A 72,089-nucleotide genomic window follows, 5' to 3' on the forward strand; every position below is an offset into this window, starting at 1 on the left:
TGGTCAATATATATGAATATATCATTGTTTAATCATTTAATTAGTGTTTTGAGATGAAAACTTGGGGAAGATTGTAGAAATTTAATAAAACGGTATTTTGAGATTTCGATGTCGGATTTGAGTGAAACTAGTATAGTTGGACTCGTAATTGAATGGGTTATCGGATTTTGTGAGTTTCGTCGGATTCCGAGACGTGGGTCCCACGGGCAATTTTTGAGTTAAATTTCGGATTTTGTTGGAAAATTTATATTTTCATATGGAATTAATTTCAATAATTTGTATTGATTGAATCGAATTAATTATGACTAGATAGGAGACTTTCAGAGGCTAATTCACGAGGCGAAGGCATAGCAGAGTAAAGAATTACCCGGTTCGAGCTAAGTATCTTGCCTAACGTTGAGTGGGAAAATTACCCTTTAGGCATTGAGTCTTATGTGAAAATTGTAAAATTTAAAATCATGTACGCGAGGTGACGAGTACGTACTTGGTTTATATGTGCAAATTACATTGGTTGAAATTCGTAGACGCCCTTATGTGTTAAATTGGAAATTTGTTGGCACTTATTAAATCCTTTATGTGTCATGCCTCATTCCTTATTTGCCGAGCTTGTTTTTATATGATAATTTGGCATGATTGCCACTTGAATTTGTATGTGAATTCTGTGTGTTTGTTGATTTGATATTTCTTGAAAATAATAGCCTTATGGATTTTTCACCAATAAATAAATAATTAAATAAGTTTAAATTGAGGCATTAATATAATTATCTAAAAATTTAGATTTAAGAAGGCATTGTTCCTTGATGAATTACTTTCCAGTTCATATGGCTGAAATTGGTATTGAGTTGTAAAGGTCGTAAATCATATTGAGGCAAAGTGTTAAATTGTGAAATATTATTCTGTTGAGTTGTTCACTCTCGTATATTTTGTTAAGATTTTGTGCACATTATGGTCGATCCATAGACTCCTTATTTTGGAAATTAATGTATTTTTTATTTCTATGGCAAGTTGTAATATTTGAGCACTTGAGGTACAATTTATGAGATGTTGTGATATTGGCACGTGATATTGTTGGGAGGTTTGTTCGGGTATTTGCACGAGGTTTCTGCCGTGCTATTGTTACTGTTGATTATGCACATGCGGCGTGACAAGGCAGGCTCTATATATATATATATATATTGGGGGAGGGGTTGCGCATGTGGCGAGACAAGGTGAAAATATTATTATGCGCGTGCGGCGAGACAAGGCGGGTATTTACTTTATTATTGCGCACGTGTCGAGACAAGGTGGGCTATGACGGGGATTGATTTATGAAGACTTGTGTTCTCCGTGATATATTATTTGACTTAATATTAAGTTTTTTTTTGTATTTCTTGTTGTATTGTGCTGGCTTTGGCCTTTTTCGTACGAGACTCTAAGGATTTGTAATTCTGGTTTGTACTTGTTCTTAATGATTGAGTTATTTTAAATAAAAAAAATTACTATTTGTCACGACCCAAAATCCCGCCACAGGTGTCGTGATGGCACCTAGTCTCTAATACTAGGTAAGCTAATTTCAATTACATATTTGAAGCCATTTGTTTTTGAATTAAATAAGTAATTAAAACTAACAGTGGAATAAATAAGAATATAAAACCTCCCAAGACTGGTAGTACTGAGTCACGAACTCTAACTGAATACATGGAATGATCACGAGGACCGAATACAATACCGTTTGATTAAAAATTAACAGTACAATGTAATGAAAAGACTTCAAGGGACTGGGACGACCAAGCACCTCTACCTTGAATCTTTACGGTCCCGCTTTAACTCTGCTCAAGTCCGATATCTCCAATACCTGGCTCTGCACAAAAATATACAGAAGTGTAGTATGAGCACACCACGGTCGGTACCCAGTAAGTATCAAGACTAACCTCAGTGGAGTAGAGACGAGGTACAGTCAAGACACTCACTAGTCTAATAGCCTGTGCAATATAATATACAAGATAGTAGGCAGCAGATAACAATAAGGACATCATGAAACAACCAGTGATATGCACATCAAGACAACAAAATACCATTTAATATCGCTCAACAAATAATAAATACAAGTACACCCAATTAAATCAAATTCTTCAAATAAATGTCCTTCACATATAATTCTATCAAATAACTCTCCTTAAAATATAATTTTTCTCAAATAAAATATCTTTCAAATATAATTCTTTCATATACTACTTTCTAAATAAAAATCCTTCCAAATAAATATTTTGAATATAATTCTTCAATTAAAAAGTCACCATGTGACACCTCATTTCAAAATCATAAAAATACGGGTCTCAACCCATTTTCATATCTCCACGGCACTTCGTGCCCATAATTAAATCATCATATTTTTCCGGCACCTCGTGCCCTCATTTCATATCACAACTGCATGAATAATTCACATGTCCATATCCTCAATGTATATAAGATCCACATGATCAATTTATTTCCGCTAAAGTGAGTTTAGAATTTTTAAATCAAGTAAGAAATCATCAAAGAAATGAGTTTATTTTTTTAACTCGTTTGGGTGAAGAAAATGACATTTCAATTAAAATGAAGCATCCAATGACTACTAATTTGGATGTAAAATTTATTAAATTAAAACATAATAGTAATTTCATTTATTCAAAATAACTCAATTCTCGAAAACCAGTAAAAACCATAAAAACAAATCTGCAGAGTCTTGTACAAAGAGCAAAAGCCAACACAATACAACAAGGAATACCAAAACACATAATAAAATTAAATAATACATCATGGAAGAACACAAGAATTTACATATCACAGAAAAACAAAATAACCAACGGCAAATACATCCATAGAAAAATATGCAAGACATGGGGATCTCCCGAGGTAGCGCCTCGTAGTCCCAAAAGTAAATATGCAAGACAGGGGGATCTTCCGGAATACCGTTCCGTAGTCCCAAAGTAAATATGCCGGGCAGGGAGATCTCCCGGAATACCGTTCCATAGTCCCAAAGTAAATATGTAGGGCGGGGAGATCTCCCGTAATACCGTTCCGTAGTCCCAAAATAAATATGCAGGACAGGGGGATCTCCCGGAATACCACTACAGACCTCCAAATAATTTTTCAGACATGCTCCTAAGTCCATAATCACCATACAGAGCTATTGACTTCATCAAAATTCCATTCCGGAGTCGTTTGCTCAAAAGTCAACTCTCCGGTCAACTCTTTCCATTTAAACTTCTAAATAAGGATTGTTCTTTTAATTAAATTTCAAATCTTCAGTAATTCAAACTCTACCATACCCGCAGGTCATAATACATATTGCGAAGACTGCTCGAGAGTTTAAGTCACTGAACTGGGCGTAAATTCTTAAAACGGCAAGTCGGGTCGTTACATTCTCCACCTCTTAAACAAACGTTCGTCCTCGAACGTGCTAAGAATTATTCTGAGGTCACCAAATTGATAATTTTACTTTTACACATATACTCACGGTTGATCCCACGTTACCACATTTGAGATAAGCTCGACAACACCATCTCATTTGAGATTATTTCTTTTATCCATATTTGTAAACTTTAAGACCAATTTCTTACACTCCAAATATTTTCAAAAAGTCTGATTTTCATATCAACGCACGGTATTAGCTTCAACCGGCGGTAGCAACACGTGCCTACGCACACATCATACGTATGCCTATAACCACATCTCTGGTCTTAATAGCTGTTCATAATCAATTACAGCATCGCCAATTAACCTCATATTAACCAAAAATCGCGTTTCGAATTTTCACAACAATGACAGCAAAATGTGAGGCATGAAGACCTCATAACTATTTACCGAACTTAGCAAGCCACATTTAACGCCTCCTGGACACTCACCTCGTGGGCTAAAACTCAATATTTTTCTCACAATTATGGATAAATATGTGCAAAAATACATAAAAGAATTATCAAATAAGCCTAACAGGCATGACTCCTTATTAATACTATAGTACAAATTTTAATTTTACAAAAGGAGAATTTAAACTCATAAATATTTTACCACAAAGACCTAGTCCTTATATAACTTCTACCGCGGCTTGTAGCCCGGTTTAAATATTTCACATCATATAAAAATGCGAAGATCTCGTCCTCAACTCCGAATCACAAGTATTTTGCACATTGTGCCAACTGAAATTTTAATTTCCTTTCTTTCTTCTTTTCAATATATTTCATAAACAGTTTTCACAACACATAATGAACCCTCATACCGGTAGGGAATATAATTCATAAAAATTAGAATCAATTATTCCGAAACACATTAAACCCACTATAATGAATAATAAAAATTTCTTTTGGACTTATAGCCCTCAATGGTGTACAAAAATAAAATGACAGATACGGGCTCACATATTCAAATCTCCCAACAAGGATAAACATATAAGTGGGTCACAAAAATTACGAAACTCACCCATAAGCGGAGCATAATAGAAGAACTCACCTCAGTATTCAGAACCGAATCAAATTAAAGGAAAATATCCTTTTATAACAAAATCAGGATCGTACCTGTAACGACACCATCTGGTGTATTGGCCTCGGCCAAATCATAGAGATTATATTAATGGGTAGGGTCTCCACCTCTTAGGCGCCCACTACCTGCCTGTCCTCCACCTCTAGCTGACTGTGCACGTGGAGTATTAACTAGAATAAAGCTTGTAGCTTGAGTGCTCTCGTGAAATCCACCCCTCCCAAGTCTGGGATAATTTCTCTTGATGTGTCTAGTATCACCACTCTCATAACAACCCCTCTGCGGGCATGGCTGCTCATATTGAATCTCTGCCAGATAACTGGAATAACCACCGTAAGAACCCCGTGCCGATGGTGCATTAAAAGAACTTACTGTAGCACCCTGAATATTCTGAAATTGTTTCTGTGACCCCGCTGGTACTGAAATTTAGAATTATTAAGGACGCAGGAATACCGCAAGCCCCAACATCATCCCATACAAATCTCACCTCTTAATCATATATAAGTTTCAGAGAACCTTTCATTACCACATAAATACATCTCAAGCCAAAACTGATATAACACATGACCCCGCAATCTGATCGTTGATAGTGGACTTCCCTCACTTGGCACGAAGTCATAGGAAACATTCTGATGATCCACAATACTAACCTTATCGCTCGTAGGACACCGGTCATAAGATACCTCAAGTCATTTATTTGGCGCATATCATCCTCGTGACAGTTAAACTCTCTTTCTCCAGTGCCTTGGCTGCTAGTATGTACCCTTCGCTAAATAGAAATCCCATACGAACTACATAATCTCTAACACCACCAACTATCTTCATATCTACATCCACCTCATGACCTACCATGATTGTGACGATTAGGCAATTAATTAAACCTTCTTAAGATCATACTTATTAACCAGATGTCAGAACCTGCTGCACCCCCATGCGCACAACTGAATGATCTCTAAATACTTTCCCATCCTCGATTTGGATGACACGTTGTAACAATGGTTGAACAACCCTGGCACCCTTATAACCCCTCTGTAGTATCACAAACCGTTGGCGCATAGTTGATAACGAGTGTGCAATTTCATACACGAGTGGATGCAAAATAACATAAGATATATGCTTCAAGCTGAATAAATACAGCACGATAAGGAATAAAAGAAGTGAATTATTTCCTACTAGCTCTTTAGCCTCTCGAAGATAAGTACAGACGTCTCCGTACCAATACGCAAGACTCTACTAAACTCGTTCGTGACTCGTAGAACTTATGAACCTAGAGCTCGGATACCAACTTGTCACGACCCAAAATCCCGCCACAGGTGTCGTGATGGCACCTAGTCTCTAATACTAGGTAAGCCAATTTCAATTACATATTTGAAGCCATTTTGTTTTTGAATTAAATAAGTAATCAAAACTAACAGCGGAACAAATAAGAATATACAACCTCCCAAGACTGGTAGTACTGAGTCACGAACTCTAACTGAATACATGGAATGATCACGAGGACCGAATATACAATACTGTTTGATTAAAAATTAACAGTACAATAAAATGAAAAGACTCCAAGAGACTGCGACGACCAAGTAGCTTTACCTTGAATCTTTACGGTTCCGCTTTAACTATGCTCAAGTCCAATATCTCCAATACCTGGCTCTGCACAAAAATGTGTAGAAGTGTAGTATGAGCACACCACGGTCGGTACCCAGTAAGTATCAAGACTAACCTCAGTGGAGTAGAGACGATGTACAGTCAGGACACTCACTAGTCTAATAGCCTGTGCAATATAATATACAAGATAGTAGGCAGAAGATAACAATAAGGAAATCATAAAACAACCAGTGATATGCACATCAAGACAACAAAACACCATTTAATATCACTCAATAAATAATAAATACAAGTACACCCAATTAAATCAAATTCTTGAAATAAATGTCCTTCACATATAATTCTACCCAATACCTCTCCTTTAAATATAATTTTCCTCAAATAAAATATCTTTCAAATATAATTCTTTCATATAATACTTTCTAAATAAAAATCCTTCCAAATAAATATTTTGAATATAATTCTTCAGTTAAAAAGTTACCATGTGACACCTCATTTTAAAATCATAAAAATACGGGTCTCAGCCCATTTTCATATCTCCACAGCACTTCATGCCCATAATTAAATTATCATATTTTTCCGGCACCTCGTGCCCTCATTTTATATCACAACTACACGGATAATTCACATGCCAATATCCTCAATGTATATAAGATCCACATGATCAATTTATTTCCACTCATGTGAGTTTAGAATTTTTAAATCAAGTAAGAAATGAGTTTATTTTTTTAACTCGTTTGGGTGAAGAAAATGACATTTCAATTTAAATGAAGCATCCGACAACTACTAATTTGGATGTAAAATTTATTAAATTAAAACTTAATAATAATTTCTTTTATTCGAAACAACTCAATTCTTGAAAACCAGCAAAAATCATAAACACAAATCTGCAGAGTCTTGTACAAAGAGCCAAAGCCAACACAATACAACAAGGAATACCAAAACACATAATAAAATCAAATAATACATCACGGAAGAACACAAGAATTTACATATTAGTGAAAAATAAAATAACCAATGGCAAGTGCATCCATAGAAAAATATGCAAGATATGGGGATCTCCCGAGGTAGCGCCTCGTAGTCCCAAAAGTAAATATGCAAGACAGGAGGATCTCCCGTAATACCGTTCCGTAGTCCCAAAGTAAATATACAGGGCAGGGGGATCTCCCGAAATACCGTTCTATAGTCCCAAAGTAAATATGCATGGCAGGGGGATCTCCCGGAATATAGTTCCGTAGTCTCAAAGTAAATATGCAGGGCAGGGGGATATCCCGAAATACCGTTCCGTAGTCCCAAAATAAATATGATTTCAACAACTGCATATTAAGTGCTCACATATCACAAATAGCTCATCAAGTTCTCAAATATTTTAACTTGCCAAAGAAATCAACAATACATTATTTTCCATAATAAGACACCATAATGTACACAAAATCTTAACAAAATAATATTTCACATAAATTCAAGGTTGCAATCACACCAAATCATCATTTAAAAATAATTTCAACAAACAAGGATCTAGGCATGACAAATAGAGGATTTAATAAGTGCCAATAATTTCCAACTTAATACATATTGGCGTCTAAGAATTTTAATCAACGAAATTTGCATATATAAACCAAGTACATACTCGTCACCTCGCGTACATGATTTTCAATCACACAATTTGCATATAATACTCAATGCCTAAGGGGTATTTTTCCCACTCGAGGTTAAGCAAGACACTTACCTTTTTGAAGTTATGCCGATATTCCAAAATCGTCTTCTTACTTGAATTGACCTGCGGACTGCTCAAATCTATCCAAATTAATTGTATAACTTCATTAAAATTTATCGAAAATAATTCCGGATAATAATACGTCAACTTAAAAATTTATTCTAAAAAGTCAACAAAAGTAAACTCGGGGCCCGCTCCTCGGAACCCAGCATAATTTTTATGAAATTTAAATACCCATTCCGATACGAGTTCAACCATACCAATTTTATTGAATTCCAATAACAACTCGACCTCCAAATCTTAAATTTTCGTTTTTTGAGGATTTTTACAAAAATCTTGATTTCTTCCAATAAAATCCGAATTAACCGATGAATATAATCATAGATTCATGAAATATAAACACTTTAGGATATAGAACACTTACCCCAATCCATATGGTGAAAATCGCCTGAAAAATTGCTTCAATCGAGCTCCATAGCTCCAAATATGTTATAAATGGCTGATACTTCGAAATATAGCTACTGCCCCAGGTATTTACTCTTCGCAATTGTGTAAAATGCTTCGCAATCGCGAAGCACAAAAGTTTTCAGCCCCAAAATTACTCTTCGCGATCGCGGAAAATCAATCGCGATCGCGAAGAATAAGCTCCCCAACTCTTCCAGATAGCCTCTAGTATAATGGTTATAACTTTTTATACAAAATCTAAAATGATGAATGATTTAACTTTCTGAAAACTAGATTCCAAGGACTATAACTTTCATTTGTTTTTCATCTCCCAATTCATTATAGATTTCTATATATAAGCTTCCAAAGTCAGCCCTATGCAATAGAGATTTCCAAACTCTTCCTGGATAGTCTGTAGTTTGTCTACCATAACTTTTTGCACACACCTCTAAATGACAAATGGTTTATATTTATGAAAACTAGACACAAAGAGCTACAACTTTTATTTTTTGATCATCTTCAAATTCATTATAAATTCCAAGATATGAACTTCCAAAATTGGGTCAGTACGGCAGGAGTTTCCTCTACACGATCGCAAAAAGGCTTCCGCGATCGCGATTCACAGTCTCCAAATAGCAAAATTGCTCTTCGCGATCGAGACTGTTTGTCCGCGATCGCGATGCATACCTCTGTGGCCAAAAATCAGCAACTAAAAATGACCTAGAAATGATCTGAAACCACCCCAAAACTCACCTGAACCACTCGGTACCCCATCCGAGCATACCAACAAGTCTCAAAACCTATTATGGACTTAGTCGAAACCTCAAATCACATCAAATAATGTTAAAACCACGAATCATACCCCAATTCAAGCTTAATGAAACTAAAAAATTTCAACTTCTACATTCGACGCCGAAACCTATCAAATCAAGTCCGATTGACCTCAAAATTTGCACACAAGTCATAAATAATATAACAGACTTATAAAAATTTTCAGAACCGGATTCCGACCCCGATATCAAAAAGTCAACCCCCCGGTCAAACTTTCCAAAAATTCATCTTTCGCCATTTCAAGCCTAATTCCACTACAGACCTCCAAATAAATTTTCGGACACGCTCCTAAGTCCATAATCACCATACGGAGCTATTGACATCATCAAAATTCTGTTCTGGAATCGTTTTCTCAAAAGTCAACTCTCCGGTCAAATCTTTCCATTTAAGCTTCTAAATAGGGATTGTTCTTTTAATTAAATTCCGAATCTTCAGTAATTCAAACTCTACTACACCCGCGGGTCATAATACATATTGCGAAGCTGCTCGAGAGCTTAAGTCACTGAACAGGGCGTAAATTCTTAAAACGACAAGTCGGGTCGTTACATTATTGTGTTTTAATTTAATAAGTTTTATATCCAACTCAGTAGCCTATCTGATGCTTTATTTTAACTGAAATGTCATTTTCTTCACTCAAACTATTTTAAAAATAAACCCATTTCTTTGTTGAATTCTTACTTGGTTTAAAAATTATAACTTACTTTATTAAAAATAAATTGATCATGCAGATTTTATGTATTGATATATTAGGCACGAGAGTTGTCCGTGTGGTTGTGATAGAGATATGGGTACGAAATGCCGTGAGAATATGAAAGGGGACTGAGACCCGTATTTTTATGATTTTTATATAAGGATTATTTATTTGAAGAAATATATTCGGAGGGTATTTATTCGAAAGAATTATATGTGAAAGATTTATATTTGAAGGACTTGTTTAATTGGTTTTACTTGTGTTTCTTATACGTCTGAGTAATAATTACGGTGTTCTTGCTACCTTGCTGTTTATATCACTAGTTGGTTATTGTTGCTATCATTGCTATTTATTCCCTATTATTTTTGTATGCTATAATGCACAAATTATTTGATTAGTGAGTGTCTTGACTGTACCTCATCACTACTCCACCGAGCTTAGTCTTGATACTTACTGGGTATCGACTGTGATTTCGTACTACACTTTTGCATATTTTTGTGCAGAGCCAGGTAAATTGGAGTTAGTTGATCGCTAGGTAGCTGTCCGGACCTTGCTGTGGAGACTCAAGGTAAACCTGTGCTGCGTTCGCAGGCTTTAAAGTCACCTTCTGATATTGTTCTCGCACTGTTTTATCTCTACTTCAAAACAATTGTATTTATAGGCTTTCTAGTAACTCAGTAGAGCTTATGACTTGTACTACCGATTTTTAGATTGTAAGTATTGTATAGAGATTCCTATTTCATGTTTGTCATTCGTTAATTAATATTATTATTATTTCAGTAAATGTTAGGTTTACCTAGTCCCTAAGACTAGGTATCATCACGACATCCTACAGAGAGAGATTTGGGTCGTGACATCAACTTCCATAATCAACTTCGATTGCTCTTAACTTTCTATTATATATATTTGTTAATATGAAATTTGTTATTGTTTCACAATTTTTCTTTCAAAAGTAAATATTATCATAAGTTGTATATTAGAATTCAAATAAGTTAACCAGAAAATATCAATCAGATTAACTCAAAACTCGAAAAGAAAAAAAAAAGAAGAGAATTGAAACTTTTATATTTTCTTAAGAGGTGCTCTTGATAAAATTTTAACTAACAACAAATAATTAATCAGACAATATGGGAGAGTGTTCTACATATGAACAAGTCCCATTTTAGTTGAATAAGATGATAATGAAACTCAAGAGGAAGATCAACTTTATTTCTCAAAAGATTATAAATAAATAAATTTAAGGTCTTCTATTTATTAAATGTTTGGCGTTTGATCACCAATTTTATTGAGCCACCTCTGCATAAAAGCATACTCGACCGTTCCAAGTCTTTTCTTCTACGGAATTCAATGACACATCTTGTGACAGCAGCAAAGACAGTTTTGAGAAGCAATATCATCTGCTAGGCAAGGAGGCACAGTTGTTCCAACCCGGTACCATTTTTCCCTCTCATGCATTAAATCCTTAAAGAAATTGTCTATCGTTTCTCTTGTGATGCATGGCATAACCACAGCATGTGTCATATCTCTTGTGCAAGATAGTTGCCATTGGCGAATGAACTTATGGTCATTAGGTCGTTCAAAGACAACGATAATGCTAAACTCATTAAGCATAGCGCTAATTCCTGCTTTATGAAGTTGGCCTTTCAAATATCGGGCATTTTCGATGCACATTTTGGCATCTTGTTGCAATCCGGTACGACCTTTCATGCATAAACTGTACCATAAGAGTATTGGTGCCAAGCCATTTCGACTACCAGAAATTGTAGCATCAGTGGAAGCAATATACTCGATTTTTGTTGAGAGACTACTAATGTAACTTTTCCTTGTCATCTGAATGCCACAAGGCATTGGACATCCCAAGAATTTGTGGCCTGAAATTGAAACACTGCCTACTGACTTCTTGAAGGTAATTGTTTTCGCCTGTTGTCAAATACAATAGAGAACTAGCTAGGTCATTTTTTGTTTGTTCCCTAGATATATGGAAAGTTTCTTATTTAAAGAACATAATGGATTAAATTAATCTTACATGTTGGATAAATGGGATAATTAGCCCATATAGTGCAGCGTCACAATGGATGTAATACTTATCATTGGAATAACCACATTTTTTAAGTATTTGTAGGATCAGATCAAGATCATCAATAGCTCCTTTGAAGGTAGTTCCTACAAATATGTTAAAAGTATTAGTAGTACTCCGATCCACATATGAGAATCAGAGTAGAGCTACAATATTAGGTATGAGTTTGAATGAAGTCAATGCCTTTAGCTTGACCTTATATTTATATTTAAAAATCTATTAAATATGTATAAATTATTAAATGCGATCCAACCCAGCTAAAACAAGCTATGAATTGATCAGTAGCAAGTTAAAACTCATAAACTTTAAAAGAATATTATTACCAATATTGACATTGATGATGGCTGGTTTGTTCTTGTTGAGAAGTAACTTTGATCTCAGATCTGCATAATCAATCTCTCCATTAAATAAAGTGTTGATTGTTTCTAGCTCCATTCTGTACATTCTTGCTGCTTTAAAAACTGAGTAATGTGAATCCTTAGATGCATATATTATCCCAGTGGGATGTAGCTCTCTTCTGCACAAATATTTATTCAAATGGGTAAACGTGAAATACATCATTTGGATATGAGGTCTCTAAATATATACAATACTCTTTTTTAGATCAAGTATAAATATAATAGAATATCTCCACGCACAAAATAGGCATGTTAGACTATTCTACTAGAACAACAATTATATATAAGTTGGAATCGGCAATCAAAAGAATTCCTCGTCTTGCTCCTTCATCTTAATTTCAAATACTCTTGAATTGGAAGTAGAAGAAATTAAACTTTGTCCATCAATGGAGATGGGGAAAGTAAATTACCTACCCAATTAAAAGGCCATGAAGATTTCCCTCTGTGCCACCATTGGTAATGTATCCCCAATATTCATCCTTCTCAATTTCCCAGAGTTGTGCAAACCAATCTAAAACAGCAACTTCAAAATCTTTTGAATGGAAATCGATAGTGTTCTCAGTGAAGGGATCTCCACAATTGTTCAAGTAGAATTGCAAAAGTGGAGCTAAAGCAGCATGATGCTCGTAACATACATTAATTGGATAACCTGTAAGGAAACCAATTTAAAGAGGCTAAGTTTAAATATTTCGAGAACACGTATAACTAAAAAGTTTTTTTTTTTTACATTATTCTTGAAATAGTTTCTCTAGTTCTCGTTGTGAAATTAATTTTGGAATATGTATGAAATTAACTAATAATTTATATTTTTTAATGGAAAAAAAGGCATAAGTACCCCCTTTATACTATGGTCGAATTTTCAACTACACACATATTCTTTGTGGGGATCATCCTTTTTTTAAAAATGAAATTAGTATCATCCTGAAATGCCACTACCATATATTTTTTTTGTTTTTGTTCCCATCAACTTCTTTTCCCACCTTCATTTCTACCTCAATCCATCTTTCCAGCACATACACGATACAAAAGTAGCTATATAATATAAGTTGTTCAATTTAACCAAACCCGAGAAATAATTTTAATATGATAATGATAACCAAAATAACTCAATGCATATTTCAAAATTTTGCTTCAACAAATAAAATTTTCTCAATAAATGTCGACATCATGATTCTGTTGTGTGGGTGGTCAAATCACAAAGAAAACTTTCGTGGGTTTCTTCTGGGTTTAATCAGAAGTTGATCTTGGGACTAGATTTTTTCATTCCTTTTTATAAGAAGCAATTGCAATTGACAGCTTAAAAATGGTATCTGAAGAGATTAAAAGTAGCAGTAATCCTCTATAAAGTGTAGTGAAATGTGGAGATAGGAAAGAATAAAATCTGCAACTCAATCTCGTGGAAGAATATGGAGAATGCCAAAACTAATTTCAGGCCAAGTTTATAACTAACGAAACTGGAGAAAAGAAAAACAAGAGAAAAGAAAAAAAAAAGAAAATAGTGTATTTTATAAAAATACTGTACAAAAGAAAATTTCAACATGCTCTCTTTCTTACCCTCCCAATTGGTGACATACACTATCTTCTCCCACATTAGCACAAAGGGTATACAAAAAGAAAACTACATATTAGAAACACTATCTTCTGTGGATAGAAAAGAACTTCATCGTACTTCATGCAGCTATACTGCTATACTTGTTGATCTCGGGTTTATCCAAAGATATTTAGCCTTACAATCTATAGACCTTAGCATACTAGTCTTTTTAATTTTATTTTGTTAAAATTGTGTATAAAAGTTAAATTTGATGACTATATTTATAGAAAAAGCCACTGAACATATACTTACCTAAATGATATTTTTTCCGATTGGACAATGTCTCTAAATATTGAGTCAAAATTCTGTCCAGTTCTTGCGAAGATATTTTAATATCTTTTTCATCAGGTTCTACCACACTGAGACTCAAATTCTTTCGCGGTGGAGGGGGCGAGTTGATTTCACCTTTTGTTGGGACAACCATTAAGTCAAATTCCTATCTCATAACCACAAAAGAAGAAACTTCAATTAAAAATATATTTTATGATTTGACATGAAAGAATGAGTATGCGGGTAATAAATAAATCTATCATAAAATATATAATACTAGTGAGTTGGGTCGTCATTGAACTTGAGTATACAAGAAAATACTATAGAAAAAATTTGAGCATGAGTATTACGTACCTTTTCAAATTCCATTCTATCTGAAATTATTGGCAATTAGAATGGTCTCAAAGAGATGAAGGTTTTGCGCATCTCATTTCTTTTGGTTCCTCCAATTTATAACAATTGAAAGTTGCTTTGCATTCTTAAGGGGCAGATTGAGAATATTACGAAGTCACAATGGCAATGAGGTAATCTATCTATCTATATTATATTAAAATCATGATACTGCTTAACAAATTATTTTTTTTAATTTAAAATAACTTCCATTGGGATTATTTTTTAGGTTTAATACGAGTGACTTTTGCCTAAATTTTAAAGGAAATAACCTTAAATCACCTTTTTCCACAATTACGATGCTATTGAAACTTTTTCTTCACACCCAAACTATTTGATTCCTATTGGGATATTACCACATAATCTCAACATTTAATTAATTTCTGCCACATTAATAACTTCATAAAAAGGCTCATGTTTTAAACTCCAGCGACTAAAGGTAATACATATACTGATATACACTCCTTCATTGGTAATTTAATTTTAAATTCGGCTCAATATTTCTGAAAATTTTAAATTATACGGTCATTAACTACTGGTGAGCATCCTCCACTTCCAACCAAGAGATTGTGAGTTCGAGTCACCCTAAGAGTAAGGTGGAGAGTTCTTGGAGGGAGGGAGCCGAGGGTCTATCGGAAACAATCTTTCTACCCAAGCTAGGGGTAAGGTCTGTGTACAAACTACCCTCTCCAGACCCCACTAATGGGATTATACTGAGTTGTTGTTGTTGATGTAACTTTTGTAATATTTTAACAGTCTATTTTACACTATGTATTCCACATATTTCATGATTAGTCGCCGGAGAGTTGTCACATTATTAGGAGTACTTGGAGATAGCATTATGGCAAATTTTTAATTCTCGATTGTTAAATCATGTCATTTCTATATATTCTACTTTTTGTTCTTGATGTATGTATTTTGGATAAAAAAATTTATACTTTATTTCTATGGTAAGGATGACTTTGTTAATTTGAAGACCATACAACGGTATTTTTTTTCAACCACTTGTTGTAGACACTAATAGGATAAATATAATTAGAGTTTCAATTCGAGAATCGTAACCCCGGATGTCGAAGAATGAAATCTTTGGTGCTGCAAATCCTTGCACCACACTTCGAGAAAGTCTGATACATGAGATCATCGACTGAATCAATGAAGCAAGACGGTAACTGCTTTTGCTTACGATTAGAATGACTTTAGCTCTCCCCAATGAAATTATCCGATTAAGTATTAACATTGTGTATGTTTATCGTATACGGGTGAGATCGAGCCCACTAAACACCTCGATTTTTCGATAAGCAAAACGGAACAGAAACGTGACCGTAATGAATCGGAGTCAGAGTAAAGAATCCTCGTATTGGGTCTCGGGCAAAACATCTGCCCTCGGGGGTATCGGGGCCATGTCCTCTGGGTCCGGCTCGAGGATTAAGACATTGGAGGGTATTATCAAACAGCTACATACGACTAACAGAGGATCGTGAAGTCCGTGCCCAACCGGATATCACTATGTGAATCTCGACCCGTATCGGCAAAAAATCAGTGATTAGCGAAACATAAGATCTTTACCTTTATTAGAATTGTACTTAGGGTAAATACTCTTACTATATAAAGGGGAAAGATTGTTATTCAGGCCACACATTGTAACACCCATATCAAGGCAATTTATTTCGGTTCTCTTTGTTGTTCAAAACTCTTATTTCTTGTTCTTAAATTCTTCATAAATATAAGCTTGGAATCGAGGGCAGGTTCTTTATCGAGTCAAGCTCGGAATCACCCTTATCATTGGTTTGGTCATCTATTATGTTTTGCATATGTTTAATCTAATACTATTAATCACTCGTATTGAATTAATCCACATATCCTTAAAATCACAAATAAATTCAATTGTTATCCGTTTATGTGGGTAAACATTTATATTTTTCAGTGAATATAGTCCACTAAAATTATGATATTTGTCTCTCATTTGTTTTTTGTTTTGGGATATTTTTTCGAGAATTCCTATCCATATCTATCCGTTGTCTTTAGTTATATTTTTTGTCTTCATAATTAATTTACTCTTGTAAGTATCTTCATTTTTATGAATTTTATTCAATCTATTTACACTATTAAAAAAAAATTCCAAACACGATGTTGATAGGCTTTTTTTTAAAAGAAAAGAAAATTATTCTTCCTTTATTGAATTAGCTAAATTATTAATAAAATAATAAATATTTCAACAAAAAATATTTAATAAACAATTAAAAACATTTTAATTTCTACTCAAATAATATGTTTCTCTCCATTTTTTGCACAATATTTAAAATTATACTCAACAGCTAAAAAAAAATAACAAAAAAATTAATTAAGAATATAGAGGAGAATAGAAAAAGGGAGAGATAGAGATAGAGATAGAGAGAGAAAGAAATTGCAGCAATTGTAGACAGCACAAAAAATCATAATAAGACACCTTTCCTAAATAGGGTCCGCATTAATTATTTTCAGAAATTTGCACTATATTTATGTATTTTTTTTTTAACGATGGTAACTTTGACATGGGATACACGTGTGGTATTTATTAATGTGGGGTACACGTACAACACGTGTATTCTAAGATTAGTTGGTTCAGTGGTGCTCAATGACATAAAATCTTAGAAAAAATCTTTAAACTTGTCTTTTTGCCTACTGATAAATAGTTCAATATATAATATTCTATCCGTCTAAAAAAAAATGACAGGATTTTATTATTAGTCCGTTGATAGTGATACATTTTTAAATTAAGAAAAAATTTGACTTGAACTTTCTATTTTAACTTTAATGATAAATTTTTATAACCATAAAAATGTTATGTTATATTTAAAATCATAAATTTCAAAAGTCTTATATTCACATAAATGTCATAATGTATTTAAGATTACAAGTTTAAAAAAATCTTTCTTTATATATGTTATAAGTTAAATTCCTTTAGCCAAGGTACATCTTAAGCTATGTAAGTGGCAACTCCCTCATTCAAGATTGAAACCCAGCATTCTCATAGTATTTTTACAGATCAACACCACATGTATAATATTTAGTATAATACTAATTGATTATTGTTTATATTTTCAAACTTGTAAATGGGAGGAGTTTTACCATCTTGCATTTTGAAAACCCACCGACATGTTAGTACAAAAAAAAAAGACGCCATCTCTCACCTAACGTAGAAAGCATAATAATAATCATAAATAGGAAATGATTTTTTTAATTGTAATTAATTGAGCATGTTCAATCGTCACACAAGATTTAAGTATTGGTATTGGTAGGGTTTTCTCATCCCTCACCTTCACGAGTTTCACATTCGGATGTTGATGTATTGGTAGATAATACAAAAAACGCATGAGAAAGGTGAACTGTGGTCCTTTTACAACTAGCTACAGGACTTGAATAAGTGGCATGATTTAGGGAAGATTTTAGGCGGTTTGAATTGAAATTTGAGCCAAATTCGAAGTACACAAGATGAACATCGAAGAACATATGTGTATCACACCGTATATCATTTGTGTATCACATATGTATCATATATGTATCACATGTGTATCCATGTATACATGTGTATGATATGCATGATACATGTTTGATATATGTGTAGTAGAAGAATTTTTTAAACTTGATTTTAACAATGAATTTGATACCAAACCAGTCTAAATTACCTCCAATGTTGCTCAAATTTTGTATATTGCCTCATTTATATGTTTCAACGAATTCCATCTATACTCGTTGAAAAACAATCATATTTTGCCTAATTGTTTTTAATATTATTTATCATTGATAATGAATTTTAACTCCAAACTAGTCTAAGTCACCTTCAAACTTCGTCAAATGTTGTATTGCCTCATCTATGTGTTTTTAACGAACTTCAATAATACCCATTGAAAAAATCTTTTTTTTGCCTATGTTTTTTGAATGTTGCATATCATTGATAATTTTGTTGGGCTATTTTTGGTTGCAAGACTAAAATGGCTAGTTATTGGTAAATAATGTCTTTTTTTTGTACATTCTCGTAAGATTCCCAATAAGTAAGGGAAACAAACACAAATAGCCAGTTCACTAGTATTCTGAACTCTGCTTAACCCTAAAAATTAATGTACACATAACCCTATAAGGGGTCGTTTGGTTGGGAAATAAGTTATTCCAAAATTAATTATTCTGAGATTTAATTATTCTGGGATTAGTTATCCTGGAATTGTTATCCCACCCTCCCATAGGGATAAAATAACATACAATCACATGACAACTAATCCGGGATTAATTATAATGCGATTTTATCCCAACCAAACGTGAGATAAACTCATCTCAAATTTAATCTCGGAATTAATTATTCTTTATTCCTCGTACCAAACGAGCCCTAATAATATAACCAAATCAATTAGATCCTCCGAATGAAATATTGTTATATCAAAAACTTCTACCCTAACAAATACAAAAGAATAAGAAGCGGAAGAGTCCGCAAAAAGTCAGCCGAGATCACGTTTGTTTCCAAACCCCAAAGAGTCCACAAAAAGTCTGAAAATCACGTTTGTTTTCAAACCCTACGAATACCTAGCGAGATCTTTGGTCCAAATCTCAGAAGTTATACTCACATTGATTAAAATTATATTATAAAAATATAAATTATATGAACTAAACGAAAAAATCACATACATCAAATATATCAGAGACTTTTAGACACACTAAAACTAATAATCATATACAGAAAATAATTCTTGTATATATAATTGTACACTAATTATATAATACATATTCCATTTGTATGACATAAAAGCCTGAATTATACATCTCATACACAGATTAAATCTATATAAATTATACAACACATATGCCAGGTGTATAATATATATGTCTAAATTATTTAAGGTTTATTTTTATTGTGTTTAGTTATTTTTATTCAATGATTGTAAATAAATATATTCTTATTTTACATCATAATAAAAAGAATACGCAAATTGTCACATAAATTATGCAAGTATTAGTAACGGGAGTTAAATAAGACCAATCAAATATTGTATTAAGTCATGTGACGATCATTTTTCTTACGCAACCAACCAATTGACCAAACATTTTATAACTTATTCGAACTTTTATGTTAGAGATTATTTTTTTTATAATATGATAAACCAAATGACCCCTTGAGTGTCTAGAAATGTGGAACCCTAGAAGTCATAAAGAAATCAAAAGCTTCTATACATGAAGTCATCCCTATGAAAAGACTTATAGTCGGTTTGGCTATTTTTTTTATTTTTTCTTTTTGGCTAAAAGTGCTTTTTAGATGAAAAAAAATACTTTTGAGGAGAAACTGAAACATTTTTTGAGAAGCAGAAAAAAGTAGGTTCTCAATACACTTTTCTGAGAAGCACTTTTGAGAAAAATACACTTAGAAGCAGTTTTCAAAAGTTTGGCCCAACACTAATTACTGCTCAAAATGCTTTTCAAATTAATTAATCAAACACAAATTACTTCTCACCAAAAGTACTTTTTTGAAAAATACTTTTGAGAAAGATATTTCTCAAAATAAGCTAGAAGTTTGGCTACACATGTTATTTGTATAACCATATACATGTTGAGTTCAACTGGAAGTAGGTAGGTGTAGCTTTCCTGGTCCTAAGCAGCCTATTTTTTTTTTGTTTCTTTAACAATTCAAGAACATTAAATTTTATAAAAGTAATAAAGAGAAAAAAGTATAATAAAGCATTGGAACTCAAATATTAACTATCAAAAATTTCATATCTTTATGGGATTATACTGGATATGTTGTTATTGTATTCTATCCGTCACATTGTTGTTTTCGTACGTTTATCAAGGATCATCTTACCCAACTATGGAATTAAAACAGAAAAACCCTTATTGCTAATTGCTAAGGGGAGGATTTCTTTTCCCATAAAAAAGAGGTGAATAAGGGGAGCCGTGGGTGTCTCGGTCGTTTCGAACTGACTTAATAAAGTAGAAATTATTAGTTGACAACTGTTCATAATCAACTACCAAATTTGACCAACGTAGAGGCAATAATAAGAAACACTTAAAGATTATTAGCCAAATATTACGTTGTTAGACTTTTGGGAAGTAATGAAAAGTGACAAATGTATCTTTTCTTGTCAATATTTACTTTGTCTTAAATTCAAATATGAATACCAAAGTGAAAGCAAGCACTATACGGTTTGATAACTTGATGTGACGACCCGATATGTCGTTTTGAGTACTAACCCTTATTTCCATGTTCTGACACCTCTATTAGCTTTATTTGATATTTCTTCATTGATGTGCGTGGTTCGTGTTGTTTTCCGAAAAGTTTTTGACGTAAAAAAATGAAAAAAATATGATTTTTTGCTTTAAAAATAACTTGAGTTGACTACGGTCAATATTTTTGAGTAAACAATCTTGGATCGGTGTTTTGACAATTTCAGTAGGTTCGTATTGTGATTTTGGACTTGGGCGTATTCCCGAAATTGTAATTGGAGGTCCCTAGGTTGATTTGACTTGTTTTGCCGAAAGTTAGGAATTTAAATGTTTGGAAATTCCCTAGGTTTGACCCTAGGTTGACTTTATGGTTATCGAGATTCAGATTTTTTTGGTTTTGGGACTTGAAATAGGCTCGTGTTTCTATTTGAAACTTGTCTACAAAATTAGGTGCAATTCCGAGTTGGTTTGATAGGAATGGGACACTTGGTTATGTTTCTAGCTACTCTTTAGTTATCAAGTTGAAAATCATGAGTTTTGATGATTGATTCTTGTTATTTGATATTATTTTGATGAAGATGGGTATTCTTCAATAGACTGGACAGATACAGATGAAGAAGAAGCTGCACAAGACCTAGCTATTAAATGAAGAGAGGAGAAGTCTGAATGGTAAACCATTAGCAGATGAGCCATACTATGATAGTTCTGATTGTGATTCCTTTGATTCTGATAAAGAACCCGAACCTGTATCTGACGATGAAGGTGAAGGAGGACAATTAAGTGGTAGAAGAAAGAGTAACATGGTGATTTATGATCCAACATGCAAAATTATGATTTAGCAGTTGGGTTTGGTATTTGAAAATGTGACTGAGTTTAGGATAACAGTAACAAAGTATGCTTTGAAGAAGGGAGTTTAGTTAGACAAGTATGTGAATGAGCCTACTAGAGTAAGGGTTAAATGTAAAGGTGGCTGCCCATGGGTGATCTTTGCTAGCAAGGAAGGAAGAAGTAAAAATTTCACAGTCAAGACCTACAATCCAAGACACAAAAGTCATAGGACAAAAACCAACTTCCTTTGTAACTCAAAATATCTAGCAGTGTACCTCAAAGATAGAATTATCTCACAACCTACAATCAAAGAGTGGGAAATTCAAGATTTTATAAGGAAAGATCTAGGTGTGTATGTAGGCAAGGCTGTGTGTTTAAAAACAAGAAAGTCAGTGTTGCAGAAAGCTATGGAGATCATGTGGTAGAGTTTAATAGGATTCTTGACTACATAGATGTCTTGCTCCAAAGTAATCCTTATAGCACATGTGTGGTTAAGTTTACAGATACAGTAGATGGGAAGAAACAATTCAACTCTTTCCACATTTACTTTGATGCTATGAAAAAGGAATTCTTACAGGGTTGTAGAAAATGTATAAGTCTGGATGGATGCTTTATTAAGGGAATTTGTAAGAGTCAGCTCCTAGTAGCTGTTTCCAAAGATGGAAACAACCAAATATTTCCAGTGGTATGGGCAGTAGTTACCCAGAAAAAAAGAAGAGACATGGAGATGATTTCTTAAGATTTTGCAAGAAGATATTCACTTGGGAGATGGTTCACAACTCACTATCATTAGTGACATGCAAAAGGTAAGTCTTTATCTTTATATTAAATGTATATTTTATTACTATTATTATGTTTCTAAGTACATGTTTATTGTTCTTGAATGACAGGGATTGATATCTGTAGTTGAAAAAATACTACATGAATGTGAGCATAGGATATGTGCTAGGCACATTTTAGCAAATTGAGCACAAAAATGGGAGAGGGTTAGAAAGAAGAAAAAGACTCTGGGGTTATGTTAGGGCTACTTATGAGGCATATTTTAAGAGAAAGCTTGATGTTCTAGCTCGGCTAGGGAATGGGATTGTTGAAGACTTAATCAGATACAACAAGGAAAGATAGTGCAAGACATATTTTCAAACATTCTCCAAATATGATAGTGTAGTCAATAATATGGCAGAAAGCTTTAATGCCTGGATCTTAGGCCCTACGAACAAGACTATTATTACAATATTGGAAGAAATTAGAGTTAAAGTGATGATTAGGGTGAGCAAGTCCAGGGCATTTGCTGAGATATGGGTGGATGGGATATCTCCAATAGCAATGATGGTGTTCAATACCAATGTGAAAAAATCAATGCAAGTCACTATATATTGAAATGGAGATGAATGGTTTGAAGTGTCAGAAGAGGTAAACACGAAACATATTGTAAACTTAGAAAATGAAAAGTACAGTTGCAGAGTATGGGATTAAAAAGGATCCCATGTGCACATGCTATAGCAATAATGCACTATCTGAGGCAGGATGCATCAGAGGGAATCTCAAGCTCGTACAAGAAAGAGACATATATGAAGGCATATCACACTTCATTCAACCTGTGCCATGCATGGCAATGTGGCCGGAAACTGATAATCCAAAGGTTGAGCCTTCTCCAGTGGTGAAAATGCTTGGAAGACAAAACAAAAACAGGAAAAAAGATATTGTAGAAATCAAAAGAGCTGAAAAGTCACCAAAAAGAGGCATAACTATGACATGCTCAATCTGCAAGGAAGCCAATCATAACAAGAGGGGTTGTCCAAAGAATCTCAATCCTAAAACCAAGGTTAAAGCCCCACCAGAGGTAAAGTATTAACTTTTAAGTTATTTATGCCTCTGGTAATTCATATAGCTCACTAATTGTAGTTCTGTTTTATGTACTAGTTTGCTGAATCACAACAATCCTCAATTGTTAATCCAAAGAAGAGAAATAGAGGTGATTCTGGTACAAGCAGTAAAGGTAAAAGGGCTAGAAGTGGTTACAAGAAATCAAGGGTTGTGGGACATGGTGTATTTATTTCGCAAAGTGGATATACTAGTGTTAATGTAAGTGTCTTAAATTTTAAGTTTACTATTTTTGTTAGGCAGAATAACAGCTTGTGCTAATATAAGTGTTTATTCCTGTTTCAGCAAGGGCTGCCTAGCAGCAGAACAGTTAAAACTCCATCTGCTACTGTGATCAATTCAGCACATGTGACTGGTGACATTGGTTACCAACCAACCAAAGGGCTTAAATGGAAAGGCAAGACAGCTATAACTCAAAGACAACTCTAAGTCCAAAGTGCACAACATCGCATGACTACTAGATCAAGGGCAGCTGGAATTCAAACAAGGGCACTGTAAGCACGTAATTTTTGACCCACACATTAGAATTACCTTTAATAGTCCTAGTATTTTTTAGAATATTTATTTGAGTTTATTTCTATAGGATTTTACTTTATTATTAATTTTAATTCTATTTTTTAAAGCACAAAAATTGAAAAAATACAAAAATAGTTTCATTTTCTCTATTTAATTTAGGTATTAGGTATTTTTAGAAAGATATTATTTTTATTATTATTTAAAAATACCAAAAAATAATTTTGTATTAATTAGTATATTTTGATAGTATTAGTATTTTTATTTTTATTTTTTGCTCAATGAGTAAGAATTGAATTTGGGCCAATTGGGAGCTCATTTTTGTATTTTGGTGGCCCAGCAAGATAAAGGCCTATTCTTCCCAATCCCTTTTAGCCCAAACCCTTTTCTCACCCATCAAACCCCTCCCTTAATCATAGCCATTGATCTACTTTCATCCAAAGGCCAATACTCATTCCCCACTACCATATAAAAACCAAATTAACACCCAAAAACCCTAAGCTAATTCCCCCACTTCAGCGGCAAGAGAAAAAAAAAATAGAGATGCAAAAACAGAGGAGGGAGATCTGAAAAACGAAGGGAACAAAAACAACAAAAAAGAGAAAGAAACGAAGAAGGAGAGAAAGAGAAAGCTCTCCCCCAACAAAGCTGGATTCGACCCCATCTTCTTCACGTCCTTTTCTTCATTGAACACCATTTTTATAGCCATGTAAAGCTCCTCTCTCTTTACCCAAACCCAGCTACAAAAATAATCTAAAACCACCATGAATGAGCCTTGAAACTCCATAAAAACCAGCAAAAAAGAGCTTCATTTTTCCAGCAAAATAGCCGTCCAAACAGCCATGAAAGAAGCCCCTTTTCTTTATTAAAACTCCATTGTTTCAGCCCGACGACCAACTGCTAAACCATCCGAAAACAGTCACCAAATCATCGCCCAAGCCCATCCCAGAACCTCTCGCACAAACACGTCCAGAGGTTCTCAAAACAATAAGATCTTCCGTCGAGTTTTATCGTCGAGAAAGCTCCTATTCGAGATCTTTTCCAGTAAGGTTCTCGTTCATCCGCGATCCAGATCCGTCGAGGCTGTTTGAACTCCGTCCAACGACCTGTCTGCCTTCAAGTTGTAGCTGGCACCATCCTTCGGTAATTCGAACTTGGAAATTTTTATGTCAATAAAGTGAAAAGTTTATTCCAAAAAGGTCCGTCTTGTTCTTCTTTAACAACTCGTCTACTGATTTCCACGATGCTTCTTATGTCAATATTTTAGTTGTTTTATTTTGATTTATAATGTGTTGTCCTAATTGATATGTTTATCCATGTTAGAAAAACTATTTTTTTCTTAATTATTGTTTTGAGGACAGTATCTCTCATGGTGGCCAGATGTAATTAGTTAAGTGGGCTTACGTCATTACTATTATTTGTTTCATTAGTATTTTTATCGTTTTGGTTTTCTCGTTAGATTTATATTAGGAGCTATAAAATAATGATATGAAGGAACTAAGGTCAGATGATTACTTTCAAAGATTTTCTTAGAGTTTAACGGGCAACTTTGGGGCTGGATTCAATTCACTAGATTTTAAGTGCACAGCCCATTATCCTGGTTTTGGATTGATTTTTATCATGATACTTTTAATAGAATTGGGTCAAATGAACCTTGCTAGACCATGTTTTATTTTAGGATAAAGCTAGCCCACTTCTTCCATAATAGATTAATGCCTTGTAATTTCAAAGATTGAGTAGTAAGTTATAAAGTTTTCTAAGTGTAAATAACTTGTCAATACTCTAAGTAAATAAAATATTTCTTGACTTCCAAACAACTTCATTTCCATAATATGTGCCTCTGCAATAATCTCAAAGTTTAGATCTTAGGGAAATAATTTAAATACGCCAGTTTGCTTTAGGCGCGATTAATAAATCATCGTGACCATGGGTACGATTTCCGTGGCATGGTCACGATACATGAATCCCAACTCAAGTGCGCGTTTCACGCGACTTGACCGTAACTTCAAATGATAATAAAAATAAGCATGTCGTCAATCGCGGGTGCATTTCATGTGGCACGGTTTGCGACGTGTGCCAAAACGACAAGTGTACGACATCGTGACTTGTTTCAGAAATAATTTCATAAATAATTAAAAGCATTTTAGAAGATAAAAATGCACACTAGGTTTTAAAACATGTATTAAATCAGATAATTAGGCCAATTATTAATAGTTGAGCGACCGTGCTAAAACCACGGAACTCGGGAGTGCCTCACACCTTCTCCCGGGTTAATAGAATTTCTTACCCGGTCTTCTGTGTTCGCAGACCATAAATAGAGTCAAATTTCCTCGATTTGGGATTTAAAATAAACCGGTGACTTGGGATACCATAACTTATTCCAAGTGGCGACTCTGATCAAATAAATAATTCAATTTCGAATATTGTCACTTTAATTGAAAAAACTCTCCTATCCCCTATTCTTTCGGGAAAAAGGAGGTGTGACAGCTCTGGCGACTCTGCTGGGAAAAAAAAACCCAGAACTTCTGGTTCAGGGTTCAGAATTCGAGCTTAGAATAACTATTATACTTGGTTTTTGTCTATTATCTGATTTTTACGTGTTTGAGCCTAATGTGCTAAATGCCGCTTTTTACCGCTTTGATATTGTTTGAACTGTATATAAATTGCTACGAAACCCTCCTTCTCTCTGAGTCTTCTAAATCTTCTGGGGAGCGTGCGCTTCGCGTGGCTTCTTTTCTGTTAGAGTCATATCCTAATTTTAGAACGAGGTTCGGACAAGTTGCAAAGCCGGTGAAGCTTCTGTATTCCCGGTACGCTGCCCCCCCCGGCTCGAGTTGTCTCGGATCGAGTTGTCCGCTCGGGTAAGCCAGGTCTAGAACAATACACCCAGGATTTAAAACTTAGAATAACACAGCCTCATACCGGATCCCTAGTAGGCACGTTTGCTTGCATCACGTGCATTTGACTTAGGGGACTCAACACAGGGGTTGGGTCCGTCTAGGATAGGTGCACCCGAAAATCAAAAGACCATCCTGATGCATTCTTTACGTGCTACTTGTGCATTAATTTTCTTGGCTTGTATGTTGACCGGCTTCTAGAGTAAGGAAAGAAAATTAAGAAAAAAATAAAAAGAAAAACCAAGAGTGAGGTAGGATAGAAAAATGCCCGATTTTGATAATCCCGATATTCAAAAATTCCGTTACTCTGCCAAAATTTCAAAAAAAAAGAGAGAATCATTTCAAAATAAATCATATTTTTTTCTGTGCATCAAAATTGACCGAACTACGTGGGTTTGATTCTCACCGGATGTGAGATACGTAGGCAATCCTCATCGGGTCCGGCCCCATTTTTGCAAAAATAATCAGAAAATATAAAAATGCATCATTTTGTCATAAATAAAATTAGGGGATGTCACTTTCCGTCCAAATAGCCAGAAACGTCCCGACAGGACGCAGGAAGTTTGTTTTACCAGAATAGTCACCTATGGCTCTTTTCCTAATTTTGGCCATTTAGCAAGCACATCTTTAAAATTTTTATTTTTGAAGGGCTGAAGGGCCGTATTTGCAAAGGTGGCCTTGAGTTGTTTGAGTTTTATTTTGCACAAATAATCTTTCTTTTGGGGTCAAAAATAAAAATAAAAATAAAAATCAAAAATCACTTGTTTTTAACCAGTCGCCTTAAATAAAATGTGCAGGATGAGCACTGTTGAAAATATACCTTTTCGAGTCGTAGACGAGATTCCACTAGGACTCCATATGTGGTGGAACGACTTGGGGGAGGTCACCAAGCGTTCTGTGACAAAGGCTTTAGGTGCGCTCACTGGTCTTCTGGAAATTAAACCAAGGGTTGATATAATCGAAGCTTTGATACCGTTTTGGGACCCAACACACAATATTTTCCACTTCTCTGATTTCGAGTTGACCCCTACACTAGAGAAAATAGCAGGTTATGCTGGTTTCGAAGGGAAGCTAAGGCATCAATATCCAGTAGCACCAAGAACTGTAACCCCTCATAAGTTTTTGGACCTCTTGAGTATTAGCCGGCAGGTTAAAGATGAAAATTTAACCGGAGGATTCTGCACATTCCGTTTCTTATACAGCCGGTATGGGGACCCCCACGGATTTGAGGCTCCGGACACTGATTTGAATCATCAGGGAAATAAAGACAAATGGGAAGCACGTAGGGGTTTGGCCTTTGTGGTGGCATTTTTAGGCACTCTGATATGCCCAAGGAGTGACAAACATATAGAATTGGGGCTCGCAGGAGTGGCCGACTTTATGGTCAAAAAGGCCAATGGCACTATCATACCGATGATTCTCGCAGAAATTTACCGAGCTTTAACCGCTTGTCGAGCCGGGACAAAGTTTTTTGAGGGTTGCAACTTGCTTTTACAAATGTGGTTGGTAGAACATCTTTGTCATCGCCCAGGTTACATGAACTACGGTCTGACCGGACTCAATTGCATCAAAGAATATGAAAACCGAGTAAACGGTCATGAGTTGCCAGAAGGTACTGAGGCATGGTTCGCGTATTTGGGTTCTTTAAACGTAAATCGAATTGAGTGGACTTTCGGTTGGCTCCCGGTCGATGAAGTTATTTATATGTCCGCCGGAGTGTGCTTTCTTTTATTAATGGGTCTTCGGAGTATTCAACCATATGCCCCGCATCGGGTCCTACGCCAATTGGGCAGATACCAAACAGTCCCCTATGACGAAGATTTGAGTCCACAGGTTATTGAACTATGCCCAAAAGCCATATTTCCAGAAGAAAGGGTTCGTCAGATTTGGCACCAATGTAGGTTCTTGGAACCACAGACTCAAGTACAAGATTTGTCCATGGGTGAAGTAGGATCCAACTACGCCATATGGTATGGTAAATGAAGTCGGGTCGATCAAGATCCAGAACAGCCCGTCAAAAGGCCCCATGTCCAACAATTCACCGATGGAGCACGAGAGCAATGGGTTTGGTTAGCTAAAGAAAAGGAATACCGGACTACTATAAACAAACTAGAAGAACAAATTGAAAAAATCAAATTTGATAGTAGTTTGCAGACAGCTGAAGATGAAGGGGAAAAGAAGAGGTTGGCTAGGGAAAATGAAGCCCTTCGAGCCCAAATCCAGAGAATGAAAATAGCCGCCGAGACACCGGTAAGAAGTGAGAGAGATGAGAAAATTATAACCAACCTAAGGCGGAAAGTGCATGATTATGGTTTTGACTTGACAAAGGCCAAAAAGGACTTGTTAAATGCTCAAGAACAGTTGGCCAAAAGTGCAGAAGAACATGCTAGATTAGCCCACCAGTTGAAGCAGAAATATGACAAAGAAGTAGCAATTTTACAGAAAAGGCTGGTTGCCCTGGAAAATAAAATGGTCAAGCAAATAAAGGATTCAAGACAGAAAGAGAGCATTGCTATACATTGATTTACCAACTACAAGAAAGCCTGCAATAGTTACAAGACCAAAACAACACAGATACACAAGTGTTAGAGGCTCGGGCCCAGCAGATTGGACGTTTGCTTCAAGAAAAGGGTGTCATCAGAATGAGGATTAAAGAGATAGCTGATTATGTTGTAATGAAATTCCATGAATATGAAGACATGACCAAGTCTATGTTTTTTGCTTCTATAATGACATTCGTTCGACAGGTGATAGTTGACCTAGACCACCTTCAAGAAGATATTGCCCGTAGGCCCGTGCGGAGACCGACTGATGTCCCGCAAGCCCCCGGAGTACCAGTGGAGGCTCTTATGTATTTTTGATTTTTTTTAGTTAGTTTTTGAGTCTGTATTTTACTTTCCTCGAGTTTTGTTCGTCCTTGTCAAGGCTGCTTATTGCTTTATTTCAAGTCTGTAGATTTTTCTTTTGTAGTCATCACTACTTTTAAGTCCTTGTAATAGAAAATCCAAAAAAATATCTTTTATTAATGAAATATTGAAAAAAAATTCATTTTGCATTTATTTTCCTGAACTACGTAATGATCTGATTCATGCGGCGTCATGATACGTAGGCAATCCCCATCAGATTCGATCATAGTCTTAAAAAGAATTAGAGAAAAGAAAAAAAAGGAAAATAAAAGGAGGGAAGAAAGAAAAGAGGGGCCAAACAAAAGACAAAAAAAGAATGAGAATTAAAAGAGCGAAACACAGCAAAAGGAAAGACGAAAAATCAGGATTCGAAATTTGGGAAAAGAGCCGGGATGAAGCACATAAGCCGTCGCAAAGCATTTAGAAACGTTTAACTGCTCAGGTGCATTGCATCCCCAATATGCGATTCCCTATCTGTTAAATATTTCAAAACTGACCAAGTTATTGTGTGTGCATAATAAGATAGGTTCTGTTCAGGTGGTTAGTTTGTTGGTATCCTGGCAAGTCACCCCTATAATACCAGATCAAAGCGCAAGGCAGTCATGACTAGCAAAGAGTCGGACACGGGTGTTGTTCACCCGCCGAGGGAGATTGTAGAATCAGAGTCTGAATTGAAAGAGGAGGTCCACAGGTTGAAGCATCAAATGGCTGAAATGTATCAAGCCTGGATCAGGGGGCATCCTCCACCTTCATTTCCCGCTAACTACACAGAAAATCCTGCTTTCATCCCACCACTGGCACAAGCCCAGAATCCCACTACCGTTGATATTTCCCCTCAGCATGCACCGGGTTTTACCTCTTTCCACCACTACCCTGGCACCTCATCCCAAACTTTCCATGCTCCACCAGCCAAAACAACTGCATACCCGGCTCCGACATCTGCTCCTGTTTTCGTAGCCCCTCCACGAGCTACCCTCCATCGATCTTCTAGTGAACCCGCGTTCCAAGCTCCAGATACCCAATATTATGCTCCGAAACCAACTTTCAAAGTCACGGATCCTTATTCCTACACCCCTCACTTTGAAACTGAGAAACCATCCCGGAACGTGGAGCAGGATGAGATATTCAGGAAAGTGAAGAGTCTAGAGCAATCTTTGAAGAACATGCAAGGGATAGGAAGCCAAGTAAGTGTGGCTTACAAGGATTTATGCTTATTCCCTGATGTCCAACTGCCCGCTGGGTTCAAGATGCCCAAGTTTGACCTGTACGATGGACATGGAGATCCCGTGGCCCATTTGAAAGGCTTTTGCAGCAAGATGAGAGGCGCCGGTGGGAAAGATGAATTATTAATGGCATATTTCAGTCAGAGTTTGAGTGGGGTGGCATTAGAATGGTACACCCACCAAGACGCTAGCAGGTGGTACACATGGGACGACTTGGCTCAGGCCTTTGCTCGGCACTTTCAGTACAATATAGACATTATCCCGGATCGCCTATCTTTGACCAAGGTAGAGAAGAAGCCCAGTGAGAGCTTTAGGGAATATGGTTTCAGATGGAGAGAACAAGCTGCACGGGTCAATCCTCCAATGGAAGAAGATGAGATGGTCGAGTACTTTCTTCAAGCCTTAGAACCTACTTACTTTGGCCATTTGATCTCAGCCATAGGTAAGTCCTTCAATGATGTGGTAAAGATGGGAGGAATGGTGGAAGAGGGACTCAAGTCAAGCAAGATCATGAGCTACTCTGCCATAAAAGCAACTACACAAGCAATTCAAAGCGGCACCGGAAGCCTGTTAGGCAAAAAGAAGAAAGATGATGTCGTGGCCCAAGGGGTTCGCCTCACCAGTACACCCAACCTCGACCCCAACCTCAAGCCTACACCCAAGCTCCATATAATCCATCCCAACATTATTTCCCACCACAAGACCCTCAATATTCAGTCAGACCACCCCAATACCATGTTCACCATGCACAGTCATATGCGCAACCCCCTCCTTACCCGCAATGGCGTGCTCCAACTCCACAAAATCCTTATCCACCCCCACAACCATATCGAAACCCTACTGGTCCAAGCTTTCGATCAAGGCCGGATTATAGAAAAAAGAGGCAGCAGCGAAAAGAAACCTTCACCCCTCTTGGAGAGTCATATACCAGTTTGTTTCAAAGGTTGAGGCAGTTGGACGTTTTAAGGCCGATTGAGCCAAAGACACCAAATCCACCTCCAAGGAACCTTGATTATTCCCTCAGATGCGCATATTGTTCTGATGCCCCAGGGCACGACACGGAGAAGTGTTGGCATTTGAAGAGGGCGATCCAAGAGCTTATTAATACAAATCAAATTGTGCTCCAGAACCCGGAGGCACCAAACATCAACCAAAATCCTTTGCCGGCCCATGCAGAGGCACATATGATTGAGATAGTTCATAAGGATGGGGAGGCCAAGAATTCTTCCAAGTCTGTCATGATGATCCGGGCTAGCGAAAGTAATCCAGTTAAAGCTCCAGATTCTGCAAAAGCAATGCCCTTGACAGTTGAAGGGGTGTCGGAAAAGCTAAGCACGCTCAACGTGAAGCCATCTGTATTGGTTGTGAAAGGGCCTCCGATTGATGTTGAAGCAAACCAGGAAAAGCAAAAAGTGATCGTACCAGGGGTCCCGGGCAAGCCTGTCATAATCGTGGAAGGGGCTCGTATTACCCCCGTTATTATTAAGCCAGTGACCCAATTACCAATGGTTGACACAAAAGCCGTCCCGTGGAATTACAAACAGGTGATAGTAACATATAAAGGGAAAGAAGTAGAGGAAGAAGTCAATGAAACCGGAGGACTGACTCGTTCTGGGAGATGTTTTACCCTAGAAGAACTGAGGAAAGCTAAGCCATTCAAGGATGGCCACATCCCAGTAAAAAAGTCGGTCACCAAAGAAGAGGCTGAAGAGTTCCTGAAAAAGATGAAAATGCAAGACTATTCCATTGTAGAGCAGTTAAGGAAAACACCAGCTCAGATCTCTCTTTTGTCTTTGTTGATACATTCAGATGAACACCGCAAAGCCCTGATGAAGATTTTAAATGAGGCCCATGTTCCTGATAAGATCACGGTAAACCACTTGGAAAAGATTGCTAACAAGATTTTCGAAGCAAACAGGATCACTTTCTCAGATGATGAACTTCCTATGGAGGGTACGGAGCACAACCGAGCTCTTTATCTTACAGTGAAGTGGGAGGATTCTGCTGTCTCAAGGGTATTGGTTGATAATGGTTCTAGTGCAAATATCTGCCCTCTGTCCACTTTGCAAAAGTTGAAGATCGGCACTGAAAGGATCCATATGAACAATGTATGTGTTCGAGGCTTTGATGGAGGAGGGAAAGATTCTGTCGGTGATATAATGCTCGAATTGTCAATAGGGCCAGTTGAGTTCACTATGGAGTTCCAAGTGCTAGATGTGGCTGTCTCCTACAACTTGTTGTTGGGCAGGCCATGGATACATGCTGCCAAGGAAATCCTGTCTTCTCTGCATCAAATGGTAAAGTTCGAATGGGACAGGCAGGAAATAGTTGTGCACGGTGATGAGAACTTATCTGCTTACAATGACACAATTGTTCCATTTATTGAAGTTGAAGATGATAAAGGGCCTTGGGTGTACCAAACGTTTGAAAAAGTGTATGTCGAGAAGATTCCTGAAGGAGAATGCATTCCAGGTCCAAAGCTATCCTTCGCGTCCGTCATGGTAGCAAATGAAATGTTGAAGAATGGTTTTGTGCCGGGCAAAGGACTGGGTTCGTCTCTGCAGGGTATTGCACATCCGGTGTGTCCACGTGAAAGTTTCGGTACATTTGGTTTGGGATTCACACTCATAGGGAAGGACATGAAAAAGGCTAAAAATTTGAAAAGAAAGGCATGGTCACTTCCTAAGCCTGTTCCACATATCTCCAAGTCTTTTGTCAAGCCAGGGGTCGCAAAATGCCCAATATCAGCGGTCCCAAAACCTGTGGTCGACTTTGATGAAGAGTTGATCAAGAGGTTCCAGAGTTTGTTTGATGAGGTTAATAAGGTGGAAATCGGGGAAGGTTCCAGTAATGCCGATGTGCAGCTCGTTGGGCCAAATGTGAAGCTTAGAAATTGGAAAGCTACTCCTCTCCCCACCCGGAAGGAGTTTTGGTAGTTGCTTTGTTTTCCTTTCTGTTATCTGGGTTATTCCAGGGTTGTAATCCAGATTTTTTATTTTTTGCTTGTTTTGATGTACAAACCCTTCTATCCTTTATTTTCAATGAAATACAATTTCCCGTTTTCCATTATTCCTGATAGCGTTTCATTTTTGTTTTGTTTCTTTTTTCTGTACAGTTCTTTTTATGCTGGTTTTAATGACATGACATGCATGAGGAATTTTCAGCCAAATCTTAAAAGCCAATCTAATTCTGAAACAACAATCCAAGAAGTAGAGTGTGATGATGAAACATAATATGATGAAGAAGTAGCATTTCAGGAAATCAGTAGAGAACTAAATCACTTTGAAGAAAAACCCAAGCCTAATTTGAATGAAACTGAAGCAATCAATTTAGGAGATCAAGATAATATCAGGGAAACCAAGATAAGTGTGCATCTGGAACCACAAATCAAGGAAGAAATAATCAAAGCACTGTTTGAATATAAAGATGTTTTTGCATGGTCGTATGACGACATGCCGGGTTTGAGCACTGATTTGGTAGTTCATAAATTGCCAACTGATCCGGCATTCCCTCCAGTCAAGCAAAAGTTAAGGAAGTTCAAGACTGACATGAGTGTGAAGATCAAAGAAGAAATCACAAAGCAGCTTGATGTAAAGGTCATTCGGGTCACTCGATATCCCACTTGGTTAGCTAATGTCGTGCCAGTACCAAATAAGGATGGTAAGACCAGGGTCTGTGTTAATTATCGTGATCTCAATAAGGCAAGTCCAAAAGATAACTTTCCATTGCCGAACATCCATATTCTGATCGATAATTGTGCCAAGCATGAGATTGGGTCTTTTGTGGATTGCTACGCGGGATATCACCAGATCCTGATGGATGAGGAAGATGCAGAAAAGACAGCATTCATCACACCATGGGGGACATACTGCTACCGGGTAATGCCATTTGGTTTGAAGAATACTGGGGCAACTTATATGAGGGCAATGACTACCATATTTCATGATATGATACACAAGGAAATTGAGGTTTATGTAGGCGATGTGATCATAAAGTCAAAGAAGCAGTCTGATCACGTTGGAGACTTGAGAAAGTTCTTCCAAAGGCTCCGCAGGTACAACCTCAAGCTCAATCCGGGAAAATGTGCATTTGGTGTCCCGTCCGGGAAACTGTTGGGATTCATAGTCAGTTGACGCGGTATTGAGTTGGACCCATCAAATATCAAAGCCATCCAAGAATTACCACCGCCAAAGAACAAAACCGAGGTAATGAGCCTTCTCGGAAGTTTAAACTACATCAGCAGGTTTATTGCTCAACTCACGACAACTTGTGAGCCCATCTTTAAGTTGCTGAAGAAGAATGCTGCGGTTAAGTGGACTGATGAGTGTCAGGAAGCATTTGTTAAGATCAAGAGTTACCTGTCAAACCCACCTGTGCTGGTCCCGCCAGAACCTGGGAGACCTTTAATTCTCTATTTGACGGTATTGGATAATTCTTTCGGTTGTGTGTTGGGTCAACACGACATCACGGGCAAGAAAGAGCGAGCCATTTATTATCTCAGCAAGAAGTTCACTCCTTATGAGGTTAAGTATACTCTTCTTGAAAGGACATGTTGCGCCCTGACTTGGGTGGCACAAAAGTTGAAGCATTATCTGTCATCCTACACTACTTACCTCATTTCTCGCATGGATCCTCTAAAGTACATCTTTCATAAGCCTATGCCCACAGGAAGATTGGCAAAGTGGCAGATTTTACTCACAGAGTTTGACATCATCTATGTGACTCGGACCGCAATGAAAGCCCAAGCCCTGGCCGATCACTTGGCCGAGAATCCGGTGGATGAAGAATATGAGCCACTGAAGACTTATTTTGCTGCTGAAGAAGTGATGTATGTTGACGAGGCTGATCATGATGAAAAGCCAGGTTGGAAACTCTTCTTTGATGGAGCTGCTAATATGAAAGGTGTCGAAATAGGGGCTGTACTCATTTCTGAAACAAGGCATCACTACCCCGTAATAGCTCGGCTTCGATTTTATTGCACTAATAACATGGCTGAATATGAGGCATGCATTATGGGTTTGAGGCTAGCTATAGACATGGGAGTTCAAGAAATATTGGTTTTGGGAGATTCAGATTTGTTGGTTCACCAGATTCAGGGAGAATGGGAGACTCGAGATTTGAAGCCCATACCGTATCGACAATGTCTGCATGATCTTCGTCAACGATTCAGGTCGGTAGAATTCAGGCATATTCCCAGGATTCACAATGAGATTGCCGACGCCTTGGCTACTCTAGCGTCAATGCTACACCATCCGGATAAGACTTATGTCGACCCTCTGCATATCCAAATCCGTGATCAGCATGCCTATTGCAATGTGGTTGAGGAGGAACCTGATGGTGAGCCTTGGTTCCATGATGTCAAGGAATACATCAAATCGGGGATATATCCGGTACATTCCATAGGTGATCAAAAGAGAACCATTCGACGTCTGGCTAGTGGATTTTTCTTAAGTGGGGGAATCTTGTACAAGAGAACTCTAGATCTAGGACTACTAAGGTGCATAGATTCTAAACAAGCTTCTACCATCATGGACGAAGTGCATTCCGGAGTTTGCGGGCCACATATGAGTGGGTATGTCTTGGCGAAGAAGATTCTTCGAGCAGGTTATTATTGGCTCACCATGGAACGAGATTGCATCAGCTTCGTTCGCAAATGTCATCAATGCCAGGTGCACGGTGATTTGATTTATTCCCCGCCATCTGAGTTGCACACAATGTCTGCACCTTGGCCCTTCGTTGTTTGGGGCATGGATGTCATTGGACCAATTGAGCCGGCAGCTTCAAATGGGCATAGGTTTATTCTGGTGGCCATTGATTACTTTACCAAGTGGGTCGAAGCTGTAACTTTCAAGTCCGTGACCAAGAAGGCGGTGGTAGATTTTGTTCATTCAAACATCATTTGCCGGTTCGGAATTCCCAAGGTAATCATCACAGATAATGCTGCTAACCTCAACAGTCATTTGATGAAAGAGGTATGCCAACAGTTCAAGATTATGCATCAAAACTCCACTCCGTATCGTCCTAAGGCAAACGGAGCTGTTGAGGCTGCTAACAAGAACATAGAGAAGATACTTCGTAAGATGGTGCAAGGTTCCAGGCAATGGCATGAAAAGTTACCTTTTGCTTTACTGGGTTATCGCACTAATGTTCGCACTTCAATAGGTGCAACTCCCTATTTGCTGGTATATGGAACCGAGGCAGTTATACCTGCGAAAGTTGAGATTCCATCCCTGCGGATCATTGTTGAAGCTGAAATTGATGATGATGAGTGGGTCAAAACCCGGCTAGAGCAATAGAGTTTGATTGATGAAAAAAGATTGGCAGCAGTATGTCATGGTCAATTTTATCAGAAAAGAATGGCAAGAGCATACAATAAGAAGGTGCGTCCCCGAAAATTTGAAGTGGGTCAGCTGGTATTGAAACGCATCCTTCCACATTAGGCTGAAGCTAAAGGCAAGTTCGCCCCAATCTGGAAGGGGCCGTTCATTGTGACAAAGGTGTTGCCCAATGGTGCTTTGTATTTAACAGACATAGAAGGTAAATGTGTAGATATGGCTATCAATTCTGATGCAGTCAAGAGATATTATGTATGATTTCTTTGCTTATCTTCAATCGCATTTTGTACTAGGCATGTTCAAAGTTGGAATGACGAAGGCATTTTATTCTGCTATCCCAAACACTTTTATCATTTGTTACCCCTTTTTGAGCCTTATTTATTTTCTTTCATACCCCTCTTTTGGAATCAGAAGCAGAGTTAGAAATATAAAAGAAAAGAAAAAAAAAAGAAAAAAAAAAGGAAAAAAGAGAAGGAAAAGAGAAAAGCAAAGAAAGAAAAGAGAAAAGAAAGGAGAAAAAGAAAAGCAAGGTAACAAAAACAAAACTCTTATGTTGGAACTACGTTAGACTTGATTCCTTTTAAGGATACGTAGGCAGCCTTACTCTGAGGTTCAGTCCCATCAAATAAAAAATTCAAAATTCCCCAGATTCAAAAAAGAACTGGGGCAGAAGTTTTAGTTTTGCAATAGGATCTGATTCCAAAAGTTGTAATTTTGAACCCCTTCATCTTAAATTATTTTGAGCCTGCATGCCACCCTTTCTTTCTAACCCTGTCCAAAACCTACACTACAGTCCGAAGAAAGACCTTCTGATCAACTTTGAGGATGCTAAGTCAAGTGAGATGGAGGTATTATTTACATCATGGGTAGCACCTTTGTTCATGGGCACAAGGAAAAGTGAATAAATGAGAGAGTCTTATTGGTGAAAACCCTCACGGGCACCATATGGCGATGGTGAGTCAAGAGAAAATTCAAATGAGAGAGTCTTATTGGTGAAAACCCTCAGGGCACCATAGGGCGATGGTGAGTCGAGAGAAAATTCAAATGAGAGAGTCTTATTGGTGAAAATCCTTACGGGCACTGTAAGGCAAAAATGAGTTGAGAGAGGAGCAAATGAGAGAGGTTTGCTGGTGAAAACCCCTCGGGGCATTACAAGCCGAATGAGGTTCATGACTTTACAGAGAAATTGAATTATGGAAAACCCGATTTTGAAGTATGAAGACATGGCATGAACTGAAATGTGATTAGTTGGATGGATTAGGCTGATTAGTCCGAAATGCATGTCATGATCATTGGAGCCAGTTGCTTCATTCAGATAAGTCTCTTTTCCATTTTTCTTCAAATAGTCATCTCTGTTTTTTTCTTTTTTATTCCTAATTCTCGAAGTCACTTCGCTTCGTTTCTTTTGGGTCTATTTTTCTAAGTCTCTGTCAAATTAGTCTTTTGTTAAGAAAGCAAGAAAGGACTTCAAAGCTCATTACCAGCTTTTTATTTGCAACAAGCGAAATTCGGCCAGGCACATCACAAGGGACAAGATTTAGAATGAGCAATGCGGTGGTAACTGAAGTTCGGGTGGTCAAGTGATTCGTGAATTTGTAGGAAATGCAAAGGTTCAACAATTGTCAGAATGAAAGTGCCATACGACGAGTTGAGTGTAAGGGATTCAAGTCATTCAGAGGTTTTGTGGTCGAGGTCCTATTGAAAGGTCAAACAATTCTTTGTAGCCCGAAGCATCTAATCACAATGAAGCGGGATAGTGGCAGAAGCAGACACTTTCAGCAAGGATGCCACAAACTAACCGCAACATTTTCAAACTATCCAAATTTTCTTTATTTTAAGCAGGGGCAAGAAATCTTTTTCGCTTTGCCAGGAAATCCCCATGAGGAAAGCATGTTTCAGATAAGTTCAGTCTTAAGTTTTCAGGACCCTCCTGGATAATGGGATCTAGTTTTAAGTTTTAAGGACCCTCCTGGATAATGGGATGCAACTAACAATCAATGAATATTCCTGGTACAAACTGGGGCAGAAAATTTTCTCGGTTTTGTCTGTGTTGTTGTGATAGCAGGCGCCCACCTGGAGAACGAGGAAATTTATTTCAAGTTTTAGGTCATCAGGCGCCCACCTGGAGAACGAGGGAATTTATTTCGGTTTTAAATCAAAATCAGGAGCCCGCCTGGAGAACGAGGGAATTCATTTCAGCTTTAAGTCAAAATCAGGCACCCACCTGGAGAACGAGGGAATTTATTTCGGTTTTAAGTCAAAATCAGGCGCCCACCTGGAGAACGAGGGAATTCATTTCAGTTTTAAGTCATCAGGCGGCCACCTGGAGAACGAGGGAATTCATTTCAGCTTTAAGTCAAAATCAGGCGCCCAACTGGAGAACGAGGGAATTTATTTCAGTTTTAAGTCAAAATCAGGCGCCTACCTGGAGAACGAGGGAATTCATTTCAGTTTTAAGTCATCAGGCGCCCACCTGGAGAACGAGGGAATTCATTTCAGCTTTAAGTCAAAATCAGGCGCCCACCTGGAGAACGAGGGAAGTTATTTCAGTTTTAAATCAAAATCAGACGCCCACCTGGAGAACGAAGGAATTCATTTCAGTTTTAAGTCATCAGGCGCCCACCTGGAGAACGAGGGAATTCATTTTAGCTTTAAGTCAAAATCAGGCGCCCACCTGGAGAACGAGGGAATTTATTTCAAGTTTTAAGTCAAAATCAGGCGCCAACCTGGAGAACGAGGGAATTTATTTCATGTTTTAAGTCATCAGGCGCCCACCTGGAGCACGAGGGAATTTATTTCAAGTTTTAAGTTATCAGGCGCCCACCTGGAAAACGAGGGAATTTATTTTAGCTTTAAGTCAAAATCAGGCGCCCACCTGGAGAACGAGGGAATTCATTTCAGTTTTAAGTCATCAGGCGCCCACCTGGAGAACGAGGGAATTCATTTCAGCTTTAAGTCATCAGGCGCCCACCTGGAGAACGAGGGAATTCATTTTAGTTTTAAGTCAAAATCAGGCGCCCACCTGGAGAACGAGGGAATTTATTTCAAGTTTTAAGTCATCAGGCGCCCACCTGGAGAACGAGGGAATTCATTTTAGCTTTAAGTCAAAATCAGGCGCCCACCTGGAGAACGAGGGAATTTATTTCAAGTTTTAAGTCATCAGGCGCCCACCTGGAGAACGAGGGAATTCATTTCAGTTTTAAGTAAAAATCAGGCGCCCACCTGGAGAACGAGGAAATTTATTTCAAGTTTTAAGTCATCAGGCGCCCACCTGGAGAACGAGGGAATTTATTTCAAGTTTTAAGTCATCAGGCACCCACCTGGAGAATGAGAAAATTCATTTCAGTTTTAAGTCAAAATCAGGCGCCCACCTGGAGAACGAGGGAGTTTATTTCAAGTTTTAAGTCATCAGGCGCCCACCTGGAGAACGAGGTAATTCATTTCAGTTTTAAGTCATCAGGCGCCCACCTGGAGAACGAGGGAATTCGTTTCAAATTTCAAGTCAGTTGCAGGTGCCCACTGAAGAACGAGGGAAGTCATTTCAAATTTTAATTCAAGTTAGAAGTATAGAAGGTCGCCTTAAGAATGCGAGCTGGCAGTCCGAGATGACCAAAGGAAGAAGTCTCAATCCAGAATAAAAGAAAAAAAAAAGTGAATTCAAAATGTAGAAACAGATGAAAAGATATAGGATGCTCAAGACATGACTGAAGTCGCAAGCTTTGCATGCCCCGTCTTGATCCGAAGAAGCTAAAGAGATGAATTTGCACCTGCAGCTAGCAAGCATCAAGGTTCAAATCAAAAGTCTGCATGAAGAACCATTCAAGACTCAAGATCAAGCTTCAGAAGACTTATAGATAGGAATCTTGTAACTCATAGCTGACAAGCTTAGTTAGTCTTTTTCATTTTTGATTTTGATGTAATAACATGATCGCGGACTGGAACCTCGACGGAACGGTATCTCACTCGACTCTCTGATCCTCTCCACACACTCCATCACTTCTGACCTACACGTGGCCTGATTCCTTTATAGCCAAGGATATGTAGGCAGCTTAGATACCAGGGCTCGGTCACAATCTTTTTGAATAAGTGTCGGGTCAGAAATCAATTACGTCGCTTACTTGTTTCTTTGCTCAAAAACATTTTGTGTTTCCAAGCAAAGAGGGGTAGCTGTAGGCACGTAATTTTTGACCCACACATTAGAATTACCTTTAATAGTCCTAGTATTTTTTTAGAATATTTATTTGAGTTTATTTCTATAGGATTTTACTTTATTATTAATTTTAATTCTATTTTTTAAAGCACAAAAATTGAAAAAATACAAAAATAGTTTCATTTTCTCTATTTAATTTAGGTATTAGGTATTTTTAGAAAGATATTATTTTTATTATTATTTGAAAATACCAAAAAAAAATTTATATTAATTAGTATATTTTGATAGTATTAGTATTTTTATTTTTATTTTTTGCTCAATGAGTAAGAATTGAATTTGGGCCAATTGGGAGCTCATTTTCGTATTTTGGTGGCCCAGCAAGACAAAGGCCTATTCTTCCCAATCCCTTTTAGCCCAAACCCTTTTCTCACCCATCAAACCCCTCCCTTAATCATAGCCATTGATCTACTTTCATCCAAAGGCCAATACTCACTCCCCACTACCATATAAAAACCAAATTAACACCCAAAAACCCTAAGCTAATTCCCCCACTTCAGCGGTAAGAGAAAAAAAAACAGAGACGCAAAAACAGAGGAGGGAGATCTGAAAAACTAAGGGAACAAAAAAGAGAAAGAAACGAAGAAGGAGAGAAAGAGAAAGCTCTCCCCCAACAAAGCTGGATTCGACCCCATCTTCTTCACGTCCTTTCCTTCATTGAACACCATTTTTATAGCCATGTAAAGCTCCTCTCTCTTTACCCAAAACCAGCTACAAAAATAATCTAAAACCACCATGAATGAGCCTTGAAACTCCATAAAAACCAGCAAAAAAGAGCTTCATTTTTCCAGCAAAATAGCCGTCCAAACAGCCATGAAAGCAGCCCCTTTTCTTCATTAAAACTCCATTGTTTCAGCCCGACGACCAACTGCTAAACCATCCAAAAACAGTCACCAAATCATCGCCCAAGCCCATCCCAGAACCTCTCGCACAAACACATCCAGAGGTTCTCAAAACAATAAGGTCTTCCGTCGAGTTTTATCGTCGAGAAAGCTCCTATTCGGGATCTTTTCCAGTGAGGTTCTCGTTCATCCGCGATCCAGATCCGTCGAGACTGTTTGAACTCCGTCCAACGACCTGTCTGCCTTCAAGTTGTAGCTGGCACCATCCTTCGGTAATTCGAACTTGGAAATTTTTATGTCAATAAAGTGAAAAGTTTATTCCAAAAAGGTCCGTCTTGTTCTTCTTTAACAACTCGTCTACTGATTTCCACGATGCTTCTTATGTCAATATTTTAGTTGTTTTATTTTGATTTATAATGTGTTGTCCTAATTGATATGTTTATCCATGTTAGAAAAACTATTTTTTTCTTAATTATTGTTTTGAGAACAGTATCTCTCATGGTGGCCAGATGTAATTAGTTAAGTGGGCTTACGTCATTACTATTATTTGTTTCATTAGTATTTTTGTCGTTTTGGTTTTCTCGTTAGATTTATCTTAGGAGCTATAAAATAATGATATGAAGGAACTAAGGTCAGATGATTACTTTCAAAGATTTTCTTAGAGTTTAACGGGCAACTTTGGGGCTGGATTCAATTCACTAGATTTTAAGTGCACAGCCTATTATCCAGGTTTTGGATTGATTTTTATCATGATACTTTTAATAGAATTGGGTCAAATGAACCTTGCTAGACCATATTTTATTTTAGGATAAAGCTAGCCCACTTCTTCCATAATAGATAAATGCCTTGTAATTTCAAAGATTGAGTAGTAAGTTATAAAATTTTCTAAGTGTAAATAACTTGTCAATACTCTAAGTAAATAAAATATTTCTTGACTTCCAAACAACTCCATTTCCATAATATGTGCCTCTGCAATAATCTCAAAGTTTAGATCTTAGGGAAATAATTTAAATACGCCAGTTTGCTTTAGGCGCGATTAATAAATCATCGTGACCATAGGTACGGTTCCCGTGGCATGGTCACGATACATGAATCCCAACTCAAGTGCGTGTTTCACGCGACTTGACCGTAACTTCAAATGATAATAAAAATAAGCATGTCGTCAATCGCGGGTGTATTTTATGTGGCGCGGTTTGCGACGTGTGCCAAAACGACAAGTGTACGACATCGTGACTTGTTCCAGAAATAATTCTATAAATAATTAAAAGCGTTTTAGAAGATAAAAATGCACACTAGGTTTTAAAACATGTATTAAATCAGATAATTAGGCCAATTATTAATAGTTGAGCGACCGTGCTAAAACCACGGAACTCGGGAGTGCCTCACACCTTCTCCCGGGTTAACAGAATTCCTTACCCGGTCTTCTGTGTTCGTAGACCATAAATAGAGTCAAATTTTCTCGATTTGGGATTTAAAATAAATCGGTGACTTGGGACACCATAACTTATTCCAAGTGGCGACTCTGATCAAATAAATAATCCCATTTCGAATATTATCACTTTAATTGGAAAAACTCCCCTATCCCTTATCCTTTCGGGAAAAAAGAGGTGTGACAGGCACAAGTCAAGGAAAAATCTCCCTCCAAGATCCCATCTTAAATATGATTTTTTTTGCAGTCTTAACTATTGTTGTGGTATCTTTGAAACAAGAAAGTTGTGTTGTTGACAGTCGCATCTTTTGAAACTGCTATTATATTTTAGAATGTATTTAAAGCAGTAGTTGAAATTGGTACTCACTATATTGCTGCTCTTTGAATGCTGATGAACCACATTTAACAGTGAATGAATTTTAGTTATTTTGAGTAATGATTCATTGTGAATACCTCAAGTTATTTCCGTCTTTGTACACTATGAAATGGCAGGATAATCTTAAGTTGTATGAACTAATTGAACCCATAAAAAGAGAGCAACTGAAATAGCAAGAATTTGGAACATATCTGCCAATATATGTATTGCTTCATAAAGACAATACATTGAATAACACAAATAGAGCTTCTGGTGAGTACATTCATTGAACTAAAACACAACTGGACACTACATTGATCGAACTAAAATACAACTACATCTTCTGACATTCCGTTAACTAGATTATAGACAAAAACCCAAATACATTATTACTTTGCATAACAAGTTAAAATACAATATTAGCTTCAAGACTTTCTTCCACTTCAATTATTTTTGTTGATTGTTGCTCTTCTTTAGCAAACCCAATATCACAACATTTGCTTGCCGAGGGAATTGAGAGTCATACCACTCGAAATATTCACATGGACTTCGCCATTTAGACTGTGTGGAATCAAAATAAACAAAATCAGAACTTAAGAAAAATCAAACAAAATACAACTCATTCGAAAATTTCAGAAATTAACCTATCCCATAGTACTTACAATCGAAGAATCTATGCCCGGGGTTGTCATTCGACCATGAAATTTTCAATACTGCAGGACACCCACACACACAAAATAACTTCCGCTTCGAATCCATGAAGTGAAATTGGAAGAAGACTTAGAAAGTTGATGACATGAAGAAGGAAAAGCACAACAGATGTTCTTTAATGGACGAAGGGGTGTAGAAGAGAATATATAGGATAAGAGAGAGAAAGAGTCGTTGGAACAATTACATTTGGGTTAAAATTTCTGTTCCACGCGCCCAACTAAGTTTGCATCTACTTCCTATATCAGGTCGACATAAAAGGAAGATGAAAAATCAAGCGAATGGGGTATTTAAGACCCCGTATAATAAAAGGAGAATTAAATAAAAGTCGTCAAGTGTAGGAGGTCCCTAATATTTCTGCCTTTTCTCTTTGGAGAAAAAAATCTATCTTAAACGAGGGAAAATAAGGGAATGATAGAGGAGACGAAAGTCATGAAGATGAGTTGGAGTGAGGAATTGACTTTCGGAAAAAGTTTAGAACGCAAACTATGTATTTTCCTTCGTTTTTTTGAATTTAATTGTTTTTGGGGGAATATAACAGCTCTAGTTCCTCAATAATTGACTTTTTATGAATTTGGTCCTTGTATTAGTGGACTGTACATTTAAACATCAATTAAATAAAATGTGCAATTTTAGCCCTTAATCAGCTAATCTTTTTTACTTCCACCCTTTCTTTTCGAGTTTCTTACAATACTTTGTGACCTATAAAAAAAAAAACGTCAAAATGGTTGAAGATTTTGGGGGTAAAGTGTAGCTGGATATTAGTATTAATTGGTATATATGTAATGTAATCTTACTATATCAGGTAAGGATTTATTGTTTGCTAGTTGCTACTTCCCTACAAAGGTTATTCTTATCTTTTATAATAGTATATACACTTGTATGACACACAAGGATACATTATTATGACGTCATTTCATTGCCAAATTTGATAAGTTTGTTTCCAGAACAATCTTTCTTTCTACATATTCTATAGTTTTGTGCTTCTATCTCTCAACTTAACCAATCTAGGTGACTCTAACTTCTTAGCACGTTGAGGTTTTTCTTTCTGCTCCAAGCTCACCCTGTAGCTGGACTATGTGTTCCTTTCTTTTTCCTTGTTATATATAAGAACATTACCAAACGTCTTCATATGATATATATGTAGATGTACTCTTCGCTCAGGTTGTTTTACGTAACTTAACCCACGTAGAATATTTTCACCTAGGGGGATCCAGCTCATAGTTCTGTGTAGAAGTACTCTTCGCTCAGGATGTTTTACATAGCTTAACTCAGGTAGAACCTTTTTGCCTAGGGGGATCCAGCTCATGTTCCGGGTAGAAATACTCTTCGCTCAGGATGTTTTATGTAGCTTAACCTAGGTAGAACCTTTTCGCCTTGGGGGATCCAACTCATAGTTTCGGGTAGAAGTACTCTTCGCTCAGGTTGTTTTTACGTAGCTTAACCTTGGTAGAACCTTTTTCGCCTAGGAGGATCCAGCTCATAGTTCTGTGTAGAAATACTTTTCGCTTAGGATGTTTTATATAGCTTAACCCAGGTAGAACTTTTTCACCTAGGGGGATACAGCTCATAGTTCCGGGTAGAAGTACTCTTTGCTCGGGATGTTTTACGTAGCTTAACCCAAGTAGAATATTTTCACCTAGGGGGATCCAGCTCATGGTTCCGGGTAGAAGTACTTTTCGCTCAGGTTGTTTTATATAGATTAACCCAGGTAGAACTTTTTCGCCTAGGGGGATCCAGCTCATAGTTCCGGGTATAAGTACTTTTCGCTCAAGATGTTTTATGTAGCTTAACCCAGGTAGAGCCTTTTCGCTTAGGGGGATCCAGCTCATATTTTCGGGTAGAAGTACTTTTCGCCTAAGCTTGCTTTACGTAGCTTAACCTAGACAGAACCTTTTCGCCTAGGGGGATCCAGCTCATAGTTCCTGGTAGAAGTACACTTTGCCCAGGCTTGTTTTACATAGCTTAACCCATGTAGAACATTTTTGCTTAGGGGGATCCAGCACATAGTTCCGGGTAGAAGTACTATTCGCTCAAGTTGTTTTTTGTAGCTTAACCCAGGTAGAACCTTTTCACCTAGGGGGATCCAGCTCATAGTTCCGGGTAGAAGTACTCTTCGCCCAAGTTATTTTTCGTAGCTTAACCCAGGTAGAGCCTTTTCGCCTAAGGGGATCCAACTCATAGTTTCGGGTAAAAGTACTATTCGCTCAGAATGTTTTACGTAGCTTAACTTAGGTAGAATCGTTTCGCCTAGGGGGATCCAGCTCATATTTTCGGGTGGAAGTACTCTTTGTCCAATTTTGTTTTTCATAGTTTAACCCAGGTAGAACTTTTTCACCAAGGGGATTCAACATTCTTTTTTCCAGTAATATAGGGCACCAACCCCTGGTTACATTTCCTTTTCAGTAATACATGGCACCAACCCCTGGTTACATTTCCTTTTCAGTATAGGGTGTACCAATCCCCGATCTTTTATATTTGCTTTTTTCAAATTTATTAAAGAATAAATAGGGGCGTATGTTCGTCTTTTATATTTGCTTTTTTCAAACGAGTTTACCTTTTATATATTTCAAGTGGGTAGAAATTCAATTGATTCCAAGTTTTAATTATTAAGTAAAAGTCCTAAATATTACGATATTATCTTTTGAGGAATTATGTCATTGAGAAACAATAATATATAAACACAAAATATTGCAGATTACAAATCCCGAAAACCGGCCACTTTATTAAAATAAAAACAACAACATTAATGTTCTGCAAATAATTGAACAACCTTTAGACTAACGAAAAGAAAGAAACCTGACCGAAATACATGAAGGAAATTAATTACCTCCAGGGAGACTCATGTTCTGAGCGTGCGGCAGACAACGACATTTGATAATTAAAATGTATTATTAATGAACGCAACGAAGGCTGAAAAACCACGTGAAATTGCTATAGCTTGGAACTTCAAGAATAAAATTTTCGACCAAGAATTTATGTGATGATGGAGATTAATTACCTTTAAAAAGCTTAGTGTCTGCATGCAACAATGGCTGAAAACCAATTATTAGAAAATTCAATCTTTTGAAGGGCTCAGCGCAGACAATGACAATACAAAAATACAATTTAAGACAAATACACCATAATTAACACATGATGAAATAACCGAAACTAAGTGATGCTCAGAAAATTTCGTAAGTAAAGATTCTAGGATTCAACCTCTATTTATAGAGTTACTGGCATTGTTTCTGAAAAGGTTTGCAACCTTTCAGAAACAGCCATGGCTGTTAAAAAGGGGTGTTTGAAATATTGCGGAAAAAAATATAATTAAAATAATTCGGGAAAGAAAACGGGCCTGACCGAACCGGGTCGCGAGTCATGGGTTATTCCGGATTGAATTTTTTTCGTTAATTATTTATTTAATTAATTAAATAATTGAAAGAAATTTTGTCCAAAAAGATTAATCAATCAATCTTTGACCAAATCCAAATCCAAATTCAAATCCCAATCCGAAGCCGAAGCCGAGCGAGCGACGACGACGACAGCGCGAGGCTTGCCTTTTTCTTAACTCTTTAAGAGCTAGAAGAAGAGCAATTATATATATACACATCAAAAGCTTTTTCTTCCTCCGATATGGGACAATGTCCCTTTCCCAAGGGAAACTCAAATATTTTATTTTTCCTCCATTTCTCATTCACCCTCTTTAAGCTACACAAGCTTAAAATCCCAACAATCCCCCACATGAATGGGGAATGGCTATAAAATAAAGGAATGCACGAACGCGTGTATGTTTTACATGCAAGAATTAATTGCATCTGGATAAGTAGGTTTCCCTTTGAATTTTCAGTAGTGAACTTATATCGGATATACTCGGTCAATCGGTAGATTTGATATCTTTGAACCGTCGAGCTTTGTTGTATACCTAGACAACATAAGTCGCACAATCAATTCTTAACCATCTATGGTTCTCACGGTTGTGTTCGTTTCAGCCATGAACACTGCCTGGTTTCATGAGTGCTTAGAGAATGGGCCTTTACTTTCATTCCTCTTGAAGCGGCTTACACTTCACACTCACATAGGTGATTTCTAAACGTGTAATCCTATAGACACACTATCTGGTCATATCCTGCCAGACTTAGCAAATCATTAAAAAATCTTTAAGCTTTGTTGACTCATCAAAAAGCCTTAATGTTTTACCTCGATTTCTGAACATTGTCTTCATCACGAGAATGGGTTGAGTTATTTGACAATATTGAACCGTCATTCATAACTTTGTTTGATCTCTTTGAACCTAGCTCGTGGGATCTCCAGTCTGCTAGGTAGAGTTACCGTCATGATGACTTGTCCTAGACCTTAACCCCATTCTCTTTGATGATCTTTCAACTGCCTCTCTTGATAGGCCTTTTATAAGTGTATCCGACACGTTATCTCTTGACTTTATGTAGTCAATTGTGATAACACCACTAGAGAGTAGTTGTCTAACGGTATTGTGTCTCCGTCGTATATGACGAGATTTTCCGTTATACATAACGCTCCCTGCCCTGCCTATTGCCGCTTGACTATCACAATGTATACAAATAGGTGCCAAAGGTTTGGGAAAAAATAGAATATCTTCCAAGAAATTTCGGAGCCATTCAGCTTCTTCATCGGCCTTATCTAAAGCTATGAATTCAGATTCCATTGTAGAACGGGCGATGCATGTTTGTTTGGATGATTTCCAAGACATTGCTCCACCCCCAATTATGAAAACATATCCACTCGTGGATTTAACTTCAGATGATCCAGTGATCCAATTTGCATCACTATATCCCTCGATCACGGAGGGATATTTGTTATAATGCAAAGCATAATTTTGGGTATGTTTGAGATACCCCAAAACTCGTTTCATTGCCATCCAATGTATGTGATTGGGATTACTTGTAAACCGACTTAGTTTACTAATAGCACATGCTATATCTGATCGTGTACAATTCATGATATACATCAAACTTTCCAATACTCTTATATAATCCAGTTGTGAATCACTTTCACTTTCATTCTTTTGAAGTGCATAACTCACGTCAATTGGAGTCTTGGCAATTTTGAAATCCAAATACTTGAACTTGTCAAGTACCTTTTCAATATAGTGAGACTGTGATAATGCTAGACCTTGTGGAGTCTTGTGAATTCTGATTCCTAAGATCACATCAGCAACTCCTAAGTCTTTCATATCGAATTTGCTAGCCAACATGCGCTTAGTAGCATTTATATCTGCCATGTTTTTGCTCATTATCAATATGTCATCAACATATAAACAAACAATGACTTCATGACCTGGAGTATTTTTATTGTAAACACATTTGTCGCACTCGTTGATTTTAAACCCACTTGCTAACATTGTTTGGTCAAATTTGGCATGCCATTATTTGGGTGTTTGTTTAAGTCCATAAAGTGACTTAACAAGTTTGCACACTTTCTTTTCTTTACCAGTTACCACAAAATACTCAGGTTGTTCCATGTAAATCTCTTCCTCTAATTCTCCATTTAAGAGAGCTGTTTTAACATCCATTTGATGGATTTCAAGACCATACACGGCCGCTAGTGCCACTAACACCCTAATAGATGTTATCCTCGTTACTGGCGAGTAAGTGTCAAAGTAATCAAGACCTTCCTTTTGTCTATAACCTTTGACAACAAGTCTTGCCTTATATTTGTCAATAGTGCCATCAGCTTTCACTTTCCGTTTAAAGATCCATTTCGAACCTAAAGGCTTATTTCCCGGAGGAAAATCTACCAATTCCCATGTATGGTTATCCAAAATTGATTGAATCTCACTATTGACTGCCTCTTTCCAAAATGCTGAATCAGAAGATGACATAGCTACTTTAAAAGTTTGAGGCACATTTTCAAGCAAGAATGTCATAAAATCTAGTCCAAAGGAAGCAGATGTTCTTTGACGTTTGCTACGCTTTGGATCTTCTATACTTGGAGTATTTTTCTTTGGTTCTTCCCGAGGTCGTTTTCACTTAACGACTCACATTCAGTTTTATACAGATAGATACTTTCAAAGAATTCAGCATTATCTGATTCCATTACCGTATTAATGTAAATTTCGGGATTATCGGATTTATGAACCAAAAATTGACATGCTTTACTGTTTGTAGCATATCCAATGAAAACGCAATCAACAGTTTTTGGTCCGATTTTAACCCTTTTAGGTAAAGGAACTTGTACCTTTGCTAGACACCCCCACACTTTGAAATATTTCAAGTTGGGTTTTCTTCCTTTCCATTTTTTATATGGAATAGATTGCGTTTTGCTGTGGGGTACTCTGTTGAGTATTCGGTTAGCTGTAAGGATAGCTTCGCCCCACAAACTCTATGGTAATCCGGAACTTATTAATAAAGAATTCATCATTTCCTTTAATGTCCGATTTTTCCTTTTCGCAATTCCATTGGATTAAGGTGTGTAAGGTGCAGTAGTTTGATGGATAATTCCATATTTCGAACACATTTCTGCAAATAAAAATTCATATTCTCCACCCCTATCACTTCTAATCATTTTGATCTTTTTATTCAATTGATTCTCCACTTCATTCTTGTATTGCTTAAATGCTTCAATTGCTTCATCCTTACTATTAAGCAAATAAATATAACAATATCGAGTGCAGTCGTCAATAAAAGTAATAAAATACTTTTTCCCACCTCGAGATGGTGTTGACTTCATATCACAAATGTCAGTATGAATTAAGTCTAAAGGATTTGAATTCCTTTCAATAGACTTATAAGGATGTTTTACAAACTTAGACTCAACACATATTTGACATTTTAATTTATTACACTCGAATTTAGGCAACACTTCTAAATTAATTAACCTCCGCAAGGTTTTGTAATTGACATGTCCTAAACGAATATGCCATAAATCATTTGACTCCAATAAATAAGAAAAGCTGCAATTTTATTCATACTGTCAATAACCATTACATTTAGTTTGAAGAGGCCCTCTGTGAGGTAGCCCTTTCCAACATACATTTCATTCTTGCTTACAACAACTTTATCAGAAACAAATACATATTTGAATCCATTCTTAACAAGCAAAGAAGTAGAAACTAAATACTTCCTAATCGTAGGAACATGAAGAACGTTGTTGAGCGTTAACACCTTGCCGGAAGTCATCTTCAGGAATATTTTCTCATAACCTTCAATCTTGGCTGTTGCAGTATTTTCCATGGAAAGCTCTTCTTCGGGACCAGCAGTAGAGTAAGTCGCAAATGCTTCCTTGACAGCACAAACATGTCGAGTGGCTCCAGAGTCAATCCACCACTCCTTCGGATTTCCAACTAGGTTGCATTCCGAAAGCATTGCACACAGATCATCAATGTCATCATTCTTCTCCACTATGCTGGCCTGTCCCTTCTTCTTATACTTTTTCGGGAGACGACAATAAGGGGCTTTGTGATCGATTTTTCCACAATTGTAGCAGCTGCCCTTGAATTTCTTTTTGTTCTGCTCCTTAGTCTGTCTAGAAGACCTCTTTCTCTTCTTACTTTTTGGAGCAGTCTCCTCAACGATATTAGCTCCCATGATCGTTGAATTTCCACGAGACTTCTTCTCGGCTGTTTTGTTGTCTTCCTCAATCTTGAGACGAATCACAAGATCTTCCAACTTTATTTCTTTGCGTTTGTGCTTAAGATAGTTCTTGAAATCTCTCCACGAAGGAGGCAATTTTTCAATCATTGCAGCCACTTGAAATGCTTCATTCACGACCATACCTTCAGCAATAAGGTCATGAAAAATAAGTTGAAGCTCCTGAACTTGGGTTCCAACAGTTTTACTGTCTATCATTTTATAGTCTAGAAACTTGGCAACCACGAACTTCTTCAAGCATGCATCTTCAGTCTTGTACTTCTTCTCAAGTGCTCCCATAATTCTTTCGAAGTATTCATCGCACTGTACACATTGTACAAGTCATCCTCTAAAGTGCTTAAGATATAGCCTTTGCAAAGAAAATCTGCCTGCTTCCACGCCTCAACAATCATGAATTTCTCGTTGTCCGGCATGTCCGCAGTATGCACTGGAGGTTCTTCACTAGTGAATTTCTGCATACCAAGTGTGGTAAGTCAGAAGGACACCCTTTGCTGCCATCCTTTGAAGTTGGCTCCGGAAAATTTTCCCGATTTCTCTGCCGGTGGAACAACAGTCCGGCTTGACGAGGCTATCGTCGTTGCCGCAATAGTCGTAGAAGAATTTTCGTTATCAATTGCCATTTCTCACTATAAACAACAGAAGAGTTCAATTAATGGCAAAATCAGAACAATGAACAATACTGTTATTAACAAAAACAGTATGTATAATAAATAAAACCGAAGTTTTTATATACTGTTTCACAGAAAAATGATGAAGTTTTTATGTTCTTCAAATCGTTTTTATGAATTTCAATACACTGATGAAGTTTTTTATATCTTCAAATCAGAATAGTAAAATTCAGAAGGAGTAGAAAACCACACAGGTTTTAATCTCCACAAACAAAATACAGAATATAATAAAATAATTTCCTTAAGAATGTTATAATTTTTTGTATTGCTGTAATAAACAATTAAACTTTCTGGAAAAACAAAACAGAAATTTAGTAATACTTGTTTAACGAAATAAATTCTAAAAAAATAGTATAGGAATAAATCGAGCCCACTGAATACACAGTGTGTCCTTAAGGAAATTATTCCCCTCAAGTACCCGAGGTGCTGGAATATATCCTCCCAAGATAGAACGATTTAACTCACCAGTGTATTGGTACCAAAAACTCTGATGAACTGCGAACCACTCAATGGTCGTAAAACACACTGAAAAATATTGTGCAGAAGAAGAAGAAGAAGCTCAGAAAATTTCGTAAGTAAAGATTCTGGGATTCAAACTCTATTTATAGAGTTGCTGGCATTGTTTCTGATAAGGTTTGCAACCTTTCAGAAACAGCCATGGCTGTTGAAAAGGGGTGTTTGAAATATTTCAGGAAAAAATGTATTTAAAATAATCCGGGAAAGAAAACGGGCCTAGCCGAAGCCGAAGCCGAGCGACGACGACGACGGCACGAGGCTTGCCTTTTTCTTAACTCTTTAAGAGCTAGAAGAAGAGCAATTATATATATACCCATCAAAAGCCTTTTCTTCCTCCGATATGGGACAATGTCCCTTTCCCAAGGGAAACTCAAATATTTCATTTTCCATCCATTTCTCATTCACTCTTTTTAAGCTACACAAGCTTAAAATCCTAACAAAAAGAACCAAATTAGAACAAAATCAACTCCCAAATTGATACTAATAATAAAAGCAAACTCACTACTTATAAGCATAACCCTCTAATGATGAGCTTTGCGACCTGCTAGCTAGTCACATATCTAAGGTTTGAAGCTTTCTTATAGTCCCAATTCTCAGGTGCGAATAAATGGTTTCAGAGTTGTATAACCCTTCATATACTGGTAATAGGTGGCTTTCCTATTCATACGAAATTGGCATAATTTTGAACTTCAAGAATAGGTAGGACATATAGTTGGAACTTTGATTGAGATTAGAATGCAATGCAAATTCATATCATTTTCTACTTCGTTTACGGTCATATCCTTTTACAACTCTTTATCCTAGTGTGTGGTATTTCTAGTTTTGTCCTTTTCACATGACTTTGTGTGAACATTAATATAAATAACTAGGGGTATAAAAATCGATCAACATTTCAAGTATGTTTTTTTCATTCGGCATTTAATATAGAACATTTATTTTTTATTAATAATATAAATATAGATAGATATATAGTTATAAATAGATATAGAAAAAGAGCGTAAAAGTTTTCATATACTTGAGAAATCACCTATGATTAGTGGCGCAGGATCCCATACTCAATAGATAGTTGCCCGCCCCTCTATCCTACTAAAAAGGAGAAGGTAATGTGAAATGCCAAACTCTCTCACGTAAAAGAATATTTTTTAACAAAAAATTCAATTATTAAGTTATCAACTTCCATAATCAACTTCGATTGCTCTTAACTTTCTATATATATATATATATATATATATATATATATATATATATATATATATATATATATATATATATATATATATATATTTGTTAATATGAAATTTGTTATTGTTTCACAATTTTTCTTTCAAAAGTAAATACTATCCTTTGTTGTATATTAGAATTCAAATAAGTTAACCAGAAAATATCAATGAGATTAACTCAAAATTCGAAAAGAAAAAAAAGAAGAGAATTGAAACTTTTATATATTCCTAAGAGGTGCTCTTGATAAAAATTTAACTAACAACAAATAATTAATCAGACAATATGGGAGAGTGTTCTACATATGAACAAGTCCCATTTTAGTTGAATAAGATGATAATGAAACTCAAGAGGAAGATCAACTTTATTTCTCAAAAGATTATAAATAAATAAATTTAAGGTCTTCTATTTATTAAATGTTTGGCGTTTGATCACCAATTTTATTGAGCCACCTCTGCATAAAAGCATACTCGACCGTTCCAAGTCTTTTCTTCTACGGAATTCAATGACACATCTTGTGACAGCAGCAAAGACAGTTTTGAGAAGCAATATCATCTGCTAGGCAAGGAGGCACAGTTGTTCCAACCCGGTACCATTTTTCCCTCTCATGCATTAAATCCTTAAAGAAATTGTCTATCGTTTCTCTTGTGATGCATGGCATAACCACAGCATGTGTCATATCTCTTGTGCAAGATAGTTGCCATTGGCGAATGAACTTATGGTCATTAGGTCGTTCAAAGACAACGATAATGCTAAACTCATTAAGCATAGCGCTAATTCCTGCTTTATGAAGTTGGCCTTTCAAATATCGGGCATTTTCGATGCACATTTTGGCATCTTGTTGCAATCCGGTACGACCTTTCATGCATAAACTGTACCATAAGAGTATTGGTGCCAAGCCATTTCGACTACCAGAAATTGTAGCATCAGTGGAAGCAATATACTCGATTTTTGTTGAGAGACTACTAATGTAACTTTTCCTTGTCATCTGAATGCCACAAGGCATTGGACATCCCAAGAATTTGTGGCCTGAAATTGAAACACTGCCTACTGACTTCTTGAAGGTAATTGTTTTCGCCTGTTGTCAAATACAATAGAGAACTAGCTAGGTCATTTTTTGTTTGTTCCCTAGATATATGGAAAGTTTCTTATTTAAAGAACATAATGGATTAAATTAATCTTACATGTTGGATAAATGGGATAATTAGCCCATATAGTGCAGCGTCACAATGGATGTAATACTTATCATTGGAATAACCACATTTTTTAAGTATTTGTAGGATCAGATCAAGATGGAATCGGCAATCAAAAGAATTCCTCGTCTTGCTCCTTCATCTTAATTTCAAATACTCTTGAATTGGAAGTAGAAGAAATTAAACTTTGTCCATCAATGGAGATGGGGAAAGTAAATTACCTACCCAATTAAAAGGCCATGAAGATTTCCCTCTGTGCCACCATTGGTAATGTATCCCCAATATTCATCCTTCTCAATTTCCCAGAGTTGTGCAAACCAATCTAAAACAGCAACTTCAAAATCTTTTGAATGGAAATCGATAGTGTTCTCAGTGAAGGGATCTCCACAATTGTTCAAGTAGAATTGCAAAAGTGGAGCTAAAGCAGCATGATGCTCGTAACATACATTAATTGGATAACCTGTAAGGAAACCAATTTAAAGAGGCTAAGTTTAAATATTTCGAGAACACGTATAACTAAAAAGTTTTTTTTTTTTACATTATTCTTGAAATAGTTTCTCTAGTTCTCGTTGTGAAATTAATTTTGGAATATGTATGAAATTAACTAATAATTTATATTTTTTTAATGGAAAAAAGGCATAAGTACCCCCTTTATACTATGGCCGAATTTTCAACTACACACCTATTTTTTGTGGGGATCATCCTTTTTTTAAAATGAAATTAATATCAACCTGAAATGCCACTACCATATATTTTTTTTTGTTTTTGTTCCCATCAACTTCTTTTCCCACATTCATTTCTACCTCAATCCATCTTTCCAGCACATTCACGATACAAAAGTAGCTATATAATATAAGTTGTTCAATTTAACCGAACCCGAGAAATAATTTTAATATGATAATGATAACCAAAATAACTCAATGCATATTTCAAAATTTTGCTTCAACAAATAAAATTTTCTCAATAAATGTCGACATCACGATTCTGTTGTGTGGGTGGTCAAATCACAAAAAAAACTTTCGTGGGTTTCTTCTGGGTTTAATCAGAAGTTGATCTTGGGACTAGATTTTATCATTCCTTTTTATGAGAAGCAATTGCAATTGAAAGCTTAAAAGTGGTACCTGAAGAGATTAAAAATAGCAGTAATCCTCTATAAAGTGTAGTGAAATGTGGAGATAGGAAAGAATAAAATCTGCAACTCGATCTCGTGGAAGAATATGGAGAATGCCAAAACTAATTTCAGGCCAAGTTTATAACTAACGAAACTGGAGGAAAGAAAAACAAGAGGAAAGAAAAAAAGAAAAAGAAAAAGAAAATAGTGTATTTTATAAAAATACTGTACAAAAGAAAATTTCAACATGCTCTCTTTCTTACCCTCCCAATTAGCACAAAGGGTATACAAAAAGAAAACAACATATTAGAAACATGTGCAGAATAAGCTCTTACCCAAATTATGATTTAGAGTCTCTTTTCTGTGGATATATGTGCTATCCTTTCGGAAGGGATAGAAAAGAACTTTATCGTACTTCATGCAGCTATACTGCTATACTTGTTGATCTCGGGTTTATCCAAAGATATTTAGCCTTACAATCTATAGACCTTAGCATACTAGTCTTTTTAATTTTATTTTATTAAAATTGTGTATAAAAGTTAAATTTGATGACTGTATTTATTGAAAAAGCCACTGAACATATACTTACCTAAATGATATTTTTTCCGATGAGACAATGTCTCTAAATATTGAGTCACAATTCTGTCCAATTTATGCGAAGATATTTTAATATCTTTTTCATCAGGTTCTACAACACTGAGACTCAAATTCTTCCGCGGTGGCGATGGCGATGGCGCGTTGATTTCACCTTTTGTTGGGACAACCATTAAGTCAAATTCCTATCTCATAACCACAAAAGAAGAAACTTCAATTAAAAATATGTTTTATGATTTGACATGAAAGAATGAGTATGCGGTTAATAAATAAATTTATCATAAAATATATAATACTAGTGAGTTGGGTCGTCATTGAACTTGAGTATACAAGAAAATACTATAGAAAAAATTTGAGCATGAGTATTACGTACCTTTTCAAATTCCATTCTATCTGAAATTATTGGCAATTAGAATGGTCTCAAAGAGATGAAGGTTTTGCGCATCTCACTTCTTTTGGTTCCTCCAATTTATAACAATTGAAAGTTGCTTTGCATTCTTAAGGGGCAGATTGAGAATATTACGAAGTCACAATTGCAAAGAGGTAATCTATCTATCTATACTATATTAAAAGTACGATACTGCTTAACAAAATATTTTTGTCTGTTTTATACTTTAAAATAACTTTTACGGTGGACAAAATTGAAAATTTTAATTGTTTTCCAAATATTTAGGATTTAAAATTACCTAAATTTTTTACTATTAAATTTTTCCTTATTGAACTATGTATTAGTTTCTAATATTAAGGAATTTAATATCTTTCTTTATCTATATTGACAAATAATTATTTACCTAATATTTAGGACTTTGATCCAAAAGGTCATATTATTTAGTTTAGAGTTTCTATTCCCTTCCCGTTTTAGTAGTCCTTTAATACTAATTCCATTGGGATTATTTTTTAGGTTTAATACGACTGGCTTTTGCCTAAATTTTAAAGGAAATAACCTTAAATCACCTTTTCCCACAATTACGATGCTATTGAAACTTTTCTTCACACCCAAACCATTTGATTCCTATGGAATATTACCACATAATCTCAACATTTAATTAATTTCTGCCACATTAATAACTTCATAAAAAGGCTCATGTTTTAAACTCCAGCGATTAAAGGTAATACATATACTGATATACATTCCTTCATTGGTAATTTAATTTTAAATTCGGCTCAATATTTCTGAAAATTTTAAATTATACTGTCATTAACTAGTGGTGAGCACCCTCCACTTCCAACCAAAATGTTGTGAGTTTGAGTCACCCCAAGAGCAAGGTGGGGAGTTATTTGAGGGAGGGAGCCGGGGGTCTATCGGAAACAGCCTCTCTACCCAGGGTAGGGGTTAGATCTGCGTACAAACTACCCTCCCCAAACCCCACTAGTGGGATTATACTGGGTTGTTGTTGTTGTTGTTGTTATTGTAACTTTTGTAATATTTTAACAGTTTATTTTACACTATGTATTCCACATATTTCATGATTAGTCGCAGAAGAGTTGTCACATTATTAGGAGTACTTGGAGATAGCATTATGGTAAATTTTTAATTCTCGATTGTTAAATCATGTCATTTCTATATATTCTACATTTTGTTCTTGATGTATGTATTTTGGATTTAAAAAAAAATTATAATTTATTTCTATGGTAAGGATGACTTTGTTAATTTGAAGACCAAACAGCAGTATTTTTTTTCAACCACTTGTTGTAGACACTAATAGGATAAATATAATTAGAGTTTCAATTCGAGAATCGTAACCCCGGATATCGAAGAATGAAATCTTTGGTGCTGCAAATCCTTGCACCACACTTCGAGAAAGTCTGATACATGAGATCATCGACTGAATCAATGAAGCAAGACGGTAACTGCTTTTGCTTACGATTAGAATGACTTTAGCTCTCCCCAATGAAATTATCCGATTAAGTATTAACATTGTGTATGTTTATCGTATACGGGTAAGATCGGGTCACTAAACACCTCGATTTTTCGATAAGCAAAACGGAGCAGAAACGTGACCGTAATGACTCGGAGTCAGAGTAAAGAATCCTCGTATTGGGTCTCGGGCAAAACATCTGCCCTCGGGGGTATCGGGGCCATGTCCTCTGGGTCCGGCTCGAGGATTAAGACATTGGAGGGTACTATCAAACAGCTACATACAACTAACAGAGGATCGTGAAGTCCGTGCCCAACCGGATATCACTACGTGAATCTCGGCCCGTATCGGCAAAAAATCAGTGATTAGCGAAACATAAGATCTTTACCTTTATTAGAATTGTACTTAGGGTAAATACTCTTACTATATAAAGGGGAAAGATTGTTATTCAGGCCACACATTGTAACACCCATATCAAGGCAATTTATTTCAGTTCTCTTTGTTGTTCAAAACTCTTATTTCTTGTTCTTAAATTCTTCATAAATATAAGCTTGGAATCGAGGGCAGGTTCTTCATCGAGTCAAGCTCGGAATCACCCTTATCATTGGTTTGGTCATCTATTACGTTTTGCATATGTTTAATCTAACACTATTAATCACTCGTATTGAATTAATCCACATATCCTTAAAACCACATATAAATTCAATTGTTATCCGTTTATGTGGGTAAACATTTATATTTTTCAGTGAATATAGTCCACTAAAATTATGATATTTGTCTCTCATTTGTTTTTTGTTTTGGGATATTTTTTCGAGAATTCCTATCCATAACTATCCGTTGTCTTTAGTTATATTTTTTGTCTTCATAATTAATTTACTCTTGTAAGTATCTTCATTTTTATGAATTTTATTCAATCTATTTACACTATTAAAAAAATTCCAAACACGATGTTGATAGGCTTTCTTTTAAAAGAAAAGAAAATTATTCTTCCTTTATTGAATTAGCTAAATTATTAATAAAATAATAAATATTTCAAAAAAATATTTAATAAACAATTAAAAACATTTTAATTTCTACTCAAATAATATGTTTCTCTCCATTTTTTGCACAATATTTAAAATTATACTCAACAGCTAAAAAAAATAACAAAAAAATTAATTAAGAATATAGAGGAGAATAGAAAAAGGGAGAGATAGAGAGAGAAAGAAATTGCAGCAATTGTAGACAGCACAAAAAATCATAATAAAGACACCTTTCCTAAATAGGGTCCGCATTAATTATTTTCAGAAATTTGCACTATATTTATGTATTTGTTTTTCAAAGATGGTAACTTTGACATGGGATACACGTGTGGTATTTATTAATGTGGGGTACAACACGTGTATTCTAAGATTAGTTGGTTCAGTGGTGCTCAATGATATAAAATCTTGGAAAAATTCTTTAAACTCGTCTTTTTGCCTACTAATAAATAGTTCAATATATAGATAGAGAGAGAAAGAAATTGCAGCAATTGTAGACAACACAAAAAATCATAATAAGACACCTTTCCTAAATAGGGTCCGCATTTATTATTTTCAGAAATTTGCATTATATTTATGTATTTTTTTTTAAAGATGGTAACTTTGACACGGAATACACGCGTGATATTTATTAATGTGGGGTACACGTACAACGTGTGTATTCTAAGATTAGTTGATTCGGTAGTACGTGGTGCTCAATGACATTAAATCAAATTATATCATATAAATTGAATCCGTTAAACTACACAACTTTGATAATAGTGTGACATCAAATATTAATATTGCATGCATAGTCAAACTAACTGAAACCCCCACTTACGTACTAGCAGTGCAGAAATGGCATTGATTTTCTTTGCCAATTGGACTGCTCTTTGCTAGAATGATTAAATTTCTGGGGGGTTGTGAAAAAGTGGGCGTGCAGTGTGCTATACTGGCTCCCATTAATCAGCTGACTCCTCAACTTGTTGTAATGTGTTGTATTTATTTTATTTTAATTTATGTGATACACATTTTCTGTTTAACATATTCCGAAAAATTTAAGGACTATATGTTTAAATTAAAAAATAATTAACTTTAAATTTGTTATTACCATAAATGAGATTATTAAAAGTAACACAAATTTTATGACTTGTATTAAACTATAAATTTTTAAAATATTTCTTTCTTTCTTTAATTTAGTATCAATTAAACGTCTGTCACCTAAATTGAGACAAAAAACAAAAACGTGCAAAATCACGCTTTGACACTGATCAACAGAGATAGTAACAGTACTATCGACGAAAATCATGCTTTGCATTATTGAGTCGACTGCTGCTTTTCATTGTAATTAATTGAGCATGTTCAATCATCACACAAGATTTAAGTATTGGTATTGGTAGGGTTTTCTCATCCCTCACCTTCACGAGTTTCACATTCGGATGTTGATGTATTTGGTAGGGTTTGTGCCAAAACCCTCCGTCATTGAAAGATAATACAAAAAACGCATGAGAAAGGTGAACTGTGGTCCTTTTACAACTAGCTACAGGACTTGAATAAGTGGGATGATTTAGTGGAGATTTTTTCTTCTTTTTTTTTCATTTTTTTTTTCTTTTTCTTTTTTTTTTTTCTTTTATATTTCTAACTCTGCTTCTGATTCCAAAAGAGGGGTATGAAAGAAAATAAATAAGTCTCAAAAGGGGTAACAAATGATAAAAGTGTTTGGGATAGCAGAATAAAATACCTCCGTCATTTCAACTTTGAACATGCCTAGTACAAAATGCGATCGAAGATAAGCAAAGAAATCATACATAATATCTCTTGACTGCATCAGAATTGATAGCCATATCCACACATTTACCTTCTATCTCTGTTAAATACAAAGCACCATTGGGCAACACCTTTGTCACAATGAACGGCCCCTTCCAGTTTGGGGCGAACTTGCCTTTAGCTTCAGCCTGATGTGGAAGGATGCGTTTCAATACCAGCTGACCCACCTCAAATTTTCGGGGACGCACCTTCTTGTTGTATGCTCTTGCCATTCTTCTCTGATACAGTTGACCATGGCATACTGCCGCCAATCTTTTTTCATCAATCAAACTCAATTGCTCTAGCCGGGTTTTGACCCACTCATCATCATCAATTTCAGCTTCAACAATGATCCGCAGGGATGGAATCTCAACTTCCGCAGGTATAACTGCCTCGGTTCCATATACCAGCAAATAGGGAGTTGCGCCTATTGAAGTGCGAACAGTAGTGCGATAACCCAATAAAGCAAAAGGTAACTTTTTATGCCATTGCCTAGTACCTTGCGCCATCTTACCAAGTATCTTCTTTATGTTCTTGTTAGCAGCCTCAACAGCTCCATTTGCCTTAGGATGATACGGAGTGGAGTTTCAATGCATGATCTTGAACTGTTGGCAAACCTCTTTCATCAAATGACTGTTGAGGTTGGAAGCATTATCTGTGATGATTACCTTGGGAATTCCGCACCGGCAAATGATATTTGAATGAACAAAATCTACCACCGCCTTCTTGGTCACGGACTTGAAAGTTACAGCTTCGACCCACTTGGTAAAGTAATCAATGGCCACCAGAATAAACCTATGTCCGTTTGACGCTGCCGGCTCAATCGGTCCAATGACATCCATGCCCCAAGCAACAAAGGGCCAAGGTGCCGACATTGTGTGCAGCTCAGATGGCGGGGAATGAATCAAATCACCGTGCACCTGGCATTGATGACATTTGCGAACAAAGCTAATGCAATCACGTTCCATGGTGAGCCAATAATAACCTGCTCGAAGAATCTTCTTCGCCAAGACATACCCACTCATATGTGGCCTGCAAACCCCGGAATGCACTTCGGCCATGATAGTCGAGGCTTGTTTAGCATCTATACACCTTATTAATCCTAGATCTGGAGTTCTCTTGTACAATATTCCCCCACTTAAGAAAAATCCGCTAGCCAGATGTCGAATGGTTCTCTTTTGATCGCCCTTGGCATGTGCTGGATATACCCCTGATTTGATGTATTCCTTCACATCATGGAACCAAGGCTCGCCATCAAGTTCCTCCTCAACCACATTGCAATAGGCATGCTGCTCACGGATTTGGATTTGCAGAGGGTCGACGTAAGCCTTATCTGGATGGTGCAACATTGACGCCAGAGTAGCCAGGGCATCAGCAATCTCATTATAAATCCTAGGAATATGCCTGAATTCTACCGACCTGAATCATTGACAAAGATCATGCAGACATTGTCGATACGGTATGAGCTTCAAATCCCGAGTCTCCCATTCTCCCTAAATCTGGTGAACTAACAAATCTGAATCTCCCAAAACCAATATTTCTTGAACTCCCATGTCTATAGCTAGCCTCAATCCCAGAATGCATGCCTCGTATTCAGCCATGTTGTTAGTGCAATAAAATCGAATTTGAGCTGTTACGGGGTAGTGATGCCTTGTTTCAGAAATGAGTACAACCCCTATTCCGACACCTTTCATGTTAGCAGCTCCATCAAAGAAGAGTTTCCAACCTGGCTTTTCATCATGATCAGCCTCGTCAACATACATCACTTTTTCATCAGGAAAATAAGTCTTCAGTGGCTCATATTCTTCATCCACCGAATTCTCGGCCAAGTGATCGGCCAGGGCTTGGGCTTTCATCGCGGTCCGAGTCACATAGATGATGTCAAACTTTGTGAGTATAATCTGCAACTTTGCCAATCTTCCTGTGGGCATAGGCTTCTAAAAGATATACTTTAAAGTATCCAATGCGAGAAATGAGGTAAGTAGTGTAGGATGACAGATAATGCTTTAACTTTTGTGCCACCCAAGTCAGGGCGCAACATGTCCTTTCAAGAAGAGTATACTTAACCTCATAAGGAGTGAACTTCTTGCTGAGATAATAAATGGCTCGCTCTTTCTTGCCCGTGATGTCGTGTTGACCCAACACACAACCGAAAGAATTATCCAATACCGTCAAATAGAGAATTAAAGGTCTCCCAGGTTCTGGCGGGACCAGCACAGGTGGGTTTGACAGGTAACTCTTGATCTTATCAAATGCTTCCTGACACTCATCAGTCTACTTAACCGCAGCATTCTTCTTCAGCAACTTAAAAATGGGCTCACAAGTTGTCGTGAGTTGAGCAATAAACCTGCTGATGTAGTTTAACCTTCCGAGAAGGCTCATTACCTCGGTTTTGTTCTTTGGCGGTGGTAATTCTTGGATGGCTTTGATCTTTGATGGGTCCAACTCAATACCGCGTCGACTGACTATGAATCCCAACAGTTTCCCGGACGGGACACCAAATGCACATTTTGCCGGATTGAGCTTGAGGTTGTACCTGCGGAGCCTTTGGAAAAACTTTCTCAAGTCTCCAACATGGTCGGACTGCTTCTTTGACTTTATGATCACATCATCTACATAAACCTCAATTTCCTTGTGTATCATGTCATGAAATATGGTAGTCATTGCCCTCATGTAAGTTGCCCCAGCATTCTTTAAACCAAATGGCATTACCCGGTAGCAGTATGTCCCCCATGGTGTGATGAATGCTGTCTTTTCTGCCTCTTCCTCATCCATCAGGATCTGGTGATATCCTGTGTAGCAATCCACAAAAGACCCAAACTCGTGCTTGGCACAATTGTCGATCAGAATATGGATGTTCGGCAATGGAAAGTTATCTTTTGGACTTGCCTTATTGAGATCACGATAATCAACACAGACTCTGGTCTTACCATCCTTCTTTGGTACTGGCACAATATTAGCTAGCCAAGTGGGATATCGAGTGACCCGAATGACCTTTGCGTCAAGCTGCTTTGTAATTTCTTCTTTGATCTTCACACTCATGTCAGTCTTAAACTTCCTTAACTTTTGCTTGACTGGAGGGAATGCCGGATCAGTTGGCAATTTATGAACTACCAAATCAGTGCTCAAACCTGACATGTCGTCATACGACCATGCAAAAATAACTTTATATTCAAACAGTGCTTTGATTATTTCTTCCTCGATTTATGGTTCCAGATGCACACTTATCTTGGTTTCCCTGAGATTATCTTGCTCTCCTAAATTGATTGCTTCAGTTTCATTCAAATTAGGCTTGGATTTTTCTTCGAAGTGTTTTAGTTCTCTACTGACTTCCTCAAATGTCGCTGCTTCATCATATTCTGTTTCATCATCACCCTCTACTTCTTGGATCGTTATTTCAGAATTAGATCGACTTTTAAGATTTGGCTGAAAATTCCTCGTGCATGTCATGTCATTGAAACCAACATAAAAAGAACTGTACAGAGAGAAAAAGCAAGAAATAAAAATGAAACGCTATCAGGATTAATGGAAAACTGGAAATTGTATTTCATTGAAAATAAAAGGATAGAAGGGTTTGTACATTGAAACAAGCAAAAACTTAAGAAAAATCTGGATTACAACCCTGGAATAACCCAGATGACAGAAAGGAAAACAAAGCAAACTACCAAAACTCCTTCCGGATGGGGAGAGGAGTAGCTTTCCAATTGCTAAGCTTTACATTTGGCCCAACAAGCTGCACATTGGCATTACTGGAACCTTCCCCAATTTCGACCATATTAACCTCGTCAAATAGACTCTGGAACCTCTTGATCAGATCTTCATCAAAGTCGACCACAGGTTTTGGGACCACTGATATTGGGCGTTTGGCGACCCCTGACTTGACGAAAGACTTGGAGATATGTGGAACAGGTTTAGGGAGTGACCATGCCTTTCCTTTCAAACTTTTAGCTCTTCTCACGTCCTTCCCTGTGAGTGTGAATCCCAAACCAAATGTACCAAAACTTTCACGTGGACACACCGGATGCACAATACCCTGCAAAGATGAACCCATACCTTTGCCCGGCAGAAAACTATTCTTCAACATTTCATTTGCTACCATGACGGATGCGGATGGTATCTTCGGACCTGGAGTGCATTCTCCTTCGGGAATTTTCTCGACAGACACTGTTTTGAACATTTGGTAAACCCAAGGCCCTTTATCATCTTAAACTTCAATAAATGGAACGATTGTGTCATTGTAAGCAGATAAGTTCTCATCACCGTGCACAACTATTTCCTATCTGTCCCATTCGAACTTTACCATTTGATGCAGAGAAGACGGGATTGCCTTGGCAGCGTGGATCCAGGGCCTGCCCAACAACAAGTTATAAGAGACAGCCACATCTAGCACTTAGAACTCCATAGTGAACTCAACCGACCCTATTGACAAATTGAGCATTATATCACCGACAGAATCTTTTCCTCCTCCATCGAAGCTTCGAACGCATACATTATTAATGTGGATCCTTTCAGTGCCAATCTTCAACTTTTGCAAAGTGGACAGAGGGCAAATATTTGCACTAGAACCGTTATCCATCAGTACCCTTGAGACAGCAGAATCCTCGCACTTCACTGTGAGATAAAGAGCTCGATAGTGTTCTGTACCCTCTATAGGGAGTTCATCATCTGAGAAAGTGATCCTGTTTGCTTCGAAAATCTTGTTAGCAATCTTTTTCAAGTGGTTCACCGTGATCTTATCAGGAACATGGGCCTCGTTCAAAATCTTCATCAAGGCTTTGCGGTGTTCATCTGAATGTATCAGCAAAGACAGAAGAGAGATCTGAGCTGGTGTTTTCCTCAACTGTTCTACAATGGAATAGTCTTGCATTTTCATCTTTTTCAGGAATTCCTCAGCCTCTTCTTCGGTGACCGGCTTTCTTACTGGGAGGTGGCCGTCCTTGAATGGCTTGGTTTTCCTCAGTTCTTCTGGGGTAAAACATCTTCCAGAACGAGTCAGTCATCCGATTTCATTGACTTCTTCCTCTACTTCTTTCCCTTTGTATGTCACTATCACCTGTTTGTAATTCCACGGGACGGCCTTTGTATCAACCATTGGTAACTGGGTCACTGGCTTAATAATAACGGGGGTAACACGAGCCCCTTCCACGATTATGACAGGCTTGCCCGGGACCCCTGGCACAACCACTTTTTGCCTCTCCTGGTTCGCTTCAACATCAACCGGAGGCCCTTTCACAACCAATACAGAAGGCTTCACGTTGAGCGTGCTTGGCTTCTCCGATACCCCTTTAACCGTCAAGGACATTGCTTTTGCAGAATCTAGAGCTTTGATTGGATTACTTTCGCTAGCCCGGATCATCATGACAGACTTGGAAGAGTTTTTGGGCTCCCCATCCTTATGAACTATCTTGATCATATGTGTCTCTGCATGGGCCGGCAAAGGATTTTGGTTGATGTTTGGCGCCTCCGGGCTCTGGACCACAATTTGATTTGTATCAATAAGCTCTTGGATCGCCCTCTTGAAATGCCAGCACTTCTCCATGTCGTGCCCCGGAGCATCAGAACAATATGCACATCTAAGGGAGTAATCAAGGTTCCATGGAGGCGGATTTGGTATCTTGGGCTCAATCGGCCTCAAAACGTCCAACTGCCTCAACCTCTGAAACAAACTGGTATAGGACTCTCCAAGAGGGGTAAAGGTTTCTTTCCGTTGTTGCCTCTCTTTTCTGTAATCTGGCCTTGGTCGAAAACTTGGACCATTAGGGTTTTGGTATGGTTGTGGGGGTGTATAAGGATTTTGTGGAGTTGGAGCACGCCATTGCGGGTAAGGAGGGGGTGGAGCATATGACTGTGCGTGGTGAACATGGTATTGGGGTAGCTCGACAGAATATCGAGGGTCTTGTGGTGGGAAATAATGCTGGGATGGATTATATGGAGCTTGGGTGTAGGTTTGAGGCCGGGGTTGAGTTTGGGTGTACTGGTGAGGCGGACCCCTTGGGCCACGCCATGATCCAGAGACAAACATAGCGACATCTTCTTTCTTCTTTTTGCCTAACATGCTTCCAGTGCCACTTTGAATTGCTTGTGTGGTTGCTTTTATGGCAGAGTAGCTCATGATCTTGCTTGACTTGAGTCCCTCTTCCACCATTCCTCCCATCTTTACCACATCGTTGAAGGACTTACCTATGGCTGAGATCAAATGGCCAAATTAAGTGGGCTCTAGAGCTTGAAGAAAGTACTCGACCATCTCATCTTCTTCCATCGAAGGGTAGACTCGTGCAGCTTGTTCTCTCCATCTGAAACCATATTCCCTAAAGCTTTCATTAGGCCTCTTCTCTACCTTGGTCAAAGATAGGCAATCCGGGACAATGTCTAAATTGTACTGAAAGTGCCGAGCAAAGGCCTGAGCCAAGTCATCCCATGTGTACCACCTGCTAGTGTCTTGGCGGGTGTACTATTCTAAAGCTGCCCCACTCAGACTCTGACTGAAATACGCCATTAATAATTCATCTTTCCCACCGGCGCCCCTCATATTGCTGCAAAAGCCTCTCAAATGGGCCACGGGATCTCCATGTACATCGTACGGGTCAAACTTGGGCATCTTGAACCCAGCGGGCAGTTGGACATCCGGAAATAAGCATAAATCCTTGTAAGCCACACTTACTTGGCTTCCTATCCCTTGCATGTTCTTCAAAGATTGCTCTAGACTCTTCACTTTCCTGAACATCTCGTCCTGCTCCATATTCCGGGATGGTTTCTCAGTTTCGACAGGAGGGTCAAAGTGAGGGGCATGGGAATAAGGATCCGCGACTTTGAAAGTTGGTCCCGAAACATAATATTGGGTATCTGGAGCTTGGAACGTGGTTTCACTAGAAGATCTATGAAGGGTAGCTCACGGAGGGGCTATGAAAATAGGAGCGGATGTCGGAGCAGGGTATGCGGTTGTTTTGGCTGGTGGAGCATGAAAGATTTGGCACGAGGTGCCAGGGTAGTTGTGATAAGGGGTAAAGCCTGGTGCGTGCTGCGGGGAAAGGTCAATGGTAATGGGATCTTGGGCTTGTGACAGTGGTGGGATGAAAGCGGGATTTTCTGGGTAGTTAGCGGGGAATGAAGGTGGAGGATGCCCCTGACCCAGGCTTGATACATTTCTGCCATTTGATGCTTCAACCTGTAGACCTCATCTCTCAATTCAGACTCCGATTCTACAATCTCCCTCGGCGGGTCGACAACACCCGTGTCCGATTCTTTGCTAGTCATGACTGCCTTGCACTTTGATCTGGTGTTATAGGGGTGACTTGCCAGGATGCCAACAAACTAACCACCTAAAACAAAACCTATCTCTTGCAAACACAACAACTTGGTCAGTTTTAAAGCAATTTACAGATAGGTAATCGCACATTGAGGATGCAATGCACCTGAGCAGTTAAATGTTTCTAAATGCTTTGCGACGGCTCGTATGTTTCATCCCGGCTTTTCCAAATTCTCCAATCCTGACTTTTCCATCTCTCCTTCTGCTGTGTTTCGCTCTTTTAATTCTTTTTTTTTTCTTTAGTTTGGCCTCTCTTTTCTTTCTTCCCTCATTTTCTCTCTTTTTCTCTCTTTTTTTTTTTCTATTTTCTTTTAAGATTATGATCGAATCCTATGGGGATTGCGTACGTATCATGACGCCACATGAATCAGATCATTACGTAGTTCAGAGAAATAGATACAAAAATAATTTATTTCATCAAAAAAAGACATCTTTTTGGATTTTCTATTACAAGGACTAAAAGTAGCGATGACTGCAAAAGGAAAAATCTACAGACTCGAAATAAAGTAATAGACAACCTTGACAAAGACGAACAAGACTCGGAGAAAGTAAAATACAGCTTATTAAAGGAAATCAAAAATACATAAGAGCCTCCACTAGTACTCCGGAGGCTTGCGGGACATCAGCCGGTCTCCGCACAGGCCTGCGGGCAATATCTTCTTGAAGGCGGTCTAGGTCAACCATCACCTGGCGAACAAATATCATCACATAAGCAAAAAACATAGACCTGGTCATGTCTTCACATTCATGGCATTTCATTACAACATAATCAGCTATTTCCTTAATCCTCATTCTAATGACACCCTTTTCTTGAAGTAAACGTCCAATCTGTTGGGCCCGAGCCTCCAACACCTGTGCATCTGTGTTGTTTTGGTCTTGTAACTGCTGCATGCTTTCTTGTAATTGATAAATCAATGCGTAGCAATGCTCTCTTTCTGCCTTGAAATCCTTTGTTTGCTTGATCATTTCATTTTCCAGGGCAACCAGCTTTTTCTGTAAAATTGCTACTTCTTTGTCATATTTCTGCTTCAACTGGTGGGCTAATCTAGCATGTTCTTCCGCACCTTTGGCTAGCCTTGCTTGAGCATTGAACAAGTCCCTTTCATCCTTTGTCAAGTCAAAACCGTAATCATGCACTTTCCGCCTCAGGTTGGTTATAATTTTCTCATCTCTCTCACTTCTTGCTAGTGTCTCGGCGGCTATTTTCATTCTCTGGATCTGGGCTCGAAGGGCTTCATTTTCCTTGGCCAACCTCTTCTTTTCCCCTTCATCTTCAGCTGCCTGCAAACTACTATCAAATTTAATTTTTTCAATTTGTTCTTCTAGCTTAGTTATAGTAGTTCGGTATTCCTTTTCTTTAGCCAACCAAACCCATTGCTCTCGTGCTCCATCAGTGAATTGTTGGACATGGGGCCTTTTGGCGGGCTGTTCTGGCTCTTGACCGACCCAACTTCTTTTCCTGTACCATGCGGCGTAGTTGGATCCTACTTCACCTATGGTCAGATCTCGTACTTGAGTCTGTGGTTCCAGGAACCTATATTGGTGCCAAATCTGGCGAACCCTTTCTTCTGGAAACGTGGCTTTCGGGCATATTTCAATAAACTGTGGACTCAAATCTTCGTCGTAGGGGATTGTTTGGTATCTGCCCAACTGGCATAGGACCCAATGTGGGGCATATGGCTAAATACTCTGAAGACCCATTAATAAAAGAAAGCACACTCCGGCGGACATGTAGATAACTTCGTCGACCGGGAGCCAACCGAAAGCCCACTCAATTCGATTTGCGTTTAAAGAACCCAAATACGTGAAGCATGCCTCAGTACCTTTTGGAAACTCATGACCGTTTACTCGGTTTTCATATTCTTCGATGCAATTGAGTCCGGTCAGACCGTAGTTCATGTAACCTGGGCGATGACAAAGATGTTCTACCAACCACATTTGTAAAAGCAAGTTGAAACCCTCAAAAAACTTTGTCCCGGCTCGACAAGCGGTTAAAGCTCGGTAAATTTCTGCGAGAATCATCGGTATGATAGTGCCATTGGCCTTTTTGACCATAAAGTCGGCCACTCCTGCGAGCCCCAATTCTATATGTTTGTCACTCCTTGGGCATATCAGAGTGCCTAAAAATGCCACCACAAAGGCCAAACCCCTGTGTGCTTCCCATTTGTCTTTATTTCCCTGATGACTCAAACCAGTGTCTGGAGCCTCAAATCCGTGGGGGTCCCCATACCGGCTGTATAAGAAACGGAATGTGCAGAATCCTCTGGCTAAATTTTCATCTTTATCCTACCGGCTAATACTGAGGAGGTCCAAAAACTTATGAGGGGTTACAGTTCTTGGTGCTACTGGATATTGATACCTTAACTTCCCTTCGAAACCAACATAACCCGCTATCTCC

At 37.3% G+C, this 72,089-nt stretch overlaps 4 protein-coding genes and 1 long non-coding RNA gene across 5 annotated transcripts; 3 read left to right on the forward strand and 2 right to left on the reverse strand.

The window, feature by feature from the left end:
* Window positions 1-11,007: 11,007 nt before the first annotated feature.
* Window positions 11,008-14,539, reverse strand: LOC108948853 (histidine decarboxylase-like). Its single transcript, XM_070182537.1, has 6 exons — window positions 14,470-14,539; window positions 14,098-14,281; window positions 12,669-12,903; window positions 12,180-12,373; window positions 11,806-11,942; window positions 11,008-11,699 (listed from the first exon to the last, which is right to left on the reverse strand). The coding sequence occupies exons 1-6, from the start codon at window positions 14,482-14,484 to the stop codon at window positions 11,124-11,126; spliced, it is 1,341 nt and encodes a 446-aa protein (XP_070038638.1). The 5' UTR covers window positions 14,485-14,539; the 3' UTR covers window positions 11,008-11,123.
* LOC138896909 (uncharacterized) lies at window positions 12,663-14,188 on the forward strand. The gene is made up of 2 exons (XR_011410474.1): window positions 12,663-12,710; window positions 12,808-14,188. It is a non-coding gene; the product is annotated as an uncharacterized lncRNA (long non-coding RNA).
* An 8,677-nt stretch (window positions 14,540-23,216) lies between the features above and the next one.
* Window positions 23,217-23,885, forward strand: LOC108943437 (uncharacterized). Its single transcript, XM_018767477.2, has 3 exons — window positions 23,217-23,359; window positions 23,440-23,601; window positions 23,686-23,885. The coding sequence occupies exons 1-3, from the start codon at window positions 23,267-23,269 to the stop codon at window positions 23,827-23,829; spliced, it is 399 nt and encodes a 132-aa protein (XP_018622993.2). The 5' UTR covers window positions 23,217-23,266; the 3' UTR covers window positions 23,830-23,885.
* A 7,522-nt stretch (window positions 23,886-31,407) lies between these two features.
* Window positions 31,408-35,841, forward strand: LOC138897858 (uncharacterized). Its single transcript, XM_070183878.1, has 6 exons — window positions 31,408-31,548; window positions 32,067-32,351; window positions 32,484-32,687; window positions 32,829-33,021; window positions 33,118-33,786; window positions 34,183-35,841. The coding sequence occupies exons 1-6, from the start codon at window positions 31,408-31,410 to the stop codon at window positions 35,070-35,072; spliced, it is 2,382 nt and encodes a 793-aa protein (XP_070039979.1). The 3' UTR covers window positions 35,073-35,841.
* Window positions 35,842-55,164: 19,323 nt separating this feature from the next.
* Window positions 55,165-56,212, reverse strand: LOC138897859 (histidine decarboxylase-like). The gene is made up of 3 exons (XM_070183879.1): window positions 56,204-56,212; window positions 56,009-56,146; window positions 55,165-55,902 (listed from the first exon to the last, which is right to left on the reverse strand). Exons 1-3 carry the CDS (start codon window positions 56,210-56,212, stop codon window positions 55,327-55,329), a joined length of 723 nt encoding a protein of 240 aa, XP_070039980.1. The 3' UTR covers window positions 55,165-55,326.
* Window positions 56,213-72,089: the final 15,877 nt, after the last annotated feature.

Source organism: Nicotiana tomentosiformis, chromosome 8 (genome assembly GCF_000390325.3).
Source record: "Nicotiana tomentosiformis chromosome 8, ASM39032v3, whole genome shotgun sequence".
Classification (NCBI taxonomy): Eukaryota; Viridiplantae; Streptophyta; class Magnoliopsida; order Solanales; family Solanaceae; genus Nicotiana; species Nicotiana tomentosiformis.

Coding starts and splice junctions, on each gene's coding strand:
- LOC138897858 (XM_070183878.1), top strand. CDS start 31,408: ATGGGAGGAATGGTGGAAGAGGGACTCAAGTCAAGCAAGATCATGAGC. Junction 31,549..32,066: donor ATGATGTCGTGGCCCAAGGG/GTTCGCCTCACC, acceptor ATTGTGCTCCAG/AACCCGGAGGCACCAAACAT. Junction 33,022..33,117: donor TTTGCAAAAGTTGAAGATCG/GCACTGAAAGGA, acceptor AATTGTCAATAG/GGCCAGTTGAGTTCACTATG.
- LOC108943437 (XM_018767477.2), top strand. CDS start 23,267: ATGACATGCTCAATCTGCAAGGAAGCCAATCATAACAAGAGGGGTTGT. Junction 23,360..23,439: donor AGGTTAAAGCCCCACCAGAG/GTAAAGTATTAA, acceptor TTTATGTACTAG/TTTGCTGAATCACAACAATC. Junction 23,602..23,685: donor GTGGATATACTAGTGTTAAT/GTAAGTGTCTTA, acceptor TTCCTGTTTCAG/CAAGGGCTGCCTAGCAGCAG.
- LOC138897859 (XM_070183879.1), bottom strand. Junction 55,903..56,008: donor TTATCCCATTTATCCAACAT/GTAAGATTAATT, acceptor ATTTGACAACAG/GCGAAAACAATTACCTTCAA.
- LOC108948853 (XM_070182537.1), bottom strand. Junction 11,943..12,179: donor CATCATCAATGTCAATATTG/GTAATAATATTC, acceptor ACATATTTGTAG/GAACTACCTTCAAAGGAGCT. Junction 11,700..11,805: donor TTATCCCATTTATCCAACAT/GTAAGATTAATT, acceptor ATTTGACAACAG/GCGAAAACAATTACCTTCAA.